The sequence below is a fragment of the Papaver somniferum genome, unplaced genomic scaffold (genome assembly GCF_003573695.1).
Source record: "Papaver somniferum cultivar HN1 unplaced genomic scaffold, ASM357369v1 unplaced-scaffold_128, whole genome shotgun sequence".
NCBI classification, from domain to species: Eukaryota; Viridiplantae; Streptophyta; class Magnoliopsida; order Ranunculales; family Papaveraceae; genus Papaver; species Papaver somniferum.
The window spans coordinates 8,280,293-8,352,381 of record NW_020621936.1 but is presented as its reverse complement, the minus strand read 5'-3'; the positions used below and the strand labels follow the sequence as shown (position 1 = coordinate 8,352,381).

Genomic DNA, 72,089 nt, shown 5'->3' with positions numbered 1-72,089 from the left:
TCTAGTAGATTGACGAATTATTGAGAGTAGTTACTCGAGAAATTCTGTATGAACGATTACTGATGATGTAATTTTATCCTTCAATCATGGATTCAGAGACTTATTTATATTGTCAGAGTTGTGAACACATTGATCCTTATAAGTGTGATGGTTTCTTGAGTGAAAGAGTGGGAAAACGGGAGATCGTGTTAAAGTCAGTTCCATGTCGTGTGGAGACTTGACTGATCGTACACACACTACTTTGCTAACTCCTTCAACCGTTTGCACGACTTACGCACATTTCTCGTCGTGGATGAATCCACGTGTCGTAGACCGCCAGACCAAAACCCTAAGTGATATCCCCCCATTTGTGACGTGATTGATGTCTCACGAATCGTGGAGTCTGTATGACAAACGTATCTTAGTTAGTCAGTTGTTGACTGATCAGACAATGAATCTAGGTTTTGTTGAGTCGAGCACTTTTGAAAAATGTTCATGATTCATGAATATATGTTAATGTTGCTCGTCTGAGCAAATATTGTAAATTCGACGAGTTGTTGAATATTGATGAGTTACTGAATATATGTGGGTTATTCAAGCAACTGAGCAAGTATTGCTCGATTCGACGAATTACTGATAAATTATTGAATATTGATAGTGGGATCAATATTCGAGCGACTGAGCAAGTATTGCTCAATTCGACGAATTACTGATAAATTACTGAATATTGATAGTGGTATCAATATTCGAGCAACTGAGCAAGTAATGCTCAATTCCACGAATTATTTACTGGTGACGTGACCCAAAAAAATATTAATTAAAATATTGGTAGATTAGGTGTAATTAATTCATATGTTGATCGCTGGATCAATATAATTTAGTGTTTGAACTTGCTCAGAATGGCAATTCGTGGAGCGTTTGTTCGAAACCCTAATTTTTGATCAATCCTTCATCAATTGACGAATTGCTGAAAATTGGTCATGAGTAAGGGAGAGACTGACCACATGAGATTATGGACATCCATGTGATTCCCAAGTGCTCGAGTAAGCACGCACCAGGGTCCTCAGTTGGACTGTTGGTGAAGGAATGATGAAAAAATGCCGGTTTCATCATTTATTGAAAATAGTTGCTCGATTGAGCGTTAGGTGATAAAACCTAATTCATGGAGAAGTGAGGGACCAGACAAGAAGGCATGAAACCTTCCCTTAGGGGTGTGGGACCAGCTGGTGCTCGATTGAGAAAATCCCCAGGTTAGTTGGAGAGAATTTGGGCCCAGTATGAGCAATTGAACAAATTAGGTCAGAATTATGAAATCCTGTGGGACCGGCTTTGTGCAAGCTCTAGGGATGACTCTGGTCGGTCACTAAGGCATGGACGTGTTTCCATGGTGTCCTTGTCTCAGTACTGAGAGTTTCAGTATTTCCTGATGTGCATTCGAGCAACATTGTGAATTTTCAGAAGAGTTTCATCTTGACTGAAATTCTTGATTTTTGTTGGAATGAGCATGTATGCTCAATTGATCAATATTTTGTAAATATTAAAATAAGAGTATTTAAACATTTAAAATTACCGTAAGAGGCTAGCCGGTCGTGTGACCATGTTGGCTTTTGGTTTTTCATGATTCGAGCAAAATTTGAGAAATTACGACGAAATCATAAATTTTGCTCAAACCAAGGAGTTTCATGAATTGAGGAAAATAATAATTATAAAATACTAGGGATTGCAAGGTGTGGGACCGGCCATGGTTAGGGCATGGTAGGCCGGCTATGTTGCCCGGTCCCGCATACCTTTTCCTATTTTATAATATTATTTTTCATGAACCCGTGAAGTTATGGAGAATCCAAGAGTTTTCGTTGAAACGGAGGAGTTTCATGAGTTTAGGGAATAATAATTATAAAAAGTTAGGGATTGTGAGGTGTGGGACCGGCCATGGCTTGGGCATGGCCGGCCGGATTGGTTGCCCGGTCCCGCACACCTTTCCCTATTTTATAATATTATTTTTTATGAATCCGTGAAGTTACGGAGAATCCATGAGTTTTCGTTGAAACGGAGGAGTTTCATGAGTTTAGGGAATAATAATTATAAAAATCTAGGAATTGTGAGGTGTGGGACCGGCCATGGCTTGGGCATGGCCGACCGGCTTGGTTGTCCGGTCCCGCACACCTTTTCCTATTTTATAATATTATTTTTCATGAATCTGTGAAGTTACGGAGAATCCATGAGTTTTGCTCAAACAAGGAAAGTTGCTAAATTGAAGGAGTTTTTCATGAGTCCATGAAAATAACAAAATAGGGCAAAATAATGGAAGAGGCGTGGGACCAGAAAACGGCCAGGGCATGGCCGGCTGGCCGGTGGGCCCGACCCCTAGGCGCCTCTTATTATTTTATTATTATTTGTTGTTTTCTCCAGTTTTGCGTAGGATTCCTCATCTGTCCACATTTTTGGATGCTCGTTTGTGCATCCGGATGCTCAGTCGTGCATCATTGTCGAGTACACTTGCACCATTTCTATGGGGCTTACTCAGTGATGGTCAAGATGCCCGGTTGTTGAGTATTTATTACTAATTCATAAAATTCAGTGGAGAATAATTCATGAAATGGAGTAATAAAATAAGTAATTATTTATTATCAATTCATAGGATCAACTATGGATTCGACCATGAACTCGGAATAATAAAACAAGCATTATCGTTCCATGGGATCGTGGATTCGACCATAAAATCGGAGTAATAAAATTACCTATTATCATTCCATGAGATTCGTGGAATCGGAGTAATGAGATAATACAGTTGTTTATTGTCATTCTATGAGATCAAGCCATGGATTCGATCATAAAATAGGAACAGTTGTTATTGCCATTCCATGGGATCAAGCCGTGGATTCGACCATGGAATCAGAACAATGGTTATTGACATTCCATGGGATCAGGCAGTGGATTCGACCATGGAATAGAAGCAATAATATATTATTCTGGGAATTCGGTGGTAAATGTCACGGCAGAATTAATCTATCGTAGGAAAGATATTAGCCAGTTAAGGCGTCATATCCATCCAAAGGGTGCATAGTCAGGGAGTCACAAGTGTTACTTATGACCTGAAGGCGTTAGTGCTATCAATCTACGGAGAACCGTCTGAATCTATACACGGTCTCTCCACATTGTCAGGGAACGGTGAGTGTCACCGACGTCCCGAAGGCGTCCGCCGCCCAATTATTCTTCTATGTGGAGGTGGGTCTCTCTCCTGCAGTCAGGGAACAGTGAGTGTCACCGACGTCCTGAAGGCGTTAAGATCTCAATCTACGGACAACAACCCAATTATGTTATTCTGCATAAAGGTCATGATGAAATGTCAGGGATCGAACGCTCATCTAGTGGAGGCTTCTCGAAAGACATACTCGTCGCGGCTTCGTAAAATATGAATGGTTGCATGCCTGAAAGACGTGTCAGATACATGTATCATAATTTTACGGTTTTTCCATTTGTTGAAAATCCACCATCAACATTTGGGTACCCTCATCTTTTCACATAGTATTACTACAGATAATCAAAGTTTAATTGTATCACAACTTTGAAATAATACTATGGTGATATGTATCACTCCCCCGTAGTCAATACTTCATCTTACAATGAAAATCATTCCTCCTTACATAATGATCCGTAAACCATATAATGTAGTGTGAATTACCAAATAATTCTCCCCCTTTTTGTCTATATAAATTGGCAAGGGTACGAAAACTACGGGATCATAATGAAATTTTCAAAAAGATACTTCATGACTAAAAGAGAACATATCAATTTTGTTTCGATGATTTCACATAGTCGAAACTTAGTGTATTCAGCAAGGATTTTATAAAGATACAAGATGACTCCTACAATATTCCACAGCCACAATCCCCACAAAGATATGGAAATTAAGTACAAGTTCAATTAAGAACTTTCCCCCATTTTATGAAGAAACTTTTGATGGGGGAGATTTTGTATGGGGGTATGGGGGACTAGTAGAAAACTGCTACTTGTCAATAATTTTGTAAATAATTAGTCATCTAATTTTTATAAAAAGGGTGTTTAGGGACATATAGGTTGTTGGTTTCCTTTTTTTTCTTAATACTAATGAATGAAATACGAAGGAAGAAAACTTTTGTTCGTCTCCTTGGAGTTCTGACATAGAAGTTAGAACAGGTGAAGAAGATCAAACAGGGTCCAAAAAAAAAATCCTTTTTTTTGAATCTAATGAATCTAAATGACTTTAGGAGTAAAATTTTGGGTTCGGTTTGGATTTTTTTTTACTGATTTTGGATCTTATTTTTATTTGGGAAAACTATAATGTAAAATTAAAAAAAATTAGATTTCTTTTTCATGATGTTGGATCTTGATTCTAACAAATCTTTTAATGGCAGCAAAGTTCAAACGATCGTTAATTTTGGTCGTCGTTATTACTTTCTTCGTGTTATCGAAGAGTACACCCGTGAGCTTTGTTTCATTGAAAAGATTGAAATGTATGTTTATTTACTTCTTCATTAATGGGATTATCATCTCAAGGCGGTTGTTAATGGAAGTGGCAATACCAGCGCCATGTGGTGTTATTAGTGTTTCTGTTTCTTAGCATGGACTTCTCTAACTACGTATTAATGGGTGATATGCTTCTTCTAACAATTTGTACATGCTTTCTATTTGTCTTCTAACACATTTACATTTCTAATTAAGATGGGTGATAAAATCCAAGATACTAGTAGCGAAAACTAGATGAAATTTCTAGTACCATGGCAATTTCCGTTTCAGCTGCAAAAAGCTAATCCTGATTATAACACGGTAAAGGTAACAGAAAATCATATAAACGTTGGTAGGCAGAGAAAAATTCCAAGCCAGTAGGCATTAGAACCTTTCAATTCTTCTAACAGCAGGTTCATATTGCATCTTCTTCAAATGGATCTTTCTCTAATTTTCTCTTTTTATTAAAGTACGTGTGTTAGAGCATTGCTCGGTCGAACACGCATGCGTTGCTATCTCAAGCATGTTTGTCAATGTTAGTGATCAAAACTATAAGTCTTGATTTCTAGTCTACTATAGCTAAGGTCTCGGACTAGGATAGAAAGTGTAGTTGAACTCAAGAACTCCATGGCAATCATCATACAAGACGAAGGACTACTCAAGGAACTGGTGGATCTTCATCGACTAAAAGGTATGTGGAGACTTGAACTTATCTATCACTCAAAAGTCTATTTATCTCCTATCTTGAGACAAAAGTCGTTTTGCTATATAGACATAGATTATACACATTTGCTATTTCGAGACGAGTTTATCTCGCCTATCTATTTCTCGAAATATGTGTTGGTAAGCTTTATCTTTATCCAAGTTCATCTTTACCTAGTGACGAAAGTCATGACAAGTTTCAATCACTTTGAAAATAGCTTACTTTGACAAAAAATAGTTTGTGAATAACAACTATAGAATATCAACGTCCTCTAAGAATGTTTCAATGATTGAAACGAGTGTTTAGATAATATAACCATTGGAGGATATAAGCATTGTTGTGAAAACACATATATGTATAAGTCCTTATTCCTTGAACCGAAGTTTGCAAACTTTGTTGATCAAGAGAACCGGAATGGTGGCGTGAGCCAAGTCCGCGAACTCAGTCCACGAACTGGCGGAAGTTCTCGACCCGAGAAATTCTGCTGGAGTTTGTGAACTCCGTCCGGGAACTTAAGTCCGCGAACCCAGTCCACGAACTTGAGTAGGTTATATCTAAAAACGATGTTTGTGAACTTATTCTTATATAAACTAAGGAATGCAAATTCCAAATCGTAGCTATATAGTTCATGCACCGATTCGAGTGAATCAAATCGTTTTTGCTTCAATTGTGTCTTGTGTAGTTACATAAGATTTCCTTGCAATTGAACAACTCTCTAACTAGTTCATTTGATTCACTTGAACTAGTTATGGTGAAGAAGAATATGGTTGATATGAAAGTGATCATATGGCTAACCATTTGGTTGACTATTATTGAACCAACAAATGTACAAGTTTGGGTACGGTTACACAAGCCTACAAACATGCAATTCATTTGTGTGTAACAAGCTAGTTTTCGATCTAACGGTTGAAAGATATTATCTTGAATCTAATCAGGTTTTCATCTAACGGTGAATATTGAATGCTTTGTTACCAAGCTAACATCGATTGCAAACCCTGATTTGGAAGACTATATAAGGGAGAACTCTAGCAACTGGGAAACCTAATCCCCACACCTTCTGTGTGATACTAGTTGTGATAAGCTAGAGTCGATTCTCCTTTAACCTTTGGTTTCTTCTTCTAAACCAGGTTAACGACTTAAAGACTTCATTGGGATTGTGAAGCCAGACCGATACTACTTTCTTGTAGTTGTGTGATCTGATCTTGTTGTTTCTATCATACGAGTACAACTGTAATAATTGGCTTGAGATTGATATCTCCGATAGGCAAGATATAAAAGAAATCACAAATACTTCGTCTCATCGTTTATGATTCCGCAATATTTTTTTTCGCTGCGTCGATTAAGATTATTGTGAGGTGATTGATAATACTAGGTTGTTCTTCGGGAATATAAGTCTGGTTTATCAATTGGTTCCTGTTCACCTTGATTTATCAAAAGACGGAACAAAAATCGTAGGTATATTCGTGGGAGACGGATTTATCTACTACCGTAGACTTTTCTGTGTGATACAGATTTGTTTATTAAAGTCTTCGACTTTGGGTCGTAGCAACTCTTAGTTGTGGGTGAGATTAGCTAAGGGAATCAAGTACGTAGCATCCTGCTAGGATCAGAGACGTAGGAGCATAACTGTACCTTGGATCAATGTGACATTGATTGGGGTTCAACTACAGTCCATACCGAAGTTAATTTGGAGTAGGCTAGTGTCTGAAGAGGCTTAATACAGTGTGTGTTCAATCTGGACTACGTCCCGGGTTTTTTCTGTATTTGCGATTTCCTCGTTAACAAAATTCTGGTATCTGTGTTATTTCTTTTCCGCATTATATTTTTTATATAATAAAAATATCACAGATTGTGCGTTGTTCAATCAATTAGAATATCCGACCTTTTGGTTGTTGATTTAAATTGATTGACACTTGGATATTGGTCTTTGGTACCATCCAAGTTATCTCTCTTTGATAAAGACTCGCAGATTTCTATTTGCTTGAGTAAAGATCAAATCGAGAGATAGAGATATAAACTCTTTGATATTTATCTAGATTGAGTCTGACTGTCTGGTTGATTCTCTAAAAATTATATTGGAGTTTGTCCATACAAATTGCTAAGCGAAATATTGGGTGTGGTTGTTGTACCCCCACTTTTTCAATTGGTATCAGAGCAGGCAAACAATATAAACCTAATATGTTTGTGTTTGTTCGTTCCTTAAAAATTGTCCCATGGTAAATTTCTTTGGAAAACTTGCTCTTGGCATCTGTAATGCACGCCAGCAGTCCTTAAAGATTGCTCAAAGATTATTATGGTTAAAACCTCCGGGTTCACATGATAATCTCATTTCTTTTAAAAAGGAAAATTTAGATGATGACAACCAATCTAAAGGAAAAAATAAAAAGAAGGAAAGATTGAGGAAACGTTCGTCATGCTCAAGGATATGGACCCTCACTAGATGGACTCTTAATATCTTTGAGGAATATTATCGTAATGGATCAATTGATAAAGTTTAGAGCGTTCGAAGGCTTTTATAAACTCTTAGAAAAACTTAATTCTATGAAGTCTAAGAATCCTTCCGAAAAAGGTTCTGTACATGTTAAACCATCGAATAATATTGTACAGCATAGGACTCAAAAGAATTTTCCTTCTAGCCAGATCAAACGAAGGATAGAAAGCTCTGACTGCCCTGATTATCATCATTACGTTGATTATATCACGGGGACTGATCACACATATCAACCAGAAATGTTGCATGAGAATTCCTCTGCACATTATGCCTCTTGGTAACAAGCCTGGCACTACCCCATTTGTATATATCTTGGAATGGGGCTAGAATTGTTTGAGTTGTGTACATTTTTATTATTCTCTTATAGAATACTAAATAAAGCTTTCTACTGCATCCATCGTCTCTCACAAAAGTGTGTTGTCACAGGATGCATAACCTTTAATGTGCAAACGGCTAAGAAAATCCCACTTTCCTTATGTGGGTCGCGGTTCACAAACGGGTCCAAGCCCATTTTTGGTCTTATAAAGAAGAAGTTCGCGCACCCTCTTCTTCATCACCCGTCCGCGTACGTAAACCTCTAGGGTTTTGTGTGTTTCCTCCATTGAAGCCTTCTTGGAGAAAATGAAAGAAAGGGTGTTCAAGATTCACTCCAAGTAAGTAAATTCCTCTTGTTCCTTTCAATTTCTTAGATCTCATGATGAATTCTAAGGGCTCAAAAAGAAGCTCCAAAAGCTCAAATACCTCTAGCATGGTTTCTCATTGTGACCAAAATTCTCTTAGGATTAGGTTTGTGGATGATTCTTGTGATAGAATTTTTGAAAAGATTTCATCTAAAGGTTTTATCGTAGAAAATAAATTGGATCTCTGTAGTGGGCATGAAGAAGATTTAGCTTGCTTCAAAAAATTCAAGCTTGGAAATATCTTTGATGGTCATGGTCAAGGATTTGATTCTCTCACAAGAATTTTCTATGCCAACATTCATGATGTTGATATTAATAAGATGGAATTCAAATCCATGATAAATAAAAAAAGATTTATTGTTGATAAGGAATTAATTTCAAATATTACCAACATTCCGTTGGGAAACGTGCGTCTTCCTAGACCAAGTGATGAACGTCCATCATGTGATGAAATCTCAATTGGGCTTTGTGGCAAGAAGTGTTAGAGCATTGCTCGGTCGAACTCGCATGCGTTGTATCTCAAGCATGTTTGTCAATGTTAGTGATCAAAACTATAAGTCTTGATTTCTAGCCTACATAGCTAAAGGTCTCGGACTAGGATAGAAAGTGTAGTTGAGCTCAAGAACTCCATGGCAATCATCATACAAGACGAAGGACTACTCAAGGAACTTGTGGATCTTCATCGACTAAAAGGTATGTGGAGACTTGAACTTATCTGTCACTCAAAAGTCTATCTATTCTATCTCCTACTCTTGAGACAAAAGTCGTTTTGATATATAGACTTTCATTATGCACATTTGTTATTTCGAGCCAAGTTTATCTCGCCTATCTATTTCTCGAAATATGTGTTGGTAAGCTTTCGCTTTAGCCGAATTCATCTTTACCTAGTGACGAAAGTCATGTTATGTTTCAATCACTTTAAAAATTGCTCTAACGAAAAATGGTCTGTGAATAACGGCTATATCCATCCTCTGAGAATGTTTCAATGATTGAAATGAGAGTTTAGATTACATAACCATTGGTAGAATATAAGCATTGTTGTGGAAACACATATATGTATAAGTCCTTATTCCTTGAACCAAAGTTTGCGAACTTTGTTGATCAAGAGAAATGGAAGTGGCGTGAGCCAAGTCCGCGAAATGGTGGAAGTTCTCGACCCGAGAATTTCTTCTGGAGTTTGTGAACTCCTTTCATGAGCTTAAGTCCGCGAACTTGAGTAGGTTATATCTAAAACCGGTTGTTCTTGAACTCATGTTTATTTAAACTAAGGAATGCTTTTGCAAACCGTGGCTATAAAGTTCATGAACCGATTCAAGTGAATCAAACCGCTTTTGCTTCGATTGTGTCTTATGTAGTTACATAAGATCTAAGCAATTGAACAACTCTCTAACTAGTTCATTTGAGTCATTTGAACTAGTTATGGTGAAGAAGAATATGGTTGATATGAAAGTAATCATATGGCTAACCATTTGGTTGACTTGTTGAACCAACAAATGTTAATGTTTGGGTACGGTTCATAAACCCAAAATTGGACATTTCATTTGTGTGTGACAAGCTAAGTTTTCGATCTAATGGTTGAGAAATATTAGCTTGAATCTAATCAGGTTTTCATCTAACGGTGAATATTGAATGCTTTGTTACTAATCTAACATTGATTGTGAACCCTGATTTGAAAGTGTATATAAGGGAGAACTCTAGCAACTGGGAAACCTAATCCCCGCACATTCTCTGTGATACTAGTTGTTCTAAGCTAGAGTCGATTCTCCTTTAACCTTTGGTTTCTTCTTCTAAACCAGGTTAACGACTTAAAGACTTCATTGGGATTGTGAAGCCAGACCGATACTACTTTTCTTGTAGTTGTGTGATTTGATCTTGTTGTTTCTATCGTTACGAGTACGATTGTAATAATTGGCTCGAGATTTTATATCTCCGATAGGCAAGATAGAAAAGAAGTCACAAACATCTTCGTCTCATCGTTTGTGATTCCACAATATCTTTTTTCAGTGCGTCGATTAAGATTATTGTGAGGTTATTGATAATACTAAGTTGTTCTTCGGGAATATAAGTCTGGTATTATTGATTGGTTCATGTTCACCTTGATTTATCAAAAGACGGAACAAAACTCATAGGTATATTCTTGGGAGACGGATTTATCTATTACCGTAGACTTTTCTGTGTGATACAGATTTGTTTATTAAAGTCCTCGACTTTGGGTCGTAGCAACTCTTAGTTGTGGGTGAGATCAGTTAAGGGAATCAAGTGCGCAGTATCCTGCTAGGATCAGAGGCGTAGGAACATAACTGTACCTTGGATCAGTGTGAGATTGGTTTGGGTTCAACTACAGTCCAGACCGAAGTTAATTTTGAGTAGGCTAGTGTCTATAGCGGTTTAATACAGTATGTCTTCAATCTGGACTAGGTCCCGGGGTTTTTCTGCATTTGCGGCTTCCTCGTTAACAAAATTTATGGTGTCTGTATTATTTCAGTTTCCGCATTATATTATTTTATCTTTATAATTGAAATAATACATGTTGTGCGTTGGTTCAATCAATTAGAATATCCGACCTTTTTGGTTGTTGATTTAAATTGATTGACACTTGGATATTGGTCTTTGGTACCATCCAAGTTATCTCTCTTTGATAAAGACTCGAAGATTTCTATTTGCTTGAGTAAAGATCAAATCAAGAGATTGAGATATAAACACCTTAATATACTTTTATCTAGATTGAGTCTGACTTTCTAGTTGATTATCTAGAAAGTATATTAGAGTTTGTCCATACAGATTGCTAGGCGAAATATTAGGTGTGGTTGTTAGACCCCTGTTTTTTCAAGAAGGTAACTTGGAATCAAGGAAAGTTTCCTACTAATGATCTTAGTGTTGCGTTGATGGCATTTGGAAAACTTGGTATCTCGAATCTTTGTCCCTCCACAATTGAGAATTCTTGGTGGAGCCATGAGTTTGCGGAATTGGTCTATTTCCTTGAATCGGGTGTTCAAAGTATCAATATTTTTGGTTTTATCATCTTTCAAATGACTTCGATGACTTTGCCCATCAAGATGTTAGGTTACCCTTGCTTGATTGGTCAAATTTTCCATGATCGTCGTTTTGATCCAATTGGCAACTCTCTTGGGGTTCCCAAACCAGTTCGTCCCTGTACCTTCAGACGCATAAAGGAGAATGTGTGCAAAAGACAAAGAGATGCTTCACTTAACAATTGTGACCCTACCACCTTGATACTTCTTCAAAAAATTCACAAGGGCGTGTGTAAGGTCGATTCAAGGGTGAAGTGCGTACAAGAACAATTATCATTGGTTGCAACTAAGTTTCCCGAGCTCAAGGAAGAGTTTAATACAATTCAAGCATCTTGGAGTATTTCCAATGAGGAAGACAATGAGTAAAAGATGATCTTATTGCCTAGTAAATATTCTATTTTCTTGTTTTTGTTATAAGAATAACTAGAGTTTGAAATAGCCATTATTGTGATTACAAATAGCTATGTCCAACGTTTTCATCTTCATGTTTTAGATTTATTGGTTTAAATTCTAAATTTGTTTGGAAGATGATTTTTGAAGTATTAATCTTTATGGTATTATATATTGCAATATTGTTATGGGATATGTGTGTTTACGTCCGTGAACTATGATTGTCCCATACCTTGTCAAAAGTAAAGTCTTTCGTATGTCAATATGCATGTATTGATAAAAGAATGAATAGACTTTTGACAAATACAAAAGTTAAGCCTATTATGTCAATTATTGATGAAAGATAGGTTAAAATCTTTTGTTTGCAAGGATTATGTCTATTGAATGTCTTTATGCGAATAGTGGTGGAAAATAGAATGAATCCTTGTGTATTCCGCAGTATTGATCTTCCCTGATCCATATTTTATGTATTACTGTGAGGCTCCGTAAAGTGTTTTATGTTGAGCACTAAACGGCCAAGTTGATTATTTTTATGATTAGATTAGTTGTTTTTACGCAAGATACTTTATGTCGAGCATATTCAACTAAATTAATCATCTTGTTTGGTTATTTAGTTGTTGCTCCGTAAGTTTTTTTATAATGAGCATGACCAATTAAATTGATTACTTTTGTGATTAGTTTGGTTGTGTATTTCTATTAGATTAATTATGGGTTCTCTTGTGATTAATCTAATTGTATATTTTTGAGTCTCCATAAGTTCATTTATGTTGATTATTTTTCGATTGAATTAATCATGGGTCCTCTTGTGGTTAATTTAATTGAGTATTTTGGATTCCATACGCCTAATCTTCAACATTACTTGAAATCTTCTTCACTTCCAAGTACTCCGATGATCCCAAAGGTTGTAAGTTCAGCATCATCGTTGTTGAAAATCCATAGCTATAAGAACGAGAAAACAAGAGTTCTCAATCATTGTTATACAGTGTCATAGTATCATTACACAACGTCAAAGTTCAATTGTATCACAACTTCAACAACAATACTATGGTGATATGTATCACTCCCCCTTAGTCAATACTCCATCTCACATGGAAACCACTCCCCCTTACATAATGATCCGAAAACCATATGTATTTGTAGTGTGAATTACATATTAATTCTCCCCCTTTTTGTCAATAAAATTGGCAAAGGTACAAGAACGGGATCCTAATGAAATTTCCGAAAGAGACATTTCTTGACCAAAAGAAAGCAAAAATATATCATATTATTTAGATGCAATCATATAGCCGAAGCTAAATGCATTCATCAAGGAGTTTATAAAGATACAAGATAACCCCTATAATATTCCACAACCGCACTCCCCACAAAGATTTGGCAATTAAGCACAAGTTCAATTAAGAACTCTCCCCTATAAAATGTCATTCCCGAAAGAACAACAAGAGCGACCTTAATTTCGAAAGAAAAGAAGGATTTCTTTGGACATAACAAATCACATACAAGTATGAATTTGAATCCAAAAATATTCAATTAAACTAACCACAAGAGAACCCATGATTAATTTAATCGACAAATGCTCAACATAAGTGAACTTATGGAGAGTTAAAAACATACAATTAGATTAATCACAAGAGAACTCATAATTAATCTAATAGAAATACACAACCAAACTAATCACAAAAGTAATCAATTTAATTGGTCATGCTCGACATAAGAAAACTAACGGAGCAACAACTAAATAACCAAACAAGATGATTAATTTAGTTGAATATGCTCGACATAAAGTACCTCACGGAACAACAACATAGCTAATCATAAAAATAATCAACTTGGTCGTTCAATGCTCAACATAAGACACTTTACGGAGCCTCACAGTAATATATAAAATATGGATCAGGGAAGATCAATAATGCGGAATACACAAGGATTCATTCTATTTTCCATCACTATTCTCATAACGACATTCAATAGACATAATCCTTGCAAACAAAAGATTTTAACCTATCTTCCATCAATAATTGACATAATAGGCTTAACTTTTGTATTTTTAAAAAGTCTACTCATTCTTTTATCAATACATGCATATCGACATACGAAAGACTTTACTTTTGACAAGGTATGGGACAGTCTAAGTTCACGGACGTAAACACACATATCCCATAACAACATTGCAATATATAAAACCATAAATATTAATACTGCAAAAATCATCTTCCAAACAAATTTAGGGTTTAAACCAATAAATCTAAAAACATGAAGATGAAAACATTGGACATAGCTATGTGTAATCACAATAATGGCTATTCCAAACTCTAGTTATTCTTCTAATAAAAACTAGTAAAAAAAAAAGAAGATTTACTAAGCAAACAAAGAAGAAATCAACAAGCTAGGGAACAAAAGCAGACTCCATTTCCATGGCCGAACACGAACTAAGGTCAAATAGACGGTTCAGGATCCTCACGAGTCTTAGCGTCTTTGAGCTTGTGATTAGCAGCATCGATTGCATCTTCGAAGAAGGGATTCTCTTTATGAAGATTATTGATGTGCGATTTTGTGAGACCAAGGTCAGTTGAAACCTTTTTTAACTCAGTTTTCAACACATCAAGACTTTTCATAGTATCAACAAGCTGCAGTTTTGCTTCCTCAAAATACTTAAGAAAGTCATGGACCACTTCAGCAGAAATCATATCATTCTTCTCAACGTTCTCATGAGTATATGCATAGTAACACGAGGAATTGGGATGATTTACATCTACAAGGGTTCTTTTCTTCCTCCCTTCAGATTCAAAACCAATACCTTTATCAAGAAAGCCTTTAGCAAAACCACACGATTGTTAAGAGGACGACATTCTTGATAAACCAAAATAACCTAGAGTACGCAAATGTGACTCAGAGGTTTGGTATTTATATGGTTTCTTAGGAAAGAAGACCTTTAGGGTTTGCAAACCGTTGACTCGTGATGGTAACCCGTGTACACATACGAATACAACATGGCCCATAAGGAATAAAACAACAAAAAGAACTTTTGCTACATGAGAATTCATAAATGGATCAATAAATTCCTTACTACAGGAGTAATTTTAGAGCACACGTGTAGCAATCCACAAAGTTGCAAAAGAATTGCATAAAGAGAGAAACGATACTAGACAACACAAATACTTCTTAGGCAATATTGTCTGCAAACACTAGTTTAGCTATAAACGATAAGAGGATAGCTCAACTAAGCAGAACATCAAATTGCCATAATATACCAGATTTTTACACATCTTGCTCAACAGGATTTTTATGAGCAAGTTCTTAACCCTTGTGATTAATTAGCACAAGTATGAGCTCTGAGCTCATTAAAAGAACTGTGTTTATGATCGAGTCTCTTTTTCCTTCTGAATCTAGAAAGAGATCCCTTTCTATGTGAGAAATTATCATAAAACTTACTGTCATCAAAATACGAGACATAGTTAGAGTTCTTACCAGAAGAATTTTGACTTGAGGAGGATGACAACCTGTCGACAATTCCTTTATATCCTTCAATTATCTCCATCGGGTTATTTCTCATATCATCAATTTTTCTTCTTTCTTCTAGAATTTCGTTCACATTAAGGGAAATGTTATTTCCATAGGAAATGACATGATCTTTCTTTGGACGATTCTTGTTAAGACTCCTATTATGCTTTAGAGCATTTGAGGAACTCATTGAACTGACCTTCCTGGTAACATACACAGGGTAAGTACGAAAACCAAATGGTTTAGACATACGAATGTCAGTTACACCTTTGATAATTAAGTCTAAGTTGTGTTGAAGTTGAACCAAAGAGGTTTTATTCAACCTAGAGTTTCTCTTTTGTTTAGCAGAGCCTTTTGCATCACAAAAGAGGCATACTTTCTGATCACAAGAGTGATTAGACACGGTAGTCTTAACAACCTCGTTAGGAAATTTCTTCCTTCCATGTGATGTGGAACATCCTTGATTAACGGGAAATTCAGACACATTCTTTTTAAAAGGAAGAGATTTCAATTTTACTTCTGGAGCTGGAAGGTTTTCAGGCGTAGCAGAAGTGCTTAGTATATTAGACTGCTTAGAGCATCCTTGAATAGAGAGTTTACTCAAGCGATGTTCAATTTCCAAAGCATCCTTTTTGAGGCTAGCCTCAAGAGTCATACGTAAAGAATGATCTTCAGTATTTTCTTTGAATTCGCAGTCTCTTATTACACCAAGCAGAACATCGACACGGTGTTTTAACTGATTAAATCTATCAGCTTGGATTCTAGCAAGATTGAGAATCAAGACACTCTCTTCAGTTGTTTTCCGTTCATTTAGAGAGATAAACTCTTTTGAAGGGTAATAGGAAATACTCATGTCGGAGCATGTATGTCTTGTTGGAACACATGGTTCGTCTATATTCGAGATTGAAGAATCTTTCTCTTTAATAGAATTAGACGAGACCGAACTTTTATTTCTGGTGACGCGTTTATCAGAGATAGTACTCTTGTCCATAGATTCAGATCGCTACAAACACAGACTTGTAAGGTCTTAAACGTGTTTTCCTTCTCTGATACCAATTGAAAAAGTGGGGGTACAATAACCACACCCAATATTTCGCTTAACAACCTGTATGGACAAACTCCAATATACATTCTAGAGAATCAACTAGACAGTCGGACTCAATCTAGATAAAAAGTATATTAAATAGTTTATATCTCAATCTCTCGATTTAATATATACTCAAGCAAATATAAATTTGCGAGTCTTTATCGAATACTAGAGAGATAACTTGGATGGTACCAACGACCAATATCCAAGTGTCAATCAATTTAAATCAACAACATAAAGGTCGGATATTCTAATTAATTGAACAACGCACAACCTGTGATATTTCAATTATATAACAAAATATAATGCGGAAAAGAAATAACACATACACCAGAATTTTGTTAACGAGGAAACCGAAAATGCAGAAAAACCCCGGGACCTAGTCCAGATTGAACACACACTGTATTAAGCCGCTACATACACTAGCCTACTCCAAATTAACTTTGGTCTGGACTGTAGTTGAACCCCAATCAATCTCACACGGATCCAAGGTACAGTTATGCTCCTAAGTCTCTTATCCCAGCAGGATACTACGTACTTGATTCCCTTAGCTGATCTCACCCACAACTAAGAGTTGCTACGACCCAAAGTCGAAGACTTTAATAAACAAATTTGTATCACACAGAAAAGTCTACGGTAATAGATAAATCCGTCTCCCACGAATATACCAACGAGTTTTGTTCCGTCTTTTGATAAATCAAGGTGAACAGGAACCAATTGATAAACCGGACTTATATTACCGAAGAACAACCTAGTATTATCAATCACCTCACAATAATCCTAATCAACGCAGCGAAAAAAGATAAACGATGGGATGAAGTGTTTGTGATTTCTTTTATATCTTGTCTATCGGAGATATCAATCTCAAGCCAATTATTACAATTGTACTCGTACGATAGAAACAACAAGATTAGATCACACAACTACAATAAAAGCAGTATTTGTCTGGCTTCACAATCCCAATGAAGTCTTTATGTAGTTAACCTGGTTTAGAAGAAGAAACCAAAGGTTAAAGGAGAATCGACTCTAGCTTAGCACAACTAGTATCACACAGAAGGTGTGGGGATTAGGTTTCCCAGTTGCTAGAGATCTCCCTTATATAATCTTTCAAATCAGGGTTTGCAATAAACGAAAACTAGCTTGTTACACACAAATGAAATGCACGTTTCTAGGATTTTGTAACCGTACCCAAACTTGTACATTTGTTGGTTCAACAATAGTCAACCAAATGGTTAGCCATATGATCACTTTCATATCAACCATATTCTTCTTCACCGTAACTAGTTCAAGTGACTCAAATGAACTAGTTAGAGAGTTGTTCAATTGAAAGGAAATCTTATGTAACTACACAAGACACAATCGAAGCAAAAACGATTTGATTCACTCGAATCGGTTCATGAACTATATAGCCACGGTTTGCAATTTTCATTCCTTAGTTTATATAAGAATAAGTTCACAAACATCGTTTTAGATATAACCTACTCAAGTTCGCGGACTGGGTTCGCGGACTTAAGTTCCCGGACGGAGTTCACAAACTCCAGCAGAAATTCTCGGGACAAGAACTTCCGCCAGCTCGCGGACTGAGTTCGCGGACTTGGCTCACGCCACCATGCCGGTTCTCTTGATCAACAAAGTTTGCAAACTTCGGTTCAAGGAATAAGGACTTATACATGTATGTGTTTCCACAACAATGATTATATCCTCCAATGGTTATATAATCTAAACTCTCCATTTCAATCATTGGAACATTCTTAGAGAACGTTGATATTCTATAGTTGTTATTCACAAACTATTTTTCGTCAAAGTAAGAAATTTCCAAAGTGATTGAAACTTGTCATGACTTTAGTCACTAGGTAAAGATGAACTTAGTTAAAGCGAAAGCTTACCAACACATATTTCGATAAATAGATAGGCGAGATAAACTCGGCTCGAAATAGCAAATGTGCATAATCTAAATTTATATAGCAAAACGACTTTTGTCTCAAGATAGGAGATAAATATACTTTTGAGTGATAGATAAGTTCAAGTCTCCACATACCTTTTAGTCGATGAAGATCCACCGGTTCCTTGAGTAGTCCTTCGTCTTGTATGATGATTGTCATGGAGTTCTTGAGCTCAACTACACTTTCTATCCTAGTCCGAGACCTTAGCTATAGTAGACTAGAAATCAAGACTTATAGTTTTGATCACTAACATTGACAAACATGCTTGAGATAGCAACGCATGCGAGTTCGACCGAGCAATGCTCTAACATGGATATTCGTGGGAGACGGATTTATCTATTACCGTAGACTTTTCTGTGTGATACAGATTTTTTTATTAAAGTCTTCGACTTTGGGTCGTAGCAACTCTTAGTTGTGGGTGAGATCATCTAAGGGAATCAAGTACGTATCATCCTGCTGGGATCAGAGACGTAGGAGCATAATTGTACCTTGGATCAGTGTGAGATTGATTGGGGTTCAACTACAGTCCAGACCGAAGTTAATTTGGAGTAGGCTAGTATCTGTAGCGGCTTAAAAAAGTGTGTGTTCAATATGGACTAGGTCCCGGGGTTTTTCTGCATTTGCGGCTTCCTCGTTAACAAAATTCTGGTGTATGTGTTATTTCTTTTCCGCATTATATTTTGTTATATAATTGAAATATCACAGGTTGTGCGTTGTTCAATCAATTAAAATATCTGACCTTTTGGTTGTTGATTTAAATTGATTGACACTTGGATATTGGTCTTTGGTACCATCCAAGTTATCTCTCTAGTATTTGATAAAGACTCGCAGATTTCTATTTGCTTGAGTATATATCAAATCGAGAGATAGAGATATAAACTCTTTGATATACTTTTTATCTAGATTGAGTCTGACCGTCTAGTTGATTCTCTAGAAAGTATATTGGAGTTTGTCCATACAGATTGCTAAGCGAAATATTGGGTGTGGTTGTTGTACCCCCACTTTTTCGATGTGACTACCGTTAATCAAATTAGTAGTAAATCTTTAACCTTTTTCTGATCAACAGAAATATCACTATCGAAGAATTTCAATTTCAAGGTTAATACTTTTTTTATCCTAATTTTCTGATAATATTTTCGATATGAAGAAGATTAATTAGTGATAAATTCATAAGATACCCTTTCTTAAAAGTTTAACTAGCTAAAATCAGTTAGTTAAGATTGAAAAATGTCAATTTTTTATTAGTCCCCCATGTCCCCATCTGAAATCGCCCCCATCAAAAAAATTCTCCATTTTATGTCATTCCCAAGAGAACAACACGAGCGACCTTACTTTTACAAGAAAATAAGTATTTCTTTGGACATTAACAAATCACATGGATTTGTATCCAGTAAACTCGAATAAATTAATCACAAGAAGACCTTATTGATTAACTTAATCGGAAACGCTCAACATATGAAAACTTATGGATCCATACAATACTCTCACATAAAAGTGGATCAGAGGAAGATCAATACTGCGGAATACTTTCAAAAGTTCATTTTATCTTTCATCAATATTTGCATAATGACACAATAGACTTAACTTTTGAACATATATGAGATAATCATAGTTCACGAAAATAAATACATGCATATCTCATAAGCAATCGCAATATATGAAATCAAAAAGATTAAATACTACAAAATCATCTTCCAAATAAGTTTAGAATTTAAATAAATAAATCTAAAAACACTGCAAGATGAAAATCGTTAAAATAGCTATGTGTCATCACAAATAATGTTATTCCAAACCCTAGTTATACTTCTTAAACACAAGAATAAATTCTCATAAGAAGTTTCCTAGACATTATTTAATAAAAACTTAAAACCATACTGAAAGACTTAAACATAGTCAGCCATTAGAGATCGAACAATAGCAAGATCATCAGTCGCTTTCTTCAGTTCGGTCTTTAGAAAAGCGAGATTCTTTGTTGAAATTGCAAGTTGTTCACGTACAACCCCAAAATCTCGGAGAAGATTTCCAACCAAATCAGATGATATCTGAACGGGTCTGTTATCTTCATGGTCTCATGCAAAGTAACAGGTTATGGTGAGAGGATTCTCATGAAATTCATTAACCTTATCATCTTTAATTTTGTCTTCCTTCTTGCTTTCATTCATCGTGCAGTTCATGTTATTCCAAGAGGGTATCAGAACGTACATATATCTAAGAGAACATGAAATCTATCTTATATATATATATACGTTTTTCTAGGAATAAACCCTAGGTCACATATAGATCTTTTCAAACACGTTCGTGTTGGAACCATACGTCCCAACATGAACCAAGGTCACAGGTCGTTCGTGGACATGAATAAGGATATTCAGAACCAATGAACCAACGGAGCCTAAACCAAACAAGTTTTGAACTGATCACCAAGGATAAGTTTAAAACTTTAGGCAAAATATCTTAGCTCAATAAATAAATTTAGAGCACAAGAGATTTATTGAAAAACAACAAATCAACTTCCTGTTTGAGGGAAGATCTTACGAAGCTTTTAATTGTTTGCAACAAAGATTCTGATCATACAAAATATCAAACGCAAAAATTAACTTGAGCAAGGCTCGATAGTAAGAAGATCGTTTTTTCTTCTATACATACTAAAATAAGAATAACCAAAATATAACAAATACCACTTTGTCAAGAAGAAGATGTCTTCTTGAGAATCTTGTGCATCCTCACATGGTCTCAATGGAGGAGGCATAAAATAAAGGTAGTCAAGTTGTAACATGATGAGCATTTGCCCACCAAATGTGTTGGATTTCTTCCCCTTCCTTTCTTGAGAAATAAATAAGTTAGTGTCAAGAGAATCAACAGACAAAGGACGAGAATTACCTGATGATGCTGCCATCTTTTCCTTTCTAATGTTGCGCTTGAGTCTATTAATACTGGTCTTGAGTTCCGATACACGATTATTGATGTGAATGTATCCAAGAACCATTGATACTTCCGATCCAAAACTTTTTTCAACCATAGATGAAGAGTTTGAAGGATTTGATTTTTGCAGTACCATATTTCTTCTTATTGGAACATGGAGATCGTCGTCTGTCCTTACAACATTAACCCTTTGACAACTGTTACAACTGTGAAAAGGTTTTGTACTACCCTTACAAACAAAGGTTGGCTCATTACAACACTTATTTGTCTAAAGGTTGGATAATTAAAACCAGTAATATGAGATACATGTTTGATCACTTCTTTAGACATCCAAACAAGAATGTTATGAAGTTTCTCATCCAGTAAACGAAAACGACATCTCCTTTCAAGGTGACCTTTGTTTCTGCAGTAATGACAACTGAATGGAATTATACTACCTGATCCCACATGAGTTGTACGTCTTTGGAGGTTGACGAACCTTCTCTGGTACTTCATCTACTGGAGTTAGATCATCACTTTTGATACCAGTGAGATTCTTCTGTTGGAGAACGTTATTAGCATGAACAATACCAATCTTACTAATACTTGGAGCGTTTATTCATTTATAGCCCAAACCTCGTTTATCACGATGTTTTTTACATGCTCCGAGCATAGTGGATTGTTTGGTTGAGCTAGAGCTAAACTTTTTCAAGTTTTCTTCCAACATTTTGACCTTATCGTGAGTAGAAAATAGGTCAGCCTCTAATTGCTTTTCTCGGGAAAGAAAAACATTTTCTCTGTCATTGAAACAATTTTGTTGAGAGTCACACCTTGCTTCAGATTCTGCAAGTTTTTCTTTCAACACAAAGAGATTACGACGAAGATTTTCACATTCATAATTTTTCGAACGCACATCTTATTCATGATCTTTAAGAAGAGATTGTAACAAATTATATCACAATCATAACCCTTAAAGAGTTTTCTCATTTTCTTGTTTTCTTGACAGAGAGGTGTCAGAAACTCAGTCAAGCAAGACGTTGACTTATTTTTCTTAATGAGATGGTCAAAAATCTTGATAAATTGCGAGACTTCCTCATGTACATCGTTTTCAACATCTGAATCACTTTCATCTGAAAGTTCATCCAACTGTTCATCCAGGCGGGTTTCCCAGTTGCACACAGCTTCAGGCAATGAAAAAGATGTGAGAGAATTCTCAGATGAATCCAAGCTTTGAACCAATTCAGAATGTTTATGAACTGGTGATATGACTTTTGAGATAACACTTCTGTCTATAGAGTCATATTGCTACAAACACAGACTTATGAGGTCTTAGCATGTTTGCCTGCTCTGATACCAATTGAAAAAGCGGGGGTATAACAACCACACCCAATAATTTGTTTGGAAATATATATGGACTAAATTCCAATATAATCCGAGAGCACCAACTTAAAAGCGAGACTCAATCAAGAATTAAATCAAAGAGTTTATATCTCTTTCTCAATATAATTAGCAAATCAAACAGATAGAAATATGCGAGCCTGATTGATATGAGAAATAACTTGGACGGTACAAAAGATCAATGCTCAAGTGTCAATCAAGTTCTATCCAACAAACAAGGTCGGATTTATCAACTGATTGAACTACGCACAGCCTGTGATATTTCAATTATATAAACAAATATAATGCGGAAAAGAAATAACACAGACACCAGAAATTTTGTTAACGAGGAAACCGAAAATGCAATGTAGGATCAGAATCTCGCAACAATTATGTCTCAGCGAAATTATCAGTGGTATTGCACAATAGCGTCGCAGAACAATTTCAGAAACGACGTCAGCAAAGATCATGAGAAAGATGTGATGGTCCTGCGAAAATTAGAGAGCTTGCGAAGTTAACATTTGTAAGGTTGCGAGAATGTCGCAAACCATACCCGGAAATAAAGGACAAATTAGCTGTCATCCACTATGTATTTCCTTATAAATAGTCATTCGAGTTGTAAAGGAAGGGAGGATCTTTTTTGAGATAAGAAACAAGTAAATAGGAGAGAGAAAGTTCAGAACAGAGATCATTCTTGATTTCTTTATTTTCCTTGTAAGAACATTTAGAAATTAATCAATAAAATTAAGAGTGAGAACCTAAAAATGAGTTGATCAACAATGAAATTAAATGAGGGGTGTATTGTAGTATTTCCTGCAACTACATAATGGCGCTAGAAACAGGGAGATTGAAGATCGAAAGTTGAAGATTGTTGATTGAGAATATTCAAATCAAGAAAGTGATTAAATAAATCAGTGAATCAGTTAAAAGAAAGATGAGTAGAATTAATGAAAATGGCAAAAGATTGGAGTGTAATATGATAACAAAAAACTTGATCAATGAATTTCATGAAAACGTCAAAGGAAGAATACATAAACAAAATTTTGAAGGAGAGAAAATTATAGCGGTAGAAAAACTATCACCCTTGAAAGAGTGGGAAAAGCAAAAGATTTCATTCATGGCGGAAGAAATACCAAAAGAAAATTTAAACCATACATCTCCGTTGGTCATCACAGTGCCTATTACACGAAAAGAGAAGGATACAACAATAAAATCTGCAGGAGAATGGATGTTGAACAGAACTTTAATCGATACAGGAAGTTCAGTTGATATAATATTTTATCATGCATTCTGGGGAATGGGATTTAAAGATGAAGAAATGTCCAGTTCAGCATATTTTGTTCACGGCTTTGGAAAATCCACAACAAAACCTAAAGGAGAAATAGTGGTGCGAATTCCACTTGGAGAAATCGAAACATATGTAACATTGTGTGTGGTGGATATGGAATCGCCATATAATATGTTATTAGGAAGATCATGGATACATGCGATAAAAGCTGTGGTATCAACGTTGCATCAATGTATTAAATTCCCCACTCCAAATGGAATAGGTGAAATTAGAGGAGATGTTGACAATGCGAAATTATGTCATCAAATTGAAGTAAAGCATTATGAAGAACAAGCAAAAAGGAAACAATTTTGCAGAAAATTGGCAAAGGAAGCAAAGAAGGAAGAAGAATTTAGAGTTTATATGATAAGGGAAAAAGAAGGAAAAGGAATACCCAGCGAAATTTCGGAAGAAGGGGAAGAACCCATAAAAGCAATAAAAGAACCAACACCAATGGGAGAACCTAAATCCAGTTACACTACCGCAGAACCAACAAAAGAAATAAATGTTGGGACTGTAGAGGAGCCTCTAATGTTGAGAATTGGAACCAAAATGGATGTAGAAGAAGAAGAAGAAAGAACTGTCAACTTGTTGCGAGAATATAAAGATATTTTCGCAGGACACATGGATGAGATACCAGGAATAGATCCATCAATTGCTTGCCACAAATTGGAGATTAACAAAAATGTGAGACCATTTAAACAGAGAATAAGAAAAATCGCAACAACTTACCATTCCCAAACAGAAGAAGAATTACAGAAAATGCTTGAGGCATGAATTATAAGAGAAGCTAAATACCCAGAATGGATAGCGAATATGGTCATTGTCCCAAAGAAAAACAAGGGAATCAGGATTTGCATAGATTTCACTGATTTGAACAAAGCTTGCCTCAAAGATAGTTTTCCGTTACCCGATATTCCTCAAATAGTGGAATCTGCAGCGGGAAATGATAGGGTATCATCTTTAGATGGGTACAAAGGGTATAACCAAATTCCTCTTGCTGAAGAAGATCAAGAACATACTGCTTTCTTTGCTCCTAGAGGTTTATATTGTTACACGAAAATGCTATTTGGTTTGCAAAATGCGGGAGCGACATATCAAAGAATGGTAGAGAAGGTGTTCGCAAAATGGATACATAAAACATTAGAAGTATACGTGGACGACATGTTAGTAAAGAGTAAGGATGCTAAAGACCATGTACAAGACTTGAGGGAGATTTTTGAACAAATGCGGCAGTATAACATTAAATTGAATCCTGAGAAGTGTACTATTGGAGTTGCATCGGGAAAAATTTTAGGCTACATTGTATCAAAGGAAGGAATACAGGTTGATCCAGAAAAAGTGCAAGCAGTTCGTGATATGCCAACACCAGCAACAATAAAAGATGTACATAAATTGAATGGGCTTCTAGCTTCGCTGGGGAGATTCATTTCGCGATCATCAGACAAATGCAAATATTTTTCGATATACTCAAGAAGGGTGCGAAATTTAAATGGAGTGATGAATGTGAAAAGGTTTTTCAAGGAATCAAAGAACATATTATGAATACAACCATTTTACAAAAGGCAGAACCAGGAGAAGAATTATTGATTTACCTTGCGACATGCATTAAGTGTTGTGTTACTGCGAGTAGACGCAAGAGTGGAGAAACCCATTTATTACATTAGCAAAACTTTTAATACTGCTGAGAAGAATTACTCAAAGATTGAAAAATTAATCTTAGCATTGGTCTATGCATCATTTAAGCTCCGCATATACTTTCAAGCACACAAGATAAAGGTATTAACAAAAGTGCCAATTGAATCAGTAATGAAGAATTCTAAAATATCAGGAAGGGTAGAGAGATGGAATGCACAAGTAGGCCACTTTGATATTAAATATGAAATTTTGTCTTCACCAAAATCACAAGTTGTTGCGGATTTCTTGGCAGAATTTCCTTTAGAAGAAGATGAAGCAGTAGAAGAAATGATGGATACAGAAGAAGAACATGGAGATCCAAAATATTTATTAACAGAACCAAATAGATGGGAAATATTGGTAGATGGATCATCAAATGGAGAAGGAAATGGAGTTGGAATTGTCTTAATTTCGCCAGAAGGAATAAAGATGGCTTTTTCATTCAGATTAGAATTTGCATCCACTAATAATGAAACAGAATATGAAGCTATGATACATGCTTTAAAATTCGCAATAGAGATGAAACTAGAAAATGCCAGGATCACTAGTGATTCGCAGCTAGCTATTCGCCAAATAAAAGGAGAGTATACTACAAATGAACCATCCTTGAATAAATACAAGAAGCTGGTTGAAGAATTATTAGCGAAAATCCCAAAGATAAAATGGAGGCACATTTCAAGAAAGGATAATAGACTCGCGGACGCTTTTGCTTTCATCTCAAGCATGATGACAGATCCAACTGCGAGATGCATAAAAATACAAACACTTCTGTCACCATCAATAAATAAAGGAGGAAGATGTGGATGTGATGGTGATAGATAATGAAAAAGAAGAACAAATGAACAATGTCGCAGACTGGAGAATGGAACTTCATGCATATTTGGCGAAAGGAGAAACACCAAGAAATAGATTGGAAACACACAAGTTAAAAAGCCGAGCAACGAATTATGAATTAAGAGATGGGTTGCTATACCGAAAATCCTTTAGTGGATCGTCACTCAGATGTTTGACACGAGAGGAAGGAGAAAAGGTGCTGAAAATGTTACATAGTGGATATGCTGGCAATCATAGTGGAGGAAGATCTTTGGCACATATAGCAAAAATGCAAGGTTATTATTGGCCATACATGCATGAAGATGCAAAACAAATATCAAGACGCTGCGAATATTTTCAGCGACATGGAAAGAAAATACATGCACCAGGAGCACCATTGTCATCTTCAACCAGTGTATGGCCCTTTGGAAAATGGGGCTTAGACATTGTGGGGCCATTTTTACCAGGAACTGGACAAAGAAGATACTTAATAGTCGCAACAGATTATTTCACAAAATGGACAGAAGTGAATGCAGTACAACATATTCGCGACAAAGATATCTTTACATTCATATTCGAAAATATCATTTGCAGATTTGGAATTCCTGCACAGTTGGTATCTGATAATGGGAAACAGTTTGAGGGGCAGAATATAGAAATGTTACTTAATGCATTCAAGATAAAATGTGGAAAGTCCACTCCTTTGTATCCACAAGCAAATGGGCAAGTAGAAGTAACAAATAAAACAATTGCAGATATATTAAAGAAGAAATTGGAAGGACATCACAGATCATGGCGCGAACAAGTACATAATGCAGTATGGGCTTATAATACAACTAGAAGAGAAGCTACTGGAATGTCACCTTTTTGTTTAACATACGGAGTTGAAGTGGTGTTACCAACAGAAGTTGTTATTCCGACAACAAAAAGAGAAGCTTGGGAGAAAAATATTAGTGCGGGTTTAATTTTAAACAAACTTGATGAATTAGAAGAAAAAAGAGAAAAAGCTTTACAACATATGGTGAATTATCAGCGAAGATTAGCTCGAGAATATAATAAGCGTGTCAAAATACGTGAATTTCAACCAGGAGATTTAGTTCTGCGAGAAACACCAATATATCAGCAAGAAAATGGTGGAAAATTAGCGAAAAAATGGGATGGACCTTACATCATTAAGGAGATAGTTGGAACAGGAGCTTATAGATTAATGGATCCAGAAGGGAGAGATGTTGGTCATAGATTAGACAGACCATGGAAAAGGTTGTATTTGAAAAGATATTATCAGTAAGAAGCTTTGAGAAGTTATAAATTCTGAAAAAATAATTGCAGAATTACTCATATCAAAAGAAGATCATGATGTGCGAAATTGTCGCAGAGATAACCACAGAACAATGACATAACAGAAAGGGGCGAACCTTTATGACGTACACCCTAGTTCGCGAATAAAATTTCGCAAGAGGCAAATATAAGACCTAAAGTACGTCATACTAGGGGGTACCTGTTACATGACTCATGGAAAGGCTACACCGCCACCGGAACCTGAGTCATGGAGATTTGGGGTCAATAAAGCCCATCCGGGAGAGGCACCTTGGATTCTCAGCTTAAGCATATGACTTGGGTTGGGCGACTAAGGTAATAAGGACTCTCCCAAGGATTGCAGATCTGATCAAGGCGCCGAGGTACACGGTTGAGTCAAGAATGTCGGGGGCGTTTGAAGCGTCCTTGCCATTCTTGACAAGTCTTGGCTTAGGGTGCAATCTCGTAACCATAGCCCTATAGGAAAAAGGGATAAGAGGCTGCGAAAACAACTGGTTGTTGTTAAGACTTGATGGGAGGAGCTAACCTTGTATGGTAGAAGTACGCCTCCTTGAAGGGGAAACCAGGGGGGAGATAAGGGCGGCACCCTCCATTAGAGAGCTGATAAGTGTCTTAAGACACAAATGTCATGAGGCTTTTTATTCGCAAGGATATTAAGGCTCATATTTGTGCAACAATCCTGAAGAGGCAATAATACAAAAGAAAAATAAGACGAGATCAATGGGTTTTCGCATGAAAGTGCGAAGACGTCCTGCGATTTCGTCGCAAGACGGCAATGTCATGGGGCTTTATTTTCGCAAGAATATTTAGGCCTGTCATATTGTCGCAACATTCCTGAAGAGGCCATAATACAAAAGAAAAAGTTAAGACAAGATCAATGGGTTTTTGTATGAAAGCAAGGACGTCCTGCGATTTTGTCGCAATGACAAGAGATGGCATAATAAGACCTTTAATTAGGAAGGCAAAATAAGACCATATGATAAAACAAATTAATAAGCATTCACAACAGATTATTTTTGCAAGAAAGATAATGAGAGGCAAGTATGGGAATCGATATACAAGAAGCATTATCTTTCTTATCAACAAAATATTAAAAGGAAAAGTTGACTCCAAAGTTTGAAAAATGTAGCTCTCAAAAGTGATAAAAATAAGACAGTTCAAGAAAACAAAGCTAGAAAGAAGCTCAAGCTTCAATATTAATATCAGTAGCAGGAGATGACAGAAATTCTTCGCCAACATTCTCGCAAGCTTCTCCTTCATTTCGGCTTTGATCTTCGCCATGACTAGCATTTGATTATCGCCAGCAATTACTTCTTCAGGAGAAATTTCTTTCTCATTCTGATTAACACCAGCAGATACTTCTTTAGAAGGAACCTCTTCTTCATCTTCCAGGAAATTATCCTCTGCACCGCTTTCGTAATCATAATCACTATCAGCAGGACGAGGAACTTCATCATCATCTACTTCTAAGGATCAATTGATGTAGGAGGAAGAGAGTTGGACATAATGTCATTTACAAGGACTTCAGCCCGGAGATGAACTTGGCGAAGAAGTGCTCTTTGATGATTCCTATCTTGAATATCTTAAAATAAGCAAGATAATCAAGTCTTCTTTCTGCTCGATCGCGAGAACCAGTAAGGGTAGAGATGAGCAAGGGATTCTCTTTGCGAATTTTAGCATATTTAGCCTCCAAGTCAGAAATAGAGGAATGAATATTCTTCCCAGACTCTGCGAAAAATAGAATATAAAATTTTGTTAAAATAAGGAATTCAGAGAGATATGACAAAGAAAAGATAATTAAGGCAGTCAAACTATTATGACTACCTTCCTTTTGCGAAATAAGATGTTGAATCAAGGATAGACAACTATTCTCCCAATGGTCCATTGCGTCATCAAATTTATCTCCAACTAAACCTTTAAGTCGAGACTGAAGATTTTTCTCTTTAGAAATAAGGAAGGCATTTTTCTTCGCAAGAGAAGAATAAGATTCTTCTAATTTGGAATATTGTTCTTTAAGCTGATTTGCCTTCACACTTAAAGCTATTCTACCTTGAATGAGTGTATCTCTTTCAACAATAGATGATTATGTTACTTCTTTAAGTTCATTTCTTAAAGAGCGAAGAGATTTCTCTTGGTCAGCACATACTTTTTGGAGAATATTAAGTTGTTGCGAAGATATCGCCATCTTGTTTAAATAAACTCGCTTCTCTTGAGATAAGGTTTTATTCTCATCTGATAAAGTTTCCATCCCTAAATTAGCTTTGGTTAAAGAGTAAGAAAGACGAGATACTTCATTACTTAATAGATCTTGTCTTTGAACTAATTGGGTATTTTCATTGGTAAGATTATTTATTTGATCAAGGGAATATGAATAGATGTTATCTAATTGGTTATATTGAGCCATTAAGACTTCTTTATCAACACGGGCTTCTTCAACAGCAGATTCAAATTGATATCTCTCCATTACTCGTTTCTGATTTAATGTTTAACATGCGAAAGAGGGACTTAAAGGATAATTAAACATGGGAAGGATAAAACCTCGAAAAGGCAAATTAAAGACATAGATGAGAAAATCATACCTATTAATTCATCATTCTTCTTGCGAAGATTGTCATGATCCAGCAAAACATTCTGAAGTTTCTGATTTTAAGACGAACAGCATTACATTCTTTTTCTAAAGCTGTCTGCGAAGCAGCTTTGTCAGAACCCAAATGTTTGCTCAGAATTTCGCAAACATTAGACTTGATGGGATCAGTAGAAGACTTCTTGCCATTATCCAGAATCTCAGATAAAACCTTGAAAGAAATATTATCCCTTCCACGGTTTCTTTCGACAGAGGGAGAGACTTGGGTAGAGAACTAGTAGAGATAGAAGGTTGAGAAACATTCTCAATGGGAAGAGAAGAGGTTTCATTCGCAGAAGTATCCATAAGGGGAATTTCAATCATAGAAAGATCAACTGGAGAAATGAAATCAGGGGCAACGTTTTCGTGAGTTGGAGATAAAGGTTTATCTTGCAAAGATGTCGCAGGAGATTTGGAAGAAATGAAATCAGAGGCAGCATCTTCACGAACTGGAGACAAAGGTTTAACTTGCGAATATTGATAGACACATTTTTGTGTATAAATTGTCTCGATTCTATATATTGATAGTGCTCATTTTTGTACTTATTATGGTGTTTTATGTGTGTGTAGGTATTTTTTGGCCAATAAACATTTTTGGAAAAATCTGCTCGAAAAGTTGCGCGGGGCACCCCCGGAGGACACTTGCTATTCGGAATCTCAATTTGGATAAGGGGCGACCTAATTACTAAGGGGCATCCATTTCCAGGCAGCTGCTAAAGGGATACCAGCACAGGATAGGGGGAGGTCACTTTCTTCTCAAATTCGAATGAAATTTTGGCGGGAAAAATATCCAGCAAAGAACCAAACTTTGGGTTGGATTTTGAAGGTGTTTTAGAGAGATTCAATCGCTGAAATTTGTTGGGCTGGACGTGATTGAGCATAACAGGCTTGGTATGTGCGCTGGAATCGATCAAATTGGGCAGGATAATCCAGAAAAAGGAAACAGAGTTTGAGTTTTGCACGGAAACTTTGTGGAATTATTTTAGGAACTCCAGGGAGACTAAAGGCGTGATATTGTTTCCTAAGGTGATATTCTATCTAAGGAAGAGTTTCGGATGATTTGGAAGTCTTAGAAACACTTAAGGAAATCGGCAGAGAAGATTATTGTCGTGGCTTGCACGAAAAGAAAAAGAGAGAATTAATCGCTATTTTTAGGTTTCTGAGTAGTATAAAAGGTGTGTTCGAGTCCCAGAGAAGGTGACGAAGTCGTTGGAGCAGTCGCAGAGGAGTTTGTAACACCAAAGAGCTGAAGAGATCGAGTTGCAGGAAAACCCGCGTTTCTGTTGCAGCTGCTGAAGAACAAACGTTGAAAATAAGAACAACGTCTCAAATTTGTAATGCTGCTACAGTGACTTCTTTGTAACAGTTGTCCATCATTTTGTAACGCCACTACAGCGTTGCAAACAATCAGTTTTATAGTTTTTCATTCTTTTAATCAACTTTAGGGCTATGAACAAATATTTTGAGCAAGTGATTAATATGAGAAGCTAAACCCCATTGCTGAGGCGACGGAGGAAGCCATTTTTCCAATTATTATGTGGTAAATTCTATTTAAAGTACCTCGTGGAAAGTTGAAACCGACTAAAATGACATTGAAATTAGCTGATAGGTCTGTCAAAGTACCTCGTGGTGTCATAGAGGATGTTCTGATTGAGGTTGATAAATTTATTTATCCAGTGGATTTCGTTGTTCTAGATATTCAGCCTGTTCAGGATCCTAGTGCTTAAATACCGGTGATTTTAGGTCGCCCATTTTTAGCCACAGCTAACACTGTCATCAACTGTAGGACCGGACTTATGAACATCTCCTTTGGTAATATGACCACTGAACTAAATGTCTTTAATATTAATAGACAACCTTCTGACGATTTAGAGGAAGTGAATATGATTAGCACTTAAGTTCAGGATCTAACTCAGGATAATTGGGACGACACTTTATTTGGTGATTCCTTAGATGAAATTGATGAGGAAATTCTCTTAAGTCAGTTAGGTGACCAAACTTTTGAACTAGAAGAAGCTCTTGAGTATTTTAAAGACTCTGAGGATCCAGAAATTCAAGCAATAGTTAGAGGTTTGCCCGAGAATACTGACTACCCTAAGTTTGGGGATAGTAATGGTCAATTATCCCCATTAGAAGTCCCTAACTTGGGATTCGAGCCTAGTGTACCTGAGGTATTACTTGAGTCACTTCCGACTCTGCAACCGGATCCTCCTGATATTGTCCAGGAGGAAATTCTAAAGACTTGTTGTTCGAATGAGTCAATTTGTCAAGACACTCATATGAAGCCCAAATGGGCACAACAGAAAAACCCAGTTGTCTTGCAGGAAACCTTGGATGAGGATGTGCTATGTCTGTTCATTTTTCTGATTTGGTGCAGTTGTTTGATAATTGTGGCAATTTTATTTGCTTTTGTTGACCCACAGTTGTTTCGACTATTGATATATGATTTGAAAGGTAATTAGCCATTTTGTGGTATTTGACTTCTGGCTGAAGACTTTAAATTTAGCACTTTTTGGGAGCTAACCAAATCTCATGCAACATGGTAATATCATTCCTTATCTCTTTTGCTTCAAATGGTAACAATTTCTCCTTGTTCATGCTTTTAATTTCATCTTTAGAACATTGAGGACAATGTTAGATTTAAGTTTGGGGGTATGGGAGAAACTTTTTAGTTGCAATAAATAAACTCCAGAGCCTAGAAATTTATGCCTATTAAGGATGGCACTAACCAATCTAAGTGGATGGAAGCATTTTGATTGTCGGAGTTGAGGAACCAATCTGATTAGATGGAAACATCTAAAGAGTCTATTCATAAAAGCACAGAGCTCATGTGTTAGAAATAACATGATAGTTCACCATATCTCGTTGAGTCCTTTTCACTTCTATTTTTATTTTATTTTGTTTTTAAACTATGTTTCTCTAAGTGATAGGTGGGGCCCACGATTCAAGTTGTTCCCAATGTTAGGGTGAATTAGAGTGATTGAGTTACAAAAAAAAAAAAAGACCAGACCAATTAGACCAAACGGATCAAAAAAAAAAAAAAAAAAAAAAAAAAAAAAAAAAAAAAAAAAAAAAAAAAAAGAGAGAAAAAAGAAAAGTGAATAAAGTCGACCAATGGTACCCTTGTATATGCCAGTTGTGTTGAACTAGAATTAGGATTATTGATCACTAGTTCCCTTGTATATGCCAGTGTGTTGATATTAGTCAGACTAGTATCTCAATCCATTAGGATAGGTTCATTTTGGCGGAGGCCTTCAGACAGATATGGGAAACGTCGTTCACTTAGTAAACATCAAAACCATCTATGTTTTTCTATATCCATCTTCTTGATCTATCCATGTGATTAGTTTTGACTCCGGATATTGATGTCCATAGTGCAACTATCTGAGTAGAGCTTTGTCACTTTATATGAATTTTTAGTATGCTTGAGTGCAAACTCGTGTACATCAATTGGAATTTCGCATCAGGGTACTTCCTCCTGTAGTCAATAAGTATGCCAACCAAGGAGATTCTTTAGTGCCTTCCAAGGTTCTGCGTAGATAGCTAAGGTCTGGAGTAAAGGTTTTGTGGGTATACCTCTTGTAAGCCCTCCGGAGACAACACTCCGCCACTAGGGACACTTAGGGGTTTAAAGGCTTATTGCATACGCTAAATGCAATTGACGATTCCTGCGTTAGTGAGTTAGGATTTTATTATATTTTATTTTATTTTGATCGAGGACTAGAAAATAATAGGTTTGGGGGTATTTGATAGACACATTTTTGTGTCTAAATTGTCTCGATTCTATATATTAATAGTGCTCATTTTTGTACTTATTATTAGGACTGAACATGGTTTCGATTTTCCGCTGGAACCGGACCGAACCATACCAATTAGGAAGAAACCAAACCGAACCATTTACTAATGGATTGGTTATGGTGTAGAAAGTGGAAAACCGATAGTGTTGGTTTTGGTTTGGTTTGACCTCTAAAACCGAACCAAAAACCATTGGAAAACCGATTAATTTTTAAATTTAGTTTCTACCTTGATTTACAAGTATTAGATTCTACCCATTGATTTAGAGGATAAATAAAAACTCTAAATATAATATTTCATTATAATACTCTCCCTCTTTCTCTTTCTCCTTCTCTCAGTCACCTCCCTTCTCCACCCCTAACTACAGCAATCACTGCTGCTACTCGACTTTCTTCTTCCCTTTTTTATTCTTTTTTGTTTGTCAATAACTAAATTAAGATATATTATATATATTCTTTTGATCTCTAGATTTAGAGTAAGCTTTAACTATTCTTGATATTTTTTTTTATTTTTTTGTCTGTAAATTTGTGTAAACCAATACTATCGGCAGCTACGATTTTTTTATTTGTAAATTTGTGTATTTTTTTTTGTTTGAGTCGTTTGACATAACTATTGGTTAACCAAAAACCACTGGGACAAACCGAAACCGGCTGGAACCATTTGGAAACCGAACCAATAGTTAATGGATTGGTTTGGTTTAGATTTTTAGAAACCGATAGTATTGGTTTCGGTTTTGGTTTGGCTAGAAATCGAACCAAAACCGACCATGAACAGCCCTACTTATTATGGTGTTTTATGTGTGTGTAGGTATTTTTTGGCCAATAAACATTTTTGGAAAAATCTGCTAGAAAAGTTGGGCGGGGCACCCCCGGAGGACACTTGCTATTCGGACTCTCAATTTGGATAAGGGGCGACCTAATTACTAAGAGGCATCCATTTCCAGGCAGCTGCTAAAGGGAGACCAGCACATGATAGGGGGAGGTCACTTTCTTCTCAAATTCGAATGAAATTTTGGCGGGAAAAATATCCAGCAAAGAACCAAACTTTGGGTTGGATTTCGAAGGTGTTTTAGAGAGATTCAATCGCTGAAATTTGTTGGGTTGGACGTGATTGAGCATAACAGGCTTGGTATGTGCGCTGGAATCGATCAAATTGGGCTGGATAATCCAGAAAAAGAAAACAGAGTTTGAGTTTTGCACGGAAACTTTGTGGAATTATTTTAGGAATTCCAGGGAGACTAAAGGCGTGATATTGTTTCCTAAGGTGATATTCTATCTAACGAAGAGTTTCGGATGATTTGGAAGTCTTAGAAACACTTAAGGAAATCGGCAGAGAAGATTATTGTCGTGGCTTGCACGAAAAGAAAAAGAGAGAATTAATCGCTATTTTTAGGTTTCTGAGTAGTATAAAAGGTGTGTTCGAGACCCAGGGAAGGTGACGAAGTCGTTGGAGCAGTCGCAGAGGAGTTTGTAACACCAAAGAGCTGAAGAGATCGAGTTGCAGGAAAACCCGCGTTTCTGTTGCTTCTGCTGAAGAACAAACGTTGCAAATAAGAACAACGTCTCAAATTTGTAATTCTGCTACAGTGACTTCTTTGTAACAGTCGTCCATCATTTTGTAACGCCACTACAACGTTGCAAACAATCAGTTTTATAGTTTTTCATTCTTTTAATCAACTTTTGGGCTATGAACAAATATTTTGAGCAAGTGATTAATATGAGAAGCTAAACCCCATCGCTGAGGCGACGGAGGAAGCCATTTTTCCAATTATTATGTGGTAAATTCTATTTAATTTAATTTTTGTAATTCTTTTATGATTATTTGCACTGAACTGAAATCGAGTATATGATTCTGATTAAGTGGTTGTGTTCTCAATTGATGGGTCATGCTTAGGTTAAGTCCGGTCCATGTTTTCGATTTACAACTGTTGTTTTGAGAATCTACTTGTCTAGGCAAAAATATTAGAATCACTTTAAACGTAAAGAGTTGCATAAATATTGATTAGATTAAATCACATAAAAATTGGAGATTGGTGGAATCCTGAGTCTCAGTGCTTTTTATAATCTTGATAACAATTTCTTTTTAAGTTTTCTATTTTAATTTGAGTCTAAAATCGAGTCTACACAAGTCTGAGTTGAACGAACTTTACTACCACTTAAAAACTACATCAAATATGTCGCAGGAGATTTGGAAGAAATGAGTAGGTGGAAGGGGACAGAAGTTGGAACAGCCTTGAGGTGGCGAGATTTCTTGTGAAGTTTATGAAGATCTTTATCATCTGCAAATTACAATCTAGATAAGAAACAGAGGCAAAAATATTGTTATTAAAAAAGATAAAAGATAGTGTTTCTTACTACCTTCTCATACGCAGACTTTCTTTTATGTGCGACAACTTTATGCTGTGATTTGGGAATGTTAGGGTTTTGAACTGTAAATTTAGTGTTGGAGCCGCTTTTGCTGAAATAACAAGAGTATGGGAATCACATAAACAACATCACATGAGGCAATAAACAAGATTAATTTCAAATATATCAATTTCAGCAAAGCTCATAAGGAAGAAAAGAGAAGATTAACCTTGATGAATCCATGAGAAATGATAGTAGGGAGATTATCTCGAAGAAGATCACGAACTATGAAGATCTAGTTTGAAGATGAAGAAGAACCTAAAAAGATCAATGCTCAAGTGTCAATCAAGTTCTATCCAACAAACAAGGTCGGATTTATCAACTGATTGAACTACGCACAGCCTGTGATATTTCAATTATATAAACAAATATAATGCGGAAAAGAAATAACACAGACACCAGAAATTTTGTTAACGAGGAAACCGAAAATGCAATGTAGGATCAGAATCTCGCAACAATTATGTCTCAGCGAAATTATCAGTGGTATTGCACAATAGCGTCGCGGAACAATTTCAGAAACGACGTCAGCAAAGATCATGAGAAAGATGTGATGGTCCTGCGAAAATTGGAGAGCTTGCGAAGTTAACATTTGTAAGGTTGCGAGAATGTCGCAAACCATACCCGGAAATAAAGGACAGATTAGCTGTCATCCACTATTTATTTCCTTATAAATAGTCAGGAAGGGAGGATATTTTTTGAGATAAGAAACAATTAAATAGGAGAGAGAAAGTTCAGAGCAGAGATCATTCTTGATTTCTTTATTTTCCTTGTAAGAACATTTAGAAATTAATCAATAAAATTAAGAGTGAAAACCTAAAAATGAGCTGATCAACAATGAAATTAAATGAGGGGTGTATTGTAGGATTTCCTGCAACTACATGCAAAAAAAAAAACGGGACCTAGTCCAGATTGAACACCAGACTGTATTAAGCCGCTACAGACTCTAGCCTACTACAATTTAACTTCAGACTGGAATGTAGTTGAACCCTAACCAATTATCACACCGATTAAGGTACAGTCGCATTCCTTACGCCTCTATAACCACGCCGGATTCTTCACACTTAATTCCCTTAGTCGATCTCACCCAAAACTAAGAGTTTCTATGCCCCAAAGTCGAAGACTTATAACAAATCTGTCTCCCAAAGATATGTTTATTCTTTATTCGGTTTTTGTTCCATCTTTTGATAAAATCAAGGTGAACATGAACCAATTGATAATCCGGTCTTATACTCCCGAAGAGCATCCTAGAAATATCAATCACCTCTCAATAACCCAACTGATTAACATGAAAAGTTATTGCGGAATCACAAGAGTCTGAGACGAATAACTGCCGTGACTACTTTTTATATCTTACCTATCGAAGATAAATCTCGAGTAAATCTTAGAGAAGATAAAACTCAATATGATAGAACAAGTAAGATCAGAATACGCAACTACAGAGAAAATAGTTGGATATGGCTTCACGAATCCCAATGAAGTCTTCAAGTCGTTAACCTATAATGGTTTTAGGAAAAACCTAGGTTAAAGGAGAATCGACTCTAGTACGCAAGTAGGAACACACAAAAGTGTGGGGATTAGGTTTTCCCATTGCTAGAGTTCTCCCTTATACAATCTTTCAAATCAGGGTTGTTTTCAATCAAAGCTAAGATAGCTTAGTAACAAAGCATTCAATATTCACCGTTAAATGAAAACCTTATTTAAGATTCAAGCTAAGTCTGCTTAAAAATAAAGCAATCATTAGATGATCTTAGCTTGTTACACACAAATGAAATATACCTTCATTTAGATATGGGTTACCGTACCTAAACGTTTATGTTGAGTTGGCTCAATAATAGTTAACCGAAATTAGCCATATGAACACTTTTATCTTAGTTGTATTCATCTAACACTTCTAGATTAAATATTAAGATCAATCAATCATGAAAGATAATCAAATGAATCTAATTGTGTTTCAAATAAAGTTGTTCAATTGTTCAATATGTCATAGAAATATATATGAACAAATTGAATCGAAGTCGGTTTTATTCATAATCATACAAAGTACTTATACAAGAATCAATTCATGAACATTAATCCACGGTTTGCAAATATTGCATTCCTTAAATCATAAATGTATTAGTTCATGAGTACATGACGGATTCTAGAACTTTACCACTGTGTTCGCCAACCAAGTACGCAAACAGCAGCTCCGTACCTTGGCCTAGTCAAACCGTTCGCAAAAAACTATCCCGGTCCCAACTCAAGTAAAACCGTTCGCATACTAGGTACGAAAACAAGGTTCCCAAACCTGCTCAGGTAAAACTTTTCGCATACTAGGTACGCAAACAAGGTTCCCAGACCAAAATCATTAAAAAACAGTTCGAATACTAGGCGTGAATACCGTGTTGTATCCAGACATTGGTAAACATTCCAAACTCTCATTTCAATCATCGAAACATCCTTGGAAGACGACAATGGTTGTCTCGCACAAACCATTAGCTTCAAGTAATTTTTAAGTTATCGAATGATAAATACGAAACTTCCCAAGCTAACATCAAATGACCGTCTCATACAAATCATATAAGATGTTCAAGGTAATTTTCACATGATCATCTTTTGACTTATATTTAGTTTCCAACAATAAATTGTTTCCAACTAAACTCATCAAGAATATGATTAACATAGTTAAAGCAAAAAGCTTCCAACACATATTTCAAGAAATATATAAGCGAGATAAACTCGGCTCGAAATATCAAATGTGTATAATATAAAAATATATGTAGCTATACGACTTAGTCTCATTAGAAGATAGAATAAAATAGACTTCTGAGTGATAGATAAGTTTTAGTCTTCATATACCTTTTGTTAATGAAGTTCCTCCAAGCTCCTCAGTAGATCTTCGTCTTTAATTTGTGAACGCCGTGAAGTCTAAAGATCAACTACACATTCTATCCTAATCCGAAACATAGCTATAAGTAGACTAGAAATCAAGTATATAGATTTGATCAACTAAACTTGACAAACAAGCTTGAGATAGCAACGCTTGCGAGTTCGACCGAGCAGTGCTCTAACATTTATTACTATGTGATATCATCTAAATAAGTTGATATGAGGAGTTGCATTTTAACTATGTTATTATGTAGTATCTCCATCTTCCTTAAAACTTGGGATATCTTTTAGTTGTATACATTATGATCCTGCGATTTTCGTACCTTTGTTAATTTTATTGACGAAAAGGGGGAGAATTATTTAGTAGTTTCATACTACGTACATATGGTTTACGGATCATTATGTAAGGGGGAGTGGATCATTTAAGCAATAGGTTTTACATATTAAACAAAAGATGTAAGTATTGATTAAGGGGGAGAAACATATCACCGTAGTATTACTTTAGAGTTTAGATACAATTGAACTTTGGAGAGAATATAATAATAATACCATGTTTCTGTATAACAACAATTGAGAATATTTGTTTTTAAAAAGTTGTCATGGAATCGGTTCTTCAACAACAACGATGTTGAGTTGAACACGTTCAGAATCATTGCAACTTGAATTAACGAAGAGTTCAACGAGAGTTGGAGAAACCAAGGAAATCAAGAATAGTGGAGGAGTTTTTCGAAAACTTTATTTATGTTATCCATATGTATTAAATAGTTTTGTCACTAAAATTGACAAAGGGGAAGATTGTTAGAGCATTGCTCGGTCGAACTCACAAGTGTTACTATATCAAGCTTGTTATGAAACTTAGTTGTCAAAACTATATCTTGATTTCTAATCTACAATTAGTTAAGTCTCGGTCTAGGATAGTGGAGTTGAGAAACGAACCAGTCATCATTTGCATTATATCGTTTGAAGGCGAAGATCAACCGAAGCTTTTGGAGAACTTCATCAATAAAAAGTAAGTGAAGACTGGACCACCTATTTCTCAAGTTATATTCACCTTTCTATCCTTGAGATGGTTGTTGCATAACTAATTAGACTTGCTTGCATAGACAAGAATTCCGAGACGAGAACTAATTATTTAGTTTACGAATTTTTCGAAATATAATGACTAAGCTTAATGAACATTTGTTCATACTTGATCAAATTCAATGGAGAATAATTTATTGATCGGAACCAAATCATGATTCAAGTTTATCATTCGAAAATAGCATGGAATGGTGATGTTATTCAGGAATGTTTCGAATTGATTTAGAGAAATATGGAACTACTATATTCGGAATACAAGACACTGGTATCAGTCATACAAACTGAGAAAACTATGATATGTCTGAAGCCGTATTACATGTATTCGTACACGTATCGGTGTAGCTATATATCGACTTTCATATTTGTATATACATATTCGTATGTACATCATGGGAAAATATGTTTGTTTCATGATCCGGATAGGAATGTATATTCGTATACAAACCATTTTGGAACTATGGTAAGGGAACCGGGTTAAATAATCAAACGGGTATGCGAGCCAAAACAATTATATAATCTAGAACCAGTTTAGTACCCAAGACGGTACGCAAGCTGAATGTTCTGTGAACTCCGGAACCGGCAAAGGTCTTAACTTTGCAAATTGGTACGTGAACTAAAAATTTCTGTAAACTCCGGAACTTTGAGTTGGTTCAAAGTTTGCAAACCGGTACGTGAACTGAGAAGTTCTGTAGAGTCCGGAATTCGGTAATTGCATAAGTTTGCAAACCGGTTTATGAACTGAAAAGTACTGTAGACTCCGGAACTCGGTAATTGGATATAAGTTTGCAAACCGGTCCGCCTACTATGACTTAGCCGATTCACGTAATTGTACTTTGTACATTTACAAATTATGTCGATTATGATTCAATTGTGATTAAATTATTTCTATGAAGTAATTTGCATTTGATCAATTCTCTAATTAACACTAGACTCATTTGATCACATGATTGTGACTCAATGTTAATATCTTAGTGAGCATGAAAATGAGTGTTAAGCTTTTTAAGTTCAAATCGGCTAGTTTCGGCTAACCATTTTGAACATTGTCTTTATACACGGTTCGGTTACGGTTTACCTAACCATAGTTTATATCTTGTATATGTGAATAAGATTCAAAGCTTTCATCTAACGGTGAATATTGATTGCTTGGTTCCAAAGCTATCTTAGCTTAAACCTAAAGCAACCTAGGCTTTGAAATCTATATAAGGGGAACTCTTGGAAACTGGGATCTTTGAATCCTGACACTACTTTTTGGTGTGTCCTAGTTGTATATAGAGTCGTCCTCTCCAGAAATCCTTTTAGATTTTAGCGACTACAAAAACTTTATTGGGATTCGTGAAGCCAAGTCCGTTATCTCTTATCTTGATAACTTGAGTATCCTGATCTTGATTATTTGTAGAGCCTTGCTTGATCAATCAAGATAGATAGTAATTCACAAAGTCTCTTCGTCTCATACTTTGTTGATTCCGCAAGTTTTATACTTGTGAGGTGGATAATAATCTAGGTTGCACTTCGGGTTGCATAAGTCCGGATTTTGAGGATAACCAAACTTTTGTCTAAGTTGCTATCGATTTCCATCACCTGGATCTTTCGTTTGATCTGATCATCCGTTTAGATCGTAAATCGGGAAATCAAACATAGGCTTAATCTGTGGGAGACAAATTTGGTTTAAAGTCTTCAATTGAGTTAAAGCAACTCTTAGTTGGTTTGATATCGTCTAAGGGATCCAATTGCGCGGAGTCCTGTTGGGATTCAAGAGGCGTAAGGAGCGCGACTGTGCCTGAATCAGTGAGAGACTGAGTTCGGGCTCAAACACATTCAGACTGGAGTCATTGGTAGTAGGCTAGTCTCTGTAGTGGCTTAATATAGTTTGGTGTTCAATATGGACTAGGTCCCGGGGTTTTTCTGCATTTGCGGTTTCCTCGTTAACAAAATTTCTGGTATCTGTGTTATTTATTTTTCCGCATTATATTGTTTATCTTTATAATTATAATTGAAATATCACAGGTCATGCAGTTATCAACCACAGTAGATAGGTCTAACCTTGTTAGTTGGATAAGACTTGATTGATCCTTGGACATAGTCTTTGGTACCGTCCAAGAACTGTCTTTGTAGTTAGGTTCACAAATTCAATTATGTAAACGTTCTAACAACAAGAGAGAGAGAGAGAGAGAGAGAGAGATAACTCTAGACACATTCCTTGATTCAGTTTTTACTCTCGGAATTGTGTTGAGTTTATCCATACAGATTGCCTAAAAAAAAGTATGTGGTGTATTTTAGTACCCAGCACTTTCAGTGGCATAACAATGTGATTATCAAACTGAAATACCCAAGGATTTTCAAGATTAGGTAAACTAGAAATGCAAATGTTCATGAACAATCGATATCAATTGTGTTTTAAGAGATGATTGGAACTAGTTGAGAGTATCAATTTGTTGAAACTTAAGCATGACTGAAGGAATGTGTCCTGGCAGTTGGAGGAGGAGGAATCTATGAGTGGAAAATTCGAGATAAGGGAAGTTTATAAAATGTTGGTGAAAGATGATGAGTCATTTAAGTTTATAAACAAGATTTCGAGTCCTAAGATACCACCTAAGGCGTATCTCTTTTGTTGTACTACTTTACATCAGTCCATACCGACCAGAGAATTTGTACATGACTTGTGCATCCTGTGGGTGTGGTTTCGACTATGTTCATGTTGTGTAATAAGGAAGATGAGACGATTCTACATATGTTATTATACTGTGAGTTTGTACATATTGTATATATTAATTTATACATGACTAGTGGAGTTTATTGGGTGTGTGCTAGAGACATGAAAGGGAAATTGGAAGTCTGGATGAAAATAAGCTACAAGGAAGAAGAAAGATATAAGGTTGTTGTTACAGTTTGCTATTTTATGAGAGGTATAGAATGAACGAAACAAGCGCGTCCATGATTCAATATTAAAATCTGCAAATGATGTTATTATGCTTGTCAAGCAATTGTTAGTTCCTAGCTATCTTTAGGCGACACTTTCAAAGGCATCACTTTAAATCAAGTTTTACCGCATTGAGAGAACGTAGTAATTTAGTTTGTTGTTTCAAAGAGGGTGGCTTTCATACCTTGCTATGGTCAGTTCTCGGTAATAATTCTCTCTTTACAACCTTCTTTTGTTCAAAAAAAAATGAAGAAACAAAAACTTGTGCAGAGTCAGTCCCTTAGTTAACACTTATGCATGACGAGACATGAGTAGTAGGTCTTTGCCGGGGCTGGAATATAAACCCGTCACTTAAAAACATAGTAGGTGTGCTTTTGACGAAGATGGTAGGTAATCATGGATTTCAGCATATATGGGATTCTCTGTTAATGGATAATTTAAAAGTCGATAGGGATTCATGCTCTTATTTAATCATTTTTCTACTTACTTTTTCACTCTTTTTGGTCTGTTACACTTTATTTAATCCATGGTCTTGCCTTTGTGATGCTTTGTTTCGCGTTGCTTAAGAGGGTACACCACCAACTTTTTCGTTCAGTAACTTGTATACACAAAATCTAATATGACTATAAGTAGGTCAACTGACCGTTGTATAAGATTGTATATAGATTTTGTCTATTTCTCTTCTACAATCAATATGTATAGAAGAAAGGTCCTTTTACCTGATTGTCTAGAAGAGTTCTTGGAAAACCTCAAAAATCAATATCCAAGATCAATCTAGTATGTACCCAAATTGTACAAGAACCGAATTCCAACAATCATGAGACTTGTAATCCATCATTCAAGATATGAATTCAATCAGAACACGTATTTTAGGATCTCAATCAATAAGGGCTCGAAAACTAGCTATATTGATCACCTACTACTTGTGATATTCTTATTATAAATATAAACAATATTATACGGAAAAGGAAATAACACAAGGCACCGGAATTTTATTAACGAGGAAAATTGCACTGGTAGAAAAAACCTGGGACCTGGTCCGATTTGAACATCATACTGTATTGAACCGCTACAAACACTAGCCTATCATCAGACTTCGGACTTGAGTGCAGTTGAGACTCAATCAACACTCAGAGCAATTCAGCTTCAGTGTATATCTCTGAACCCAACGCGGTTCAGCACACTTGATTCCCTTAGTTGACGTCTTTTATATCCAAAGTGTTGCTTCAGCCTCAATAGAGACTCGATACTTATCTGTATCTAACAGAAAACCTATTGATTTCTCTTCAGATATGTTTCTATCAAGGTTTGGAAAAAAAATTTCCGTATACAAGTCTACCAAACCTCACGGATTCGTAATACTTACACTCTTCTCAAAGAGAAGCCTAGATCACTATCATCTCACAAGAAAAATCCAAACAAATCAAAGAAGAGTCTAGATATATATCTTATGGAATCATAAAGTTTGAGGTAAAAAGAACTTTGTGAATTCTATCTACCTTGTTCATGATCTAAAGTCTGTGAACTTCAATAACCAGTAGAAAAAGATCCAGTTACAAGAACTATCGGGTAAAGAGATAATCTCGGGCTTCACGAATCCCTAAGTGAAGTTTCAAAGTCGTAACCTAATATAGTTCCGTAAAGAAATCTAGGTTATAGAGTCTGACTTTAACTTTGCAACAAAAGTGCCAGGGTTTGAGAAATCCATCTGCTTATTTACAGATTTTAAGGCTACAAGTAGCTTTGAATTAAATCTAAGGTATATGCATTATAGTCTGGTTAGTAATTGAACCGTGCACAATGAGTTCAAAGGACTAAGAAATTCTGTGAACGTCCAAGCAATAATGGTGTTCATGAACACTCAAGACTAAATAATCCACAAGCCCAATAAGAAATTGTGAATGAAGTTGTCTTATAAGCATTTATGAGAGATATATGAAAACTGTAAGGATAACTTAATAATTACTGTACAAAAGTACAACAGGTCCTTAGAAAATAGTGTCCTTTTTGATTTCTTAAAATTATACAGAGACAGTTCAAAAGTGAGTGGTGTGTATATCGGGTTACATACCCTTGGACAATTCGTGAATTTTTGCCTTTGTTAAACACAAGGTATACATATTGGGTATACATACCTTTAGGCAGTTTGTGAACTTTTGCCTTTATTAAAAAGTTACAGAACTATGTCGATATTGACATGGTATATACATTGGGTATACATATTGTTGGAAGTTGGTGTACTTTGCCTTTAAATTCCCAAGGCTACATAACTATGTTAAATATGACATGGTATACATAACCCAAGCAGTTCGTGTACTTTTTCTCTCATATTTAAATTCAGAAACATTCCCAATAGACGTAGGTATAAATACTAGGTACATATGATCAAAACAGTTCGTGTATTATTTAAACGCAGTTCGTGAACTATTTTCTTGGGATTTTCCAAAGATCAATTTAGACAAAAATAGTTTGTGACAAATAAATTATTCTAGACTAAGATTTCTAAAGATCTATATATAAACTTCCATTGCTTGAAACACATTTCGAGATCTTATATAAGATAAGCTTGAACTAGATTTTTTTTTTTGTAATATTACATCTACTAAAATCACACGACATAGTTTCATAAGATAAAATAGTAGATGCAATAAGTAAATAGGAAAAGTCACTCTTTACATACCTATTTGTTGATGAAGTTCTCGCAAATTTCTTCGTTTCTCCAGTCTTATCTTTGAGAGTATTCCATGAAATCTAATACTCAATTATCATACTCCAATCCTAGTCCGAGACTTGAATTTATTAGATTGGAATCAAGATATAATTTTGTACATCCAACATTGACAACAAGCTTGAGATAACGAAACTTGTGAGTTCGACCGAGCAATGCTTTAACATTATCTTTAAGTTCAGATATATTTGGTTGGAATTCCATCGTGTTTGTTATTGAAATTGATAATAAGAACTGATCCAGAATATTGAGGATTTTCGGTTGTTGTGTTGGTGTTGATTAGTCCCACTAAATATGTAGTTTTTGAGTTTGCAAGTTTTAGAATTTCCCATTTTTTTTATCTTGTGTGGATTGGTGACGGTGATCGGTGAGATTTTATCGGCTTGGTTGGATCAGTCATTTAGTTTTAAAGGTCGTCGGTTTAGTTTCAAGACTCATGTGGTTTTTCTTTATTTTGGGTTTGACCTCTTCTTTCTCTCGTTGATCGGTGAGATTTTATCGGCTTGGTTGGACTAGTCATTTAGTTTTAAAGGTCGTCGGCTTAGTTTCAGGACTCATGTGGTTTTCTTTATTTTGGGTTTGACCTCTTCTTTCTCTCGCTAATTGCTTGTTTTAGTTTGGCCAATTTTTGGTTTAGGTGTATATCTTTTGCATGAATTCAAAAAGGTATGCTCTCGTAATTGGTTCATTGAGAGCTAATTCAAAATTGCGAGGAGTCATCTTGTGAATCCCCGTTATTTAAATTTTACTTCTCGTTGAACCCAATGTCCAACCATACTAAATTACACACTTATATTGACGATGTCGTAAGAGCGCAGAATAAATTTTCCTGTCCCGGTAAATAACTTCAAAATAAATTCTCTGTTTGGTCATGTCTTTTTTGTTTTTGCAATATCTAGTCGAATCAGATCATAGTATGTTTAAATTAGAATTAAATTTGAGAGTCAAGTAGTAATTTATAATTTATTAGGTTTTTCATTGTATTAATTACTTTTAGTTTTGTTAGTCCAGTATTATTCTAGAGGAACTTTTTGTAGGCATTATTTGAGTTTTTATTTATATAAGTGTTATCCTATAAAGCACATTTTGTTTGTCTTAGACATAAGTGCTATCAACCATCAAATTACTGAAGACTCTTACTATAACTAGGATGATAATGTTGCTCTTCCAACTAAAGAATCAATTCAAAGTATTTATTATGGATCTAATAGGAAAAAAAGAAGAAATGGACAGGTGTTGTTCGGGCAACACACCACAACATCTGGATTTAGACGCCTCAATAGCATCTCAGAACAATTGCATCGGAACTCACTACCAACAACCAAGTTACTATCGGCATTGCCGTGTTCGTCAAAAGTACAGTTTTTTTTAGGAAAAAAGTCATCGAAGGCCAATGTACCCTCGATAACCTAAACAATATCCACCTCACCAATTCTTACATTTACCCCCAATGTAATTTTGATCCAGAGACTGCTGTCACTTTCTGTTATGCCGTCGTATTGCAAAATATTATTGGTATACTAATCCATTTATAATTGATAGCCATATGCGTATCACATACCATAGTGTTTTTTTATTTGATAATCAGGGAACCTTTTCATTAATGGTAATTTGAGGTTACAACGAGGTTAAAATCAAAATAATATGATACACAGTGTAGATGGTGAAATTTAGACAAGGGGAAAAAATATCATTTCAAGACTAGATACAAGTGGTAATTTCACATCTAGGGGTTGAGTCATCATTCAGAGCCAATAATTATTTTTAAAGTTCAGCAAAACTAAAAGTAAGAGAGAATTGGGCATCTAAACGAGTCAGGAAGCCAAGTTTGATCCTCATTTCCAAAAAACAAGCTCAGCCCTAAATGACAAAATCCAACTCTCTCGGGAGAGGCTAAGCCCTTGGCCGTCAAGGCACTAATAGCCACGGTTTGTAGCAAACGTCCCCGACGAAATGTTGGCCATGACGTCGTGATCCTTAGAGTACATCCTCGACGGACTACTGGTCACGTAGGTACTGTAAAGCGTAAAACGTCCTCGGAGGACTTATGAACCAGAACAACCATGGTCTCATCATGTCTTCGTGAGACACATCTAACTGTGGTGTCATGATCCCTATCATACGTCGCCAACGGATTACTGGTCACGTAGGCTATGTAGATGTATAAGAACGTCTCCGACAGACTTATGACCCAAAGTAGAGATATTTACGTCTCCCGTAAGTACGACTCGTCCCTAGTTGAGACCAAGGACGACTGATTCCTAGTACATCATCAGGAGATACACTGGTCACATCTACTCAAGGCTCCGACTCGACTTACTGAGGCTTCCTGAACAATTCAAAGTATATCCCCGCGAGATATACTAATCATGTCGGTGCCACAACATAAACTCAATCTAATTGACTCCTAGCACATCTCCGCAAGATACGTTGGTTAAAACAAGTGAACTGAGTTCTCGCTTTGGGCGCGCAGGCCTCTCATTTTGTCTTAACCGTGTCCCAGCTGACTATGAAGAAAATCAATCTCATGAGCTAAGCCTCAGTCGGCCTCATGGTGATTATATCCAAACTAGATCGTATGAAGAGTCTTATGTCAGGCATAAGCCTCTTTTTTAGCGTCTCAAACACACTTAGGGTCAGTAAATTGAGTCTAAACGATACATGTCTATCCAAAAACGTGTACAAGCTTTCTTGAGCTCCTCATGCTCAACAAATGGACCCATGGGGAATAATACGACCTTCACATGACTTACCTAACCGGCCATGAAAAGGAGGATCCCAATCTCAGCTTCTCTCACACTCTGCAGACGATCTCTAAGATATTTTCTGCCTTTTCACGTGACTCATCCCAGTCATGCTCGTAAATCAAGAAAATATATCTCTACCTTGGCCGACTTAGCTATAGGGAATATTTATCTCTCTCATAAAACCCAGTATGGAGAGATGAGGGACCGACCAAGGAGTCATGGGACCGGCCCTTGGTGGCCGTGGGACCAACTGATGGTTGGTTGAGCAAATCCCAAGTTGGTTGGAGAGAGTTTGGACCCAATATGATTTGTTGAGAGATAATTAGGTCAAAATTATGAAAGAGTGTGGGACCGGCTTCTTGCAAGCCTAAGGGCCGACCTTGTTTGGTCAAGGTGGCATGCTCATGTCTCCATACTGCCCGCGTCTCAGTCCTGAGAGTTTTGATATTTTCTGATGCGCGTTGAGCAATACTTTGGATTTTCAGAAGAGTTTGATCTTGACCGAAACTCTCGATTTTGCTCGAATGAGCAAGTAGAACTTTGCTCATGCAACCGATATTTTGAGAATATAATAATATTTTAATTTTAATGTGAGAATCCTAGTCGGTCATGTGACCAGTTAACATTTTGGATTTTTCATGGTTTGAGCAATATTTGAGAAAATATTGAAAAACTAGGGTTTTCGCTCAAACGATGGAGTTTCATGAGATGAAAGAAATAATAATATGAGAAAATAAGGAATTTCAAGGTGTGGGACCGTCCACGACTAGGGCACGGCCGGCCGGCCGGCTAGGTGACCCCTTTCCCTATTTTTTACTATTTTTCATCGTTTAATGGAAAGTATGGAGAAACTAAGAGTTTTGCTCAAACGAGGGACTTTGCTCAAATGAAGGAGTCTTCATGAGATGAGGGAAAATAACAAAATAATATAAAATAATCTAAAAAGGTGCGGGACCGGCCATGGCGGCATGACCGACCGGCCGGTGGGCCCGGTCCCCTAAGGCGCCTCTTTATTATTTTATTAATATTATTTTCCTCCCCATTTTGCATAGGTTTCCTCGTTTGTCCATATTTTCGAATGCTCGATCGTGCATTCGGGTGCTCATTTGTGCAAAAGTACACTCGCACCATTTTCTCGGGGCTTACTCGGTGGTGGCCCAGATGCCCGATTGTTGAATATTTATTACTAATCCATGAAATTCAGATGAGAATCAGTCATGAAACGAAGCAATAAAATTAATTGAGTATCTATTACTAATCCATAGAATTCAGCTGAGAATTAAGGGAACAAAGTAATGAGATAAAATGGTTATCTAATACTAATCTATGGAATCCAGCTGAGGATCAGCCATGCAACGGAGTAATGAGATAGAATAGATAATTTTCTAGGAATTCAATTGATGAATGACACGCTAGAATTAATCTATTTGCAGAATCGATATGAGAAAATAGAAGCATCATATTCGTTCTGAGGGGTGTATAGTCAGGGAACAACGAGTAACGTGACGTCTTGAAGGCGTTAAGCTCTCTAACAAACATTATGTCTAGGAACCGCCCAATCATTAAGAGATTATGTACACGGCCTCTCTACGTAGTCAGGGAACAACAAGCAGCGTGACGTCCTGATGGTGTTAAGCTCTCTAGTCGCCCGATCATTTTGATTCTATGTATAGGTGATGATAAAATGTGTGAAGCGTCGAACGCTCAGCTGAGAGACCTTTCGAGAAACATATTCATCATAGCTCTGAGAGGAATGTTCGCTCAGTCAGAGATCGTGAAATGGTTCACAAATCATAAAATATGAATCGTCATATACATTCCTGAAGCCGGTTCAGAAACATGCAGTATCATGATTTTACGATTTTGACCTTTGTCGAAAATCCACCATCAACACAAGTAATCTTTATCTTCATCGACATTAGATTAGAGAATTCAACTATAAATAGTCTTCTATTTCTCAAATATAAACACAACTTTCTCATAAATTTTCTGAACAATTCTTCTTCAAACTCTAGAATTCTCTGATCTCTCTCTTCATCTGCTTCCTTCTGTAAGACCGGCCTTAAGCCTCTTTCTCTGTGACTGAAGCAGCCTTTGAACGACAACTGAGAGTGGTTTAGGCGAAGAATGTTCGTTCCAACCTCCCTTAACTCACTCTCGAAGCCCTAGAATCCCACTTTTAGCCTCTCACCGATTTTTAGGTAACTACACAAAGATACAAAAGCATACCATAAAAGTCCAATTCCAATAAATTCGATGAAAGCAAGAGAAGGATTACCAGAGTAATAAAAATACAAGTATGAATAAGATCCGATTAAATCGGAGGAAGAATGGTTCTTCTCGGAATTATATTCCAACCATTTTGATTGTTTTTCTTCTTTAGAAAGATGCGCTCCCAAAATATGAGTGATTTGCTTAAATCTCTTGCAACTAGGGGCGAATATTTCGTCCTCAAAAAAACCACCTATGAATATTTCGTCACCGGATAAATTAATGATGAAAATTTCGTCGTTGGAGACAATAGAGATGAAGATTTTGTTGTTCGAAAACATCTCTTTGATTTTGATACCCAAATAATAACCAAAAACCGCTATTAAAGCGTAGATAACTTTTAAAGAGAAGATAAAACCAGCACAATGTGTAAGTAATTATGAAACATTGTAACAACTAAATAAAAGTAACTAACTAAACTAGCAAGAAAAAGTGAAGAAATCTGCTCAGATCTAACCCAAAATGGTATAGATCTAAGCAGAAGAGGAATTGTTAGTGGTGTTTTTGTTGGAGAAGAAAAAAGAGTGAGAGAGAGGAGAGAGAAAATTTTATTTTGGGTATTGAGTCTCATACCCTAGCGTAATGACTCTTTACTAGTTTAATAAATTTCATGCTTCAAAAAAAAAAACAAAACAGTACCACCTGTGTTGTTGGCGAGCGACATCGGTATTCAGAAAATCTCAAGACAAAAATACCCCGGTTAGGTTCACGCAAATATAGCAAGCTTTTCTGTTTTACGTAAAAAAATCATCCAGGGATGCAATATCGTCATTCATTTAAATAACCTCCATAATGCGTTTTATTTGAGGCCTATCACTACAAGATAAAAAAATATTTTGAAGTAAAATGGAAAACCCCTTAGGAAACTAGTTTACTTAATTGGCTAATTACCCCTAATTAATTAGTGTTAATTCGGGTGATTAATTGATGTTTAATCTTGTTAACCTAGAAATCAACTAATCTTAATTTATCATCAATACATGATTTTTTTTATTTGTTTTGTGAAAAAACTCAACCTAGAATTGTATATGTTCATGCACACATGGAAAGATTGTCTACGGTCGGTTGATATAGTTCCCCATGTGTACCGATTGTAAAACTAAATTCAAGAGTTTTTCTATAAATTTCATAAATTTCCTTATCAATCGATTGTAAATCTGGGCCTTTCTTCGACCGTTTTGCTCATAACTTCTTTATCTGATGTTAGAATAGCCTTATTCTTTTTGCGTTCAACTCATATTTTTATGTTTTATAACATAAATATAAAAATTTATGGGTTTGTGAAAAAATCCAAACATGGTTAATGAATGGTTGATATATGCATTAGCGTATACCGATTGTGGTTGATGTGATGAATCGGTTTATGTAAGTGTACCATATCTACCTATTCCGGGGAACATCAAGAAAAATCGTTATAAGTTAAGTCCTATATCAACTGATTCTGGTTGAGTTTCAGAAAAATTTGATGAGAAAATTTTCAGAAATTCATAGTTAAATCATTGATGAATCCCTCTTAAAAGGAACAGATTAAAGGGATTTAACTCGATCACTCAAATTGTTTGTCGCCGAAATATAAAAAACCAAAAAAGAGGAAAACTGAATCATTGTTTGGGATTAGGTTTTAGTTTGTAATTGTGATGGAAATTGAAAAAAAAAAGAAGATTTGATTCAAGATTATTAATAGAAATGATTAAGGTTTTTGTATTTGTTTTAGATAATTAGATTTATTGAAGCTTGTGTAAAGGGTAACTTATTATTTTTAACACACTTTAGACACCTTGTATCCCCTTCTCTAGGTTGGTGGAAGAAATTGATAGGCCTCAAATAAAAGGCATAGGCCTCAAACTAGGGAGGTTAAATAAGTTATTCTAAACAAAAATGAGGAAGAATTCCTTCACACTTTAATTCTCACACTACCTCACACATTGGACGCCATTTTTGTGAATAAAAATCAACCGGTTACGAGTTAAAGCTAATATTTTGGGGATATATTCCTTTTACAAAGCTCTACATACCTGCAGAAAATTAGCGCATTCCGAAATGTATAACGCTATCATCTACTGATCCGTTGATTTTCAATGGCTCATTTTCAATGCAATATATGGTGATGTTATACGTTTCGGAATGCGCTAATTTTCATTTGGTGGGTAGAACTTTGTAAGAGGAACAATATCCCAATTTATTTTTTATTTTATTTTTTATTTTTGGTAATTCAATTTTCATTAATGGAAATCATGATTACATGGATCTCAAGTACATCAAATTCAAAATCATGATTACGTGTACCTCAAGTACATCAAATTCAAAAAGTAACAAGCAACAACACGCTTGGAGTGGTACATGATTGAAAATTCCGACAAGGAAAAGAAAAAGAATTCCAAATACTGACCTAATACAAGAATGCAAGAACCGATTGAATAGGAGAGAAGATGGTCTTCATAATTTTTATGGACCATTTGATATATCGTCTTCGTGATGAAGTAATGCTCCAATGGTATAGGAGTAATCTGCAAATTTGTTGACCGCAAAACCGAGAGTAACCTGATTCCGGGGATGCATTTGAACAAACATATAATCAAGATCAAGTAACCATTAAAATAAAGAGCAGTGCTGTCCCGCGCAGCGACGCGGAAAGCCTCAGTAAGCTAGCAGATTACAAACCCTTGGATTTTAATATGCATGTATTTTTACCCTTTGATGATGGGTGTACAACTGTTAGTGTACTTAATTACAAATAAGCCCTTACGTTAGCTTATGAAAATTAAAACAATCTACTCTTCTTTCGTACGTTTTCCAAACTTCCCCTACGTTGTCTCTTCTTTTTTATTAGACGCTTCCATGGACGAATAACAGTTACTAAATCTCTTTGATTCTAACTAGTTTTACAATTCATCACAACCCCTTCTTCAGGTCATGAAAATAAATTTCATAAGAAGAAGATGAACATAAACTTGATTCATTATTATGTGAAACTATACAGCTTCAAAGAAATTGATGAGAAGAGTAAAAGGATGAACAAAATAAACAACGACAAAAGTTTATATGATCTTGAGTTTGAAGAATCAAAAGAGTTATTGGAATTAGGTTTTCATAGTTGATAGATCTTAAAATTTGGGAACAAAATTTCTGTCGTGGAAAAATAATTTAGATTTCGGAAAAACAATTAAATTTCTTCATAAATTTAATATAAGGAAAGAAATCATTGGTAGATGTGGAATCATGACAAGAGGTCTTGGAAGAAAAACCCATTAAGTTTTCCAAACCAGAGGAGGTCTTTATCTTCAACACAAAAATGCAAGGTACTGAAAGAACCCCTTTAGTTTTAGCTTGCTCCTCTAAATTCGTTTTCCATTTAAAAGAAAAAAAAACAGTAAAACAAACCAATCAACCATTGTTAATTTCTAGCAACATACTCAACATCAATCCTATATAGAATTTCAATGATAAAGAAAACATAATGTTGTTCTCTTTGGTTTCAGTGGAATTTAAGTCGTTCAAATAAAAGGACACAGGATTAAATAAAATAAATTAATAAATAGAAGGATCTATTTTTAATACCATAACTTTACTTTTCTGGAAAAGATTAAGTAAACGCAATAAAAAATGGTGATCCATATAACCCAAGGGTTTGTAGCCCACTAGCTTACTGAGGCTTCCCGTGCAGCTACGCGGGACAACACTGCTCTAAAATAAAAGAGAATCACCATAAAGGTGAAGGCAACAGTCACCATGAAGGTGAAGACAAAATCACCATGAATGTGAAGAAAAGAAGCCGAAACCGGCAAACAAAGCAAAATTAAAACCCTAATAAGAAAGAATCATGTTACTCTAAAAACAAAAACACAAAGAAACTAAGATCCTTACTCAGATCTAGCCCTAAAATACATCCCAAAGCGGGCGGTAAATTCAGTCTAAAGCTAAATACTGGCGAGAGACCAATAATGAACAAGTACCGTGAGGGAAAGAAGAAAAGAACTTTGAAAAGAGAGTCAAAGACTGCTTGAAATTGTTGGGAGGGAAACGGATGGGAGCCGACGATGTCGGATGCCGAAAGGTGATGAGCCGGTCCGTCGATCGACGCGGATTGAGACGGGTCCCAAGCCTGGGATGTAGTCATGCCCGCGGATACGTCGTCGCCTAGATCGTGGTGGGAAGCACGCGCCTCACAGCGTGCCTCTGGCAACAACGTGCTCCCGACGTCGACTTGTGGGTTCCCTATTCAGCCCGTTATGGAACACAGACCGAAGATTCTGACATGTGTGTGAGTCCATGGGCGAGTAAAATCCATAAGGGCTGGAGGGATCCTTGTAGGTTGCACTGCCGATCGACCTAGATCTTCTGTGAAGGGTTCGAGTGAGAGCTTGCCGGGACCCGGAAGATGGTGAACTATCCATGAGTGTGGCGAAACTAGAGGAAACAGTGGTGGAGGCTCGCAGCGATACTGACGTGCAAATCGTTCGCCTGACTTGGGTATAAGGGCGAAAGACTAATCGAACCGTCTAGTAGCTGGTTTCCTCCGAAGTTTCCTTCGGGATAGCTGGAGTCCGCGGGCGAGTTCTATCAGGTAAAGCCAATGATTAGAGACATTGGGGGCGCAACGTCCTCGGCCTAATCTCAAACTTTAAATAGGTAGGACGGGTCGGCTGCTCCATTGATCTGCGTCCGGAATCGAGAGCTCCAAGTGGGCCATTTTTGGTAAGCAGAACTGACGATGTGGGATGAATCGAAAACCGGAGTACGATACCCAACTGCGCACTAGCCTAGAACCCAGAAAGAATAAGACAGCAGGACGGTGGTTATGGAAGTCGAAATCCTTCAAGGAGTGTGTACAACTCACCCGTCAAATCAATTAGCCCAAAAATTCGCAAGTTCGCAACCATTTAGTTTTTATTCACAAAAATAACGTCCAATGTGTAAGAATGAAAAATGTAAGCAGACCCTCCGGCAATTAAAAAAAATAATGTTCCATTAAAAATCGAAAATAATAATGTCTCATAGTGTAATCTATTCAATACCCTAGATTTTCCCTCGTCCCCCAGAACTTACTCCTTCAAAAAATCACTACTGCAACACACAAGATCATACAAGCCAAGATAATGGAAATCGACCCACCAGACATACCAATTCAAGATTCCGAAACCCTAATTTCTGAAACCCCCTCTTCTGAAAACCATTCTCCAGACCCACCATCAGAAAACCACATTGAAGACTCAATAGATGATAAAGAGATTACTGAATCACTAATAGACAAGTACATGGAAGATGAAGAAAATGGAAACCCATCACAAGAAACAACTCAAGTTGAAGAAAATTCTGAGAACCCTAATGATGAAAGTGGTGATCCAATTCTTCACTTAAAAAAACGTCGAAGAAGAAAGAAACAATTTCCAGAGATGATTCCATCAGCTGCAGCTGTTGAAGGACTACGTGTTTTACGTCCTCATCATAAATCACCATCAAGTGTTTATTATAGTGACAAATTGATGGACGAGATTGTTCATATGCAGATTAATGATTCTAATTCAAAGAATCGTAGACGAAGGATTGCTGATACTGCAAAAGAGGTAGATGTTGAAGCTTTAATTGCTATTTCTGTTGGATTTCCCGTTGATTGTTTAATGGAAGAAGAGATTGAATCTAATGTAGTTTCAGTATTAGGTGGTATTGAACAAGCTAATTATATTGTTGTTAGAAATCATATATTAGCTAAATGGAGGTCCAATGTTAGTTCCTGGATTACTAAAGAACATGTTTTTGAGTCGATTAGGTCAGAACATAAAAAATTAGTTGATTCTGCTTATAGTTTTCTTCTTCAACATGGTTATATTAATTTCGGATTAGCGGCAGCAATTAAAGATGGGAGGTTGAAACATCTGGGGACATCAGAAAAGAGGAATGTAGTTGTTGTTGGTGCAGGACTTGCTGGATTAGCTGCTGCAAGGCAGTTGGTATCACTAGGGTTTAAAGTTGTGATATTAGAAGGTAGAAATCGTCCAGGAGGACGTGTAAGGACGAAGAAGATGGAGGGAGATGGTGTGGTTGCTGCCGCGGATCTTGGCGGAAGTGTTCTTACTGGAATTAATGGAAACCCTCTTGGTGTTTTGGCTAGACAATTAGGGTATCCTCTTCATAAGGTGCGAGATATTTGTCCATTGTATTTACCTGATGGAAAAACGGTTGATTCTGAAATGGACTCTAGGGTTGAGGCTTCTTTTAATAAGTTGTTAGACAGGGTTTGTAAACTACGCCAGGCTATGATGGAAGATGTTAAAGATGTGGATGTTTCTTTAGGTACTGCAATTGAAGCTTTTAGACGCGTACATAAAATAGCCGAGGATTCACAAGAACTAATGCTTTTGGATTGGCATCTTGCCAACTTAGAATATGCTAATGCTTCTTTGTTATCTGATCTTTCAATGGCTTACTGGGATCAGGATGATCCATATGAGATGGGTGGGGATCATTGTTTTATTCCTGGAGGCAACGGAAGGTTTGTTCGTGCTCTTGCGGAGGATCTTCCAATCTTTTACGAAAAGACAGTAGAGAGTATTCGATATGGAAGTGATGGAGTAATGGTTATTGCAAATGGGCAGGTATACTGTGCCGACATGGTTTTATGTACAGTACCTTTGGGTGTCCTTAAGAGAGGGTCAATTGAGTTTGTTCCTGAGCTTCCACAGCCGAAGAAAGAAGCAATTCAGAGACTAGGTTACGGTTTACTGAATAAGGTTGCAATGTTGTTTCCTTATGATTTTTGGGGTGGCGAAATTGATAGCTTTGGGCATTTGACTAAAGACTCGAGTATGCGAGGGGAGTTTTTTCTGTTCTATAGCTATTCATCTGTTTCGGGAGGACCACTTTTGGTAGCTTTAGTTGCAGGTGAATCTGCTACCAAATTTGAAACACTGTCTCCTGTTGATGCCGTGGGTAGGGTTTTAACTATACTGAAAGGAATTTTTGCTCCGAAAGGGATTATAGTTCCTAATCCAGTTCAAGTAATTTGTACTCGTTGGGGTAATGATAGGTTTTCACATGGGTCTTACTCATATGTTTCAATTGGGGCCTCTGGGGATGATTATGATGTTCTTGCAGAGAGTGTTGGGGACGGTAGGGTATTTTTTGCTGGTGAGGCGACTAATAAAAGGTATCCAGCAACGATGCATGGAGCTTTCCTCAGTGGATTAAGAGAGGCTGCTAATATATTGAGAGTGGCTAACAGAAGGTCAGCAGTTCCTTCTGAGAAAACAGAAAATGTTGCACCAAAAAAGGAGGAGGTGAGAGAGGAATGTGATGATTTGGATGTTCTGTTTAATACTCCTGATTTGTTGTTTGGTAGTTTTGCGATTCTATTTGATCCTAGATCAGGTGATCTTGATTCTTTGGCACTGTTGCGAGTGGGGTTCGGTGGGGAGAAATTGTTATCTAAGTCGCTATTTCTATATGGCTTGATTCCAAGGAAACATGTCATGGAGCTAAACGAGGTGGATGGAGATGGAAATAGGGTCGGGATGTTAAATCAGAGACTTGGGGTTAGATTGCTTGGAAGGAAAAATTTAGGCAATACTGGAGAATCTCTTATTGCATGCATAAAATCTGTCAGGATGAATGTGAACCTCAATGGGGAAAAAGCATAGTGAAGATCAAGGTTTCATGCAGAGGTACTAATTAAAAAACTCTGGACGTCATTTTTTCTTTATGAAGATTTATTTTCCTTTGTGTAGGTTACTCAGACATTCTTCAGAACAATTCCTGGGTACATTTCGTGTAATTCTCATTTGAGCCCTTAATTTCTAATATTTGTCTTTAATAGCTAATTGCATGTCAAGATTGTACACATAAATATTTTGGAATGGGTTTATTTGCTCCCCCTTTGTTGTTATTACTGATTCTCATCAGTGCCACTGCGGTCAGATCAATGCTTCCTGTTATTTCGTCTTTTTTGTTTCTTTTACAAACATATTGATCATGAGTCCCGTGGGCTATTGAGGGAGACAGAGGTGACAAAGAAGCAATAATGTAGCTATTGACTTTAAAATTGGATATTCCAAAGATCAAATCTTTGTCATGGTCGGGATGTCGTTGTGGATCAATAATGTAAGAGAGTCCTTGTTGCGAGTCTTAATTCACTGTCTTACGTTTAAAGCTTCATATTTCCATGTGGCTACACATGCTAATACCTGTAGTAGCAGCTGATCTGCACATGGATGAGGAATGCCTGGACTTGAATGCTGTCCTCTATCAGTCAGCTGGCATCAGATAATTGAGAAGTGTTCCGAGATAGTTGTGCTGACGTGCTGTTGGCTTTCGTTGGTGTATCATATCACTAGAAGAAGCTGAAGCAGGTCACATCCCTCTTTAAGTAAATGCTATGACACTTGATTTCTTATTTAGTTTTAATTTACCATTAGTCTGTAGGGAACTATTATTGTATTGCTGTAAATTCTTCTCCGCAGTTACCATAATAGCTCATAGTTATAGTAAAGTTGACGAACGCAGCTAAGCTTTTTTCTGATAGGATTCTTACCTTGCATTTCCACTTTTCATACTTTCTGGTTGATTGCTTTACTGAAAATGTGAATCACCCTCATTTCATCCGTCCTTCCACTCTGCACACAAACATACATACCCCCTACCTGATATGGGTAGTAACACATCTGTTAGGCACAGAGGATATGTGCACATTCAGATTTTTCTAGCATCTTAATTTGAGTGATGTAACTTTTTTTCTTTGGACATGGTTTGACTGAGTTGAATAGTTGATGCTGTCACTCTTACTAGAGCAACATCTGAACAGTGAATATCCAACTTTTAAGTCAGATACCCATAGTAAATTCAAAGAGCATCTTTAGTTTCTCTCGTCATCTCTCTCCGTTTTCTACTAATGGTGTTTATGAGCATGACTATATCTCTTGATTTGGTTCAGCTAATGACTGCCTTATAACACAATTAAAGTACAATTACTCTGCACCATTGTATTTATTTTAACCCTTGTTTTGCAGTAGTATGATGCACACACATCCTTTAATTTCACTCAATAAATTGCTACCCATCGAGCCCTAAAGTTTGAGCATGCGATACTGGACTCCGAAAACTCGGGATATGACGCCTAACGGCATGCAGTTCGAATGATAGCAAGCGCAGGTGATATTCCCACATTGGATGTTTTGATATTCTGATGGTGATAGCTGAATTTCCCACTTACTGTAAGTCCTTAAATCATTCAATTACAAGGGGACCAAAATGCCAGTATAGATGGAGAGGTCACATACAGACATACTCACATGTAATACCACTTTTGATTGTTGACATGAAAGAGATAGAATGCAGATTAAAGCATTCATATAGGTGTAACAGTAAACCTATAGAAACCTTGTCTTTAGTATCAGCGATCTTTGAGGAATCATGTGGTTTTATCGTTTTTTGTCTTTCACAACTTTGATGATGTTGCAGTCATCTCAAGATTGAGAATCTGTGGTGATTATATGAGTTAACTCGCCGAATTATTGAAATGGTGGGCTAGCAGCATTGTTAAATCATCAAATTTGTATACTGATGACTTGAGTTTTTGCAAAGTTGGTGTTGTTGATTCATTCTGAGTCATTATCTGTATTTGGTTTTTTCTGGAGCCTAAAAGTGATACATTTATTAACATTTTGGAACTTGTCTGAAATCAAGTATCTTAATTTGTTTTAGGTAAAAACTTTGACAGAGGTGAAAACAGGAGAGCTGATAACTGAACTGTTCGGCTTGGCGGCATCAATAAAACACCAACTTTTGGTAGAGATAAAGATTGGGTCGATGTTTCCTTATTGTTTGCAAGGATAATTTACATGTAATTGGCGACGTTTAGTACTTCGGTAATCTACATGAAAAAAAAGAAAAAAAAAAGTTAATCTACATGAAACAAAGAACATAAGAGTGAAACGATCTACCTGAAACAAAGAACACAAGGAGTAAAACAAAACGATAACCTAATGCACATATGGTTTATTTATTACTCTTTATTTACTTTTGAAAGTTGTACCAAGAGCCACCAACTAATCAAGGTGGATGTGATAGCAACTGCTATCTGGTGGGTGGTGGTGGTCCAAGAAATTCTCAATCCATTGAACATGCATGATGGCCATATATGCTTCAAGAAAAACTTTTATCAGTAGGGGTTTGTGAGAAACCAAGAGCCACGGTACTTTTTTTTTTTTGCGATGTTACAAATCACAATTCTGCAGATTAATATGATTTCTGCCACTGTGTTGTCAACTAAGCGAACGAGGATGTTCATGGGGAGATATTCCCTGGAGACTTGGGGTAGGCCTTTCCTAACCGAGAAACCAAAGGAGTTGCTACTTGCAAAACTGCAAGTTCAACCAGACTCGGACCGTTTTAATGGAGAAGCCACCAGTTCTTCTAAATTAGCGTGCCTATTTATTCTCATAATCATACTTCCCAGATCAATTTATATGGCCCTCAATTGATAGATATTGACTCCGTTAGAGTGAATATCTTTGGTTGGGTATGCTACAGACCACATTAGCATGCAATAGCGTACAAGCGGGGAAGCGTCGAGCACGGTTGAGTACGAATAGTTCTTCCGCCCGCAAGTTGTGCCATAAGAAGACAACAGACGGGGGTTGAAAGAGTACCAAATTGAGGGATTTAAATGGTATCGGCACTAGGGCTGAACATGGTTTCGATTTTCCGTTGGAACCGGACCGAACCAGACCAATTAGGAAGAAACCAAACCGAACCATTTACTAATGGATTGGTTACGGTGTAGAAAGTGGAAAATCGATAGTGTTGGTTTTGGTTTGGTTTGACCACTAAAACCGAACCAAAAATCATTGGAAAATCGATTAATTTTTAAACTTAGTTTTTACCTTGATTTACAAGTATTAGATTCTACCCATTGATTTAGAGGATAAATAAAAACCCTAAATCTAATATTTCATTATAATACTCTCCCTCTTTCTCCTCCTCTTAGTCGCCTCCCTTCTCCGCCCCTAACTACAACAGCCACTGTTGCTACTCGACTTTCTACTTCCCTTCTTCCTTCTTTTTTGTTTGTCAATAACTAAATTAAGATATATTATATATCTTCTTTTGATCTCTAGATTTAGAGTATGCTTTAACTATTCTTGATTTTTTTTTTTCTGTAAATTTGTGTAAACCAATACTATCAGCAGTTACGATTTTTTTATCTGTAAATTTGTGTATTTGTTTTTTATTTGAGTCGTTTGACATAATTATTGGTTAACCAAAAACCACTGGGACAAACCGAAACCGGATGGAACCATTTGGAAACCAAACCAATGGTTAATGGATTGGTTTGGTTTAGATTTTTAGAAACCGATAGTATTAGTTTCGATTTTGGTTTGGCTAGAAACCGAACCAAAACCGGCCATGAACAGCCCTAATCGGCACACTTTCCAAAGGGAAAAAGTTGTCCCAGCTATTAAGCTTGAAAAAGCCTGAGAACCCGATTCTGTGACGTACTTTTGTTTCATTTTGTTCAAAAACCAGGTCGCTTTTAATTCCTACACTCGTACATCCACGCGCAGCCGTAAAAACTCCAAACTGGTCCTACAAACCGACAAAACTAATACGCAGAGACTAGTGGGACCCATCCCCCACATGTGACCCTTGATAATCTCCCGCATCGCACTGCATGTGATCAGCAAAGACGTACGTGGTACTATGTGACAGAGATTGTCATGACATGTATATTCTGAATGATAGAATTGTATTCAACGTGGTAAACTAGATACAATACATCTTTTCTTATATACAAGAAACATAGATAAAAAGAGAAACAAAATATACATGAAAAAGGGAACAAAATATACAAAGATATACATGCCATGTAGAAGAAGATATTATCCCAAGAGATCAGGACAATATCGTTTAAAACCCTCCCTCAAACTCAAGATGGTGCAACACACATGTTGAGTTTGGAAATCAAGAACCTTAGACGAGCCGAGGTCAATGTTTTGGTGAATAAATCAGCGAGTCGCAATTCCGAGCGAACAAATGGTAAGACAATAGTCTGTTGCTTGAAGTGATGTCTTACAAAGTGACAATCAATCTCAATATGCTTCGTACGTTCATGAAACACGTTATTATGAGCAATGTGAATAGCGGCCTTATTGTCACAACACAATGGAGTAGGTTCTGATAAATGAACTCCCATATCTTCAAGAAGCCATCTCAACCAAACAATTTTAGAAGTTGTATGAGTAAGATATCGATACTCACCCTATGCACTAGACCGAGAAACTACACTTTGTTTCTTACTGTGCCAAGAGATCAAAGAGTTGCCTAGAAATATACAGTATCTTGTGGTTGAGCGTATATCTGTGATGTCACCAGCCCAATCTGAATCTGAATATGCATGAAGACAAAGATCATAAGTAGATGAGAACTTTATACCTTGATATAGGGTGCCTTTGATATAACGTAATATCCGAAGTACTGCAGCATAATGTGTGGACCTTGGAGTTGACATGAACTGCATGACTGATATCTGGTCTTGTGATGGTTAGATAATTAAGACTTCCCACAAGCTGATGATATAATGTAGGATTTGGTAAAGCATTTCCTTCAAAGGGATTGAGCTTTACATTTAGTTCAAGAGGTGTATCTGCAGTTTTACTATCTGTTAACCCAGCACGCTGAAGGATGTCAGAGGCATACTTCACTTGTGAGATGAAAAAACCATCAGATGATTTATCAACCTCTATACCAAGAAAATACCTTAAAAGACTTAAGTCTTTCATTTCAAAACATGAACTGAGATGAAGTTTAAGAGCAGTAATTCCTTCTAAATTGTCACCTGTGATAACCATATCATCAACATACAAAAGGAGAATAACCATACCCTTCTCAGTTGATCGAGTAAACATTGCTGAGTCATATGCACTTTGATTGAATCCGTACTAAAGGATAGCTCTGGAAAACTTCTCAAACCAAGCACGCGGTGCTTGTTTAAGTCCATACAACTTTACGAAGCTTACATACTTGATTTGGAGAATGAGTCATTCCTGGTGGTGGTCTCATATACACTTCTTATTGAAGTTTTCCATTAAGAAAGGCGTTCTTTACATGCATTTGATGAAGATTCCAATTACGAGCAGCAGCAACAACAAGAAGTGTACGTACAGTAGTCATACGAGCAACGAGAACATATGTTTCTTCATAGTCTATACCGTATTCTTGGGTATATCCTTGAGCAACCAAACGAGATTTGTAGCGTTCTATCTTACTTCCTGAGTTTGTTTTGATCTTGTACACCCATCTACTTCCAACAACAGTTTTCCCTGGTGGTAAGTCAACCATATCCCACGTACCAACGTCCTTGTGTGCTGTTAGTTCTTCTCCCACAGATGTTTTCCAGACTAGAATTATAGATGCTTCCCTGTATGATTTAGGTTCATGTATAGGTAAAATGAAGGATAAAGAACAATGATAATCTGCAAACCTGGTTGGTGGTCGACGAGTACGTGGAGGTAAAACATCATTCTCAGGTACAAGATCCCTTTCTGGAGAAGCAATGTTAGGATTTTCCATAGAATGGTCATGTGGAGTTTCAACACTTTCAAGAGGAGTGACTTCTAAGGTAGTGGATGGAATAGTTGTATGCTGAGAGCTAGGTATAGATACATCCTCAAAAGGATCTAGATACGTAAACTGTTCTAGAGTAGAAGACTTGCTGCTAGGAAGAGACCAAAAGGGTATATTTTCCCAAAACGTAACATGACGAGAAATACGTAATCGACGACTCTCTGGATCGTAACACCGATAACCTTTTTGTTCAATACCATAACCTAGGAACACACAGATAACATTATTTTTGATGAGTTTGTTTCGTTCTCGTTCTACAAGAAGAACAAAGCATGTTGAACCAAAAACACGAAGCTCAGAATAATTTGGTTTCTTATCATAGAGACGTTCATAAGGTGATATTCCTCCTATGACTATAGATGGAATGCGATTTATAGTGTAAACTGCAGTAAGAACTGACTCACCCCAAAAATTAGAGGGAACTGATGTTGAAAGAAGTTGGGTTCTAGCTGTCTCTATGATGTGACGATGTTTTCTTTCTGTTATACCATTTTGCTCTAGAGTTTCAGTACAAGATAACTGAAGTAGAGTACCTTTTGTTTTAAGAAATTCTTTGAAAGGAGTTGATATGTATTCACCTCCTTGATCAACACGAAAGGTTTTAATGGATTTTCTAAATTGAGTTTTGACCATTCTAGAGAAATCTATGTATATTTTTAAGAATTTTGATCTAGAACTGAAAAGATATAACCATGTAAAACGAGAGAAATCATCAATGAAGATAACACAATATAGATCCCCTCCCTTAGAGGCAATGGGATATTTTACTCACACATCATAATGAATAAGATTAAAGGATTCAACTGAATGAGTAATACTATTATTAAAAAGGAAGTGCAGGTTGTTTACCCAACTTACAGGAAATGCAATAAGGTTCTTTATCAACTTGAGTTGTTCCTAGTAATCCTTTATTGATCATATATGTAAGACGTGAAAAAAATACATGGCCTAGCTTAGAGTGCCAAGACATAAATGGAGACACAATAGAAGAAAAAGAGTTTGCAGCTGCAGCAGTAAGTTCATTCTTTGATTGTTGAGGAACAATTAGAATTTCAAGGAGATATAGTTTACCGACTCTATGAACTATCCCAACAAGCTTCTCTGTCCTGGGATCCTGTATTACACAGCCAAAAGAGAAGAAATAAATGTTAAAACCCTGATTGCATAGTTTCCCAACTGATAAAAGATTCATCTTGATCTTTGGAACAAGTAACACATCAGATATACACATTTTGTATGAGACTTTAACCTGACCAATATGACTAGCAGCTATTTCAGATCCATCTGTAGTTTGGATTTTGGGTGTAACAATAGGATGCTTAGTTTCAAATACATTAAATTTGAATGTCATATGATTAGAAGCACCTGAGTCAAGAAACCAACCATTTGAAAAGGTACATGTGGGAACTGAGAAAGTAGAAGCTGCTGTAGAGTTATTGTTACCAATTGCAAGGGAATATCAACAACATTACTTGATGTAGATGTTGATGTTTCATGACTTCTTTCTAGTGCAGGTGCTGCAAGAATGGATGGTACAGGTGTGTTTGCAGTGCCATTCAGCCTTCTTATTTCTCTCATGTTTCTTGAAGATGGAGATGTACAGTTTCCTACTGTATGACCAGGTTCTTTATAATAATTGCATTGAATCTGAGAGTTCGAACTTTGATGGGTTGGAGCTTGAAAGGCTGATGTTTGTCACACACTCTGTGTTGATGGTAAAGTGCAGTTCTTGGCCAAGTGACCAGGTTTCTTGCAGTTGTAACACTGAACCTGTGACATGTCACGATAGTTTCTTTGAGAATTGAAAGTATTATTAAAACTTGCACGTGAAGGAACTGCAAACACAACAGGTATCTCAGGCTTGATCCGCTTTCGAGTTTCTTCAGTAATAAGCTCAGATAACGCAGCTTCTACAGCGGGAAGAGGTGATCCATGAAGGATTGAAGCTCTTACAGTCTCAAAATCATCTCTTAACACCATTATAAGTTGAACCAGTCGTGACTCTTCTCTGTATTTCTGCCATAACTCAACATTTGTAGTCCAATTTGGTTCCATGAGTGCTAGTTGATTCCATATAATTGACATCTCAGAATGGAAATATGAGATTGACTGATCCATCTGTTGCTTCATAGATCGAATATATTTTTCTAGTTTGTAACGTTGAGCAAAATTGACTTGGGTATATCTTCTCGAAAGAAAATTCCATGCTTCTTTGGCAGTTTCAAAACCAGTGAGTTGCATACTTATGGAAGTGATTACTGTATTGCTTATCCATGTCAGTATCTTGTGATTGTTGATCTCACAGTCTTCAACGCTGTCTTCTTCAGTTTCTTTGTCTTTGCTAGGCTCAACTTGTTTATCTTGTTTATCTCTAATGACAATACCAGTCGTAACAACACTAGGCTTTTTGGCTTTGCCATCAATATATTTACACATAGCTTTTCCTTTGAGAAAACTTCTCATGAGGAAGGACCAATGATTATAGTTTGTTCCATCAAACTTCACGGTAATAGGTTGATAATCTTCACGCGACATATTGAATGATAACAGGGAAGGATTTTGGATACCAGGGTTTGAATTTTACAATATAAACACAGACGAGACAAAGATGGGACGGATGACAGGAATTGATCTTGTTGTTGTTGTTGCAGCGGAAGATGGATTGTTAGATCTTGCCAGGCTCTGATGCCATGACAGAGATTGTCATGACATGTATATTCTGAATGATAGAATTGTATTCAACGTGGTAAACAAGATACAATACATATGTTCTTATATACAAGAAACAGAGATAAAAAGAGAAACAAGATATACATGAAAAGGGGAACAAAATATACAAAGATATACATGCCATGTAGAAGAAGATATTATCCCAAGAGATCAGGACAATATCGTTTAACACTATGGAAGTTGAGTATCCATCCTAGTACGCTTTGGTAACTTAAGCCAGTCAAGAACTAAGGTTTGGCTATACTAGCTTAAATATGGAGATGAAAAATGAGAGTGAAAGTACCCTTCACTATGTGAGGTTTTCATCGCTTAGTCCGTAGAGATTTAGATTTTCATCGCTTAGTCTGTAGAGATAAATATTTGTTACGAGCTAAAAAATATTAGGAGAAGAAAAGAAAGATAAGTACATAAAATTTAAAGAGAAATATTAAGACTAAAAGCAGGTCTAAAAGTAAAATTGGACATGAAAACTCAGTATTCATCAAAATAGCAATCGAGTTTCTATAAGGGCAGTTCCTATGCTATTTATCGAACAAAATATTTGGCAAGCCACGTGGATGACCAAATAACGTTTTCCACTATAGAAAATAAGGTTAATATGAACAAATTTGATTGATTGGCCCCGATATCATATCTCCCTCCACTTAATTTACAACAAAAAAACAAAAACTGATTAATATTATATTAGAAAATCTTTAAAGTTTATCTAATATAAGATAAAATATTATTATAGTATAAGTATTCAACAGAAAAGCAGGAGAGAGGAAGAATTGGGCGGCTTTTGTGTGCCCGCCAGCGGATAAACTTTGACCGCGCGGCCTAACTTCCACCTCGTGGCTTAACAAGAAACGCGCAATCTTGTTGGTCCGCACTCAATAAACCAACAAATTATTGGTTTGGCCACCCGTTTTTCATGTTTATTGAGTCCATAATGGGAGCAAAATGAATAAACTTCATGTTTGTTCATTCCATAGGAATTGCCCTAAGGCGTCATTTAGCTTAAAGGATGATCATATTTGTTCAACCTTGTAGCGAAGCCAAGCGAATTCGCCACATTAAAGCTAAGCAAAGGGCCATAGTAGTTGAATTCGTAACAATTAAGTTATAACTAAGCGAAAACACCAACCATAATGCTTGGCCTTAGTAATTTACACTGGGACTTTTTGTCAGGTACTGTAACTATTCAAGGAGGTCCGACTGATTTTGTCAAAATAAAAGAATAGTTTTATTCTTTAAGATCTTAATTGTCTTCTCAACAATGAGAGTTTCCTTAAGCATTTCGTTGATGACTTTGAGCGCTTCTTTCTTTTTCCTTTTTGCTTTGATAAAATTCCATATTAGGATTGTCCTACATTTTCAATGGTTTCACTTCCTTGCACATTTATGGGTCTTTTAATCCCTATGAATATCAAATTTAAGTTTCAATTGGCCTTCCATGTTAGCTCAAATTGAAGACTAGTTCTTATAATTTTTACTTGATATAAGTAAATATCGTCCAACGATTTGGCGAATTTGCGGCCAACTATTTGGCAAAAATAGTGAAGTCATTGGATTACCAACAAATATTTATTTGCGCGAAGGTTGGGCACAAAAGTATAATCTTCTGCACCAAATGGTTGGGTAGGGAACTTGATTTAATTTTCACTTCTAAGCATTTGCTTGATCCACATCTTGAATTGGGTTTAGCAATGGTTTTCCACCTTTAATCTCAAAATTCGATGACCATAAGAGTTAGCCTAAGGATGATTCAATTTTTGAAATGTATAAATACATAAAATCAAAAAAAATATAACGATACATAGTCCATACAAAAACTAACAAAGTAAATTACACTTTACGACAGATTTTAGGTCACAAAGCATATTTTATGTTACGTTAAGTTTTTGAAATTACGAGGGTACCTAAATACATCACAATCTTTTCGATATCAACATATAAGTTTGATACATTTGTGAACATCTATGGATAAAGTCGACACAATACAACAACAAGGTAATCACTTGATAATAGCTACAATACAAGACCGTTATACTATATGATCAATATAAAGTTCCTTGGATTAACGTACAAGTGTATTTACTTTTATTGTAATAAAACAATTATAATTGCAGAAAGTAAAAGTAAATCACACAACAATATTTTGGTAACGAGGAAACTGCAAATGCAGAAAAACCCTAGGACCCAGTCCAGCTTTGAATATTCTCGGAATTAAGTCGTTATACAAAGAACAAAGCCAACTTCATATAGTTGAGACCAAGTAATCTTTTCCTAGTTACTTAGTTTCCTCAACATCCCTGCGCCTACAACCTCCCGGCCAACGCACGTGCATCCCAAGACAGAAACCACTATCTTGAGTTGCTTTACCGATGTGAAGTATTCAACATTCAACTCCTTTTGATCGTCTTCCAAACAGTAAAAAAACAAAATTGTTCGGTAACCACTCTATTAATCTTTGAAAAAAGATATGTTGAGTTTTGATAAAGGCTCTTCCGTTTAGCAAGTAAACTCCTTTGTCGGGTTTAGATCAATCAAGATCTAGATTACCGAAATAATCAGATCTAGATTCACAAGCTATCATATTCAGATACTGAAGCGCATCACCAAATGATGGTTGCCGATCTATACGACTAATTAATCCCAGCCGATCAAAATAAATAAGATCTTAGTAGGATCCCAGCCGATCAAGATGTGTGCACGAAGTAACATCACAAGATGCAAAACCAATCAGAAAAATCTTTTTGTCTTCAAATCTTCAATCGTCTTCAAATTTACATGCACACAAAAACTTGATTTCACTTATGATCGATCACGCACAGAACGGAGTCTGTTAACAATAGATGATCACAAGTTGTCTTTAGATCTAAAAAAACAGTTCAGAAAATCCCGTTAATTTGTTGATCTAGTTTGAGTGACCTTATATCAGAATAAATGTTCTCAAGAATAAAAAAAATCTAGGTGCAATCAAAGGTTTAACAACCGTTAGTCAATCAAACCAATAATCGAAAACTGAAATAACAGTGCAATTATCTAGTTTCCTATCAACGGTACTTTCTAGAGCTTCTTGATCCCACAGAAGTATTTAAATGAGCGGACGTAAGATATTTCGCCTAGTTAGGGTACTCTTCTCTCCGGAATAGAATTACAAGTGATATTGTTAGTGGCTCACCAAAAATAACAAAGATGAAGTTTTCCTAGCTGAGGATAGTTTGTAAGAAGAACAAACTTCACTATTTATAGACCAAGGATGTTTGGACAACAAGAAAATTACAAAACCGGAAAGATTCTCAAGATATGCAATAAAGTACCTAATTTCGGTTTTCATATTTCCAATTAATATCCAACCTGTAATTTCGAAACCTCTCTTAGAAAATATCTAATATATTAGCTTAGCACTAATATAATTTTTTAGAGATATGTTTTAATTGGTGGAAAATCAAAACATATAAATTCGAAAATCTTAATTAAAATATTCTCAAATATTTCGGTTTGGGATCACCTTGAGTATCAAGGAATATCTTTGAACAATCAATGATAATAATTCTGCACAAGTTCAAATTATATCGACATCTAGAATTTTCCTATCTAGCAAACCCTAATTCCAAACTCACACAATCTCTAAAGTATATGTGAATATCGGAAATCGGTTTTGCTCTTAGGATCGGTTCTACTATGACTCCTAAGCTAGGATCGGTTCTACCTTGACTCCTAACAAAAGCTAGGATCGGTTCTACCATGTATCTCGGGATAGGTAGAGATCGGTTGTACCTTGACTCCCAACATAAGTTGGGATCGGTTCTACCTTAATTCTCTCCTTAGGTACGAATTGGTCATCCAATAGATCTTCAAAGAAAACCAAATCAAAACACCTATTCATTTTCTTTTGATTATGAAACAAGTTCGTAAATCTACTTCCTTAAACCAATGTAATAAAACATAGTTTCCTAGGACGAATTCATACCTATATTTAATACACAATCAAGTAACAAGTTATATAGTTTATATCGATGTCGCATTTACGAAGTTCAAAAGATAAACGCTATACTTCGTAATTCAATATACCATATCAAAGCATTCAAAAAATGGTATATACTTCCTTGACACTTCGATCATAATAATATGACCAAGTCTAGTACTAGAGTATCATATATAACTTTGCACGTTATGTTTTCAATCTTAAACAACTTGAAAAAAATGATAGGAATGGAAACAAGTCAAGTCAGTATTACTAACTTCAAGCGGAAGGATGAGGTCTTCGTTGTAGTCGCTACATCTTCGCGTTCTTTAGGTCTTCGGAGTAATACTTGTATGTCTCAACATTCCTAGACTTCCTAGTCTAACCTTAAGGAAGTTGACTCTAATAATCTTAATCAAGCGACTCTATTTGAGTTTTGATATTAAAATATGACAACCAAACTATACATACCAACGCTTGGTGGGTTCGACCGAGCAATGCTCGAACAATTTTAAGTTTAAGTTCAGAGTTTTTGTCCACAACCAAATTTGGATTTACAATAGCAGATATTGAGTTACCGTCTAGGTTCAATGCATACAATAATTTTTTAGTGTTGTTACAGATTTTGGGTCACATGAAAAGTTTATGGTCTGGGTGCAAAT

The 72,089-nt window shown here is 36.2% G+C and overlaps 2 protein-coding genes across 2 annotated transcripts; one reads left to right on the top strand and one right to left on the bottom strand.

The window, feature by feature from the left end:
- Positions 1 to 56,122: 56,122 nt before the first annotated feature.
- On the top strand, positions 56,123 to 58,998 carry LOC113331956 (lysine-specific histone demethylase 1 homolog 1-like). Its single transcript, XM_026578597.1, has one exon. It carries the CDS (start codon positions 56,228 to 56,230, stop codon positions 58,763 to 58,765), a length of 2,538 nt encoding a protein of 845 aa, XP_026434382.1. The 5' UTR covers positions 56,123 to 56,227; the 3' UTR covers positions 58,766 to 58,998.
- Positions 58,999 to 63,443: 4,445 nt separating this feature from the next.
- On the bottom strand, positions 63,444 to 64,027 carry LOC113331872 (uncharacterized mitochondrial protein AtMg00810-like). The gene is made up of 2 exons (XM_026578516.1): positions 63,617 to 64,027; positions 63,444 to 63,506 (listed from the first exon to the last, which is right to left on the bottom strand). Exons 1-2 carry the CDS (start codon positions 64,025 to 64,027, stop codon positions 63,444 to 63,446), a joined length of 474 nt encoding a protein of 157 aa, XP_026434301.1.
- Between the last annotated feature and the right edge of the window lie 8,062 nt (positions 64,028 to 72,089).

What these genes read in the sequence shown, in the direction of transcription:
- LOC113331956 (XM_026578597.1), top strand. Translation starts at nt 56,228, where the DNA reads ATGGAAATCGACCCACCAGACATACCAATTCAAGATTCCGAAACCCTA.
- LOC113331872 (XM_026578516.1), bottom strand. Translation starts at nt 64,027, where the DNA reads ATGTTTACTCGATCAACTGAGAAGGGTATGGTTATTCTCCTTTTGTAT. An exon ending in CAGTTCATGTCAACTCCAAG is followed by an intron (nt 63,507 to 63,616) that starts GTCCACACATTA and finishes ATGCATATTCAG; the next exon opens with ATTCAGATTGGGCTGGTGAC.